This window comes from Saimiri boliviensis, chromosome 21 (assembly GCF_048565385.1).
Source record: "Saimiri boliviensis isolate mSaiBol1 chromosome 21, mSaiBol1.pri, whole genome shotgun sequence".
Taxonomy (NCBI): domain Eukaryota; kingdom Metazoa; phylum Chordata; class Mammalia; order Primates; family Cebidae; genus Saimiri; species Saimiri boliviensis.
The window spans coordinates 1,500,604-1,572,692 of record NC_133469.1 but is presented as its reverse complement, the minus strand read 5'-3'; the positions used below and the strand labels follow the sequence as shown (position 1 = coordinate 1,572,692).

Below are 72,089 nucleotides of genomic sequence, written 5' to 3'. Positions count from 1 at the left end.
CAGGTTAATTTTTTTAACTCTATAAATAGTTTTTGTGGACATAATTACCAAGTCAAAGAAGAATTTGCCTATGAATCATCGGTTATTTCGGTGCCCTAGGCATCTCTAAAAATAGGCTGCCAGACAACCCGAACCTGGAAAAGAACTGAAAATTTCCCCATTCAGATGCATTCTTTTTGTTCACTGGTAACTGTAGAAATTTTTAGAAATCAAGTTGCATTCTCGATGTTCACTGCATTCAATAGTATGGATGTCATGAAAATGTTCCCTTATTTATCTGTATGCCTAATCATTAAACTGTAGTATGAAGTAAATACTCAATAATTCACTTGAAATGCTCCTCTCTAGTTACTGCAGAATCGAGTAGTGTGATTATTTAAATGTCACCCAATGAGACAGAGTAGGATGATTACCAACCACCTGCCCATCTAATACATTCCTCTTGAAAGGCATCAAAATTCATGTGCTTGCAGGTAAGAAGCATGATATAATTATTTCATTTTATCTTAATAAAGTATGCATCAGTTTACTACTGTGAGCCCGGGAGGAGTGAAGAGAAAGTGGAATGGACTAAAAACTCTGAGAAATAAAGCACAGCTAAGGAGACAGCCAGAGAAGTTGCAGTTCTGAAACTGGCTGCTTTCTTTCACTGAGAGACTTTGTTTCTCAAAGAGATTAGCTTATTTTTCTCACAAAGGTGGAAGGGGACACGTGGAATTTTTTTTTTAAATATCACACTCTGGTGTATAGGAAGAAAAATTTAACAATACAGTGAGACCCCCGGATCTTTCACACTGATATGAATTAAAACATAAGGCATGTCTATCCTGACAAAGACCAAACACACAATTATATAAGCCAAGATTCATCATCTTTCTCAACATCATCATCCACAGAATGTTTACTGTGTGCCAACAAGTTAAGTGCCTTCGAAGCAACCTCACAAAACCTTTATGAGCCAGGTACTTTTATGAGCCCCTTTTTTCAAATGAAGAAATTAAAGCCTACAGAAGTTGTAAATAACTGGTCCAAAGTGGCTAAGCTACTAAAGATCCTCTCACTCCAAGGTCCCTGTCTTCCCAAAGAGCAAAGAAGATTGATGTGGCTCTAGAATAAAAATACTCTGTAGTATTTGGATAAGAAAATGAGCATTACGGGAAGGAGAAACCACACAGGATGGAAAGAGAAGAAAACGAGTTATGTTTGTGGTATAACCGGGAGACTGACTGAGTCAGTGGAGTATTTGTATTGAGAAATGGTAGGAAGCAAGCTAGAACAGAAGACTGGGGCAAATCAGTCAAATGGATTTAAATTCCAGTCTAAAACCCAGGGCAATTGGAAGCCAGTGCACATTTTTTATCAGCGTCCAATACCTGAATAATCCTGTGCTTGTTTTAGGAAATCACACAAGATCATCCGAATTTACAGCTAAAATTAATTTTATTGACAATCTGGTTAAATACCTTTAATTTAGAGATTAGATACTGAGATTTATGTTAAGGATCCCTACTCTTTGCTACTTAAAAGTCAAGATAAGTGAACATTACATTTAGCTGAGAAAAGAAACATCCAGTAACTGCCTTTTGAATACGAACTGATAACATTGTTTTGTTCCTTGAGAATCTGGGATCTTCTAAAGAAAACATTCCTATTTTTATGGTAGGAACATTACGAATATAGACACTTAATGAAAAAGTAATATTAGTGGTATCAACAACAGAAAATGGATTTAGGAGAAGTGACATGAATTGGGGGAAGGTCACAGGCCCATTTTAGCCACGTTCCCCAAGACCCCCAGAATGCCCTTCACCCATAACTACTCACTGACATGGTGGCTTTCAGGTGAATGCCATGGAGCTTGCTGGGCAAGGAGCATGGAGAAGACCAATCAGAAAATGCCGCGAGTCACCTGCCTATGTAAAATATCTCCCCTTTCAGGCTCTTTGCATTCTGCACCTTCTCAATATTCAGCTACATCAGATCCTCTTCTTGTTTCATTTCATTCTTTTTTTTTTTTTTTTTTTTAAGAGATAGGGTCTCACTGTATTGTCCAGGATTGCCTCAAATTCTCAGGCTTGCCTCCAACTTCCAGGGCTAAAGCCATTCTCCTGCCTCAAGCCTCCTGAGTAGCTGGGACTACAAGCTCATGACACTGTATCTGGCTCTTTCTCTTAATTCTAACCACTGACTTCTAGAATTTCCTGCTATGCCACACTAAATGTGAGCTTATATGTATTTATAGAGGCTAACAAGAAACAGTCTCAGAAGTGCTGTGTTCCAAATCTGAGAACAGAGCTTTGGTTTACTTCACGTATTGTTTGATTTTTAGGCTAGGGAAGCAAATGCATCCTTAAAACCACCTTATGTCCGTCCTGCCTCTGGGAAGTCTTCTCCAACACAGACGTCTTCAAACACAGAAATTATATTTCTAACAAAAGGTGTGGAAAAGCCATGTCGGATAAATTTCAGTTCTCATAACACAGGAGTTAAGAAAAAGTAAGCAATAAAAATGCCATTGACTATATGCATTCACATGTGAGACAAACATAAATAATGCAAATAAAAGTTGTGAAGGCTACCCACTTTCAAAACAAAACATTGACCGACTTCAATGTTTTTGCTATATTCCTTCTGCTGAACCAGCTTCTTCAGATCTTTAAGAAATATTCCAATAGTATTGAGTTCTAAGGAGAACATAGATCTACGATAACATAGGTCTAAGATCTAGAACATAGATATAAGATCTACGTTCTCCATATTTTAGATTTTACTTCGTAGAAAGGACTTGAAGCAATGCTTACTGGTTTTTAAATTATTGTCTTTTGTATGAGAATTTACTCTTGTTTCACACACATCTTCGCCAAAAATAAATAAACAAATAAATAAAGGCTTTGTTACTTTTTGTTTGACTTCCTTTCCAATTAACTTGGTGCATTAGGATAAGGTAGCTGTATTTTCTCCATAAACTGAAAGGGTAGACATATTTTCTCTGTGGACAAACCAACAGAGCCACCATCATTTGCTAAAGAACAGTTGCTATATGTTTTTGTTAAGTTATATGTTCAGTTAAATGTGGCTTATATTAAAAATAGCACAGATGTTTTGTTAGAAAACCAAGATTAGAAAAAGATTACTACAGCCAACTCCATGTCATCTCTCTTGCCATCTAGTTTCTACCATTTTTTGAGTCGAACTATCAGCATTGAGCACCTGTTTGCTTCCCATTATTCAGCATTTCTCTTCGGTGCTTCACGCGGTTTCTTTTCTTTTAATTTCTATCACAGTACCACTCTCTCCCCACAACTAGAATTGCTTAAATAATTAAATGAGGACTACCCTGGTTTAGATAGTGCCCTTTCATATGTTTTCTCATTCAAGTTTTATAAAAACTCATTGTACAAGACCTTAAAATTAAGTGATTCAAATGGGCAATATGTAGCAATATGTTAATCTTTGATCCACCAATCGCACTCTTGGGAATTTATTCCAAGGACCAAAATGTATACAGCAACTCTATATATTAAAATAAGTATTAATAATACCAGGTTTTTAAATGACCACAATGTCCAGTAGTAGGAAATTGGTTAAATAAGTTATGATACATTTGCATGATGTAATAATGAATCCAATGTCCACGATCATGTTGAGCATCAAAGGAAGCATCTAAAACTACCTACATTATGACAGAAATTTGGATGTCTTATTGATATGTACACTAAACAGCCAAAAGTGTATTTCACAAAATGGTAGGCTTACCAGTGCTTTTTATCTCTATCCTTTTCTCTCTTTTCTCTTCAACTATAAATAGCATATATCTCATGTGAGATACATGTGTGTATATATCCATATGTATAAAATTGGCACCAAAGTACATATCATAATTTTACTTGTAAGAAAAATGAAACTTATGCTACCACTTACATATGACGCAGAAATTTCACTCCTATGTACCCAAAAGAATAAAAATCTGATCACACAAATATTTTTACATACATTTATATAGCAACATTGCTAACAGTAGTCAAAAGGTAGAAACAATTAACATGTCACCTTGATGAATTTTAAAATGTGGTAGCCATACAATGGCTATCAGCCATAAAAAAGTAGTGATACACACCACACAATTATTTAACCTTGAAAACATAATGCCAAGTGAAAGGAGTCACTCAAGTAGACCTTACATTGTGATATGGTTTGGCTGTGTCCCCACCCAAATCTCATTTTAAATTGTAGTTCTTATAATCCCTCTCTGTGGTGGGAGGGATCTGGTGGGAGGTAATTTAATCATGGGGGTGGTTACCCTCATGCTGTTCTAGTGATAGTGAGTGAATTCTCATGAGATCTGAAGGTTTTATAAGGAGCTTTTCCACCTTTTGCTTGACAAGTCTTTTTCCTGCTATCCTGTGAAGAAGCACGTGTTTGCTTCCCTTTCAACCATGATTCTAAGTTTCCTGAGCCCCCCACCCAAAGCCATGCAGAACTGTGAGTCAATTAAATCTTTCCTTTATAAATGACCCAGCCTTGGGCAGTTCTTTATAAAGATGTGAGAATGAACTAATATACATCACTAAACAATATTTTTACTGAAATGTTTAGCATAGGCAATTCTACAGAGACAGAGAATATATCAGGGATTGCTTAGGGATGGGGGCATTGGGCAATGGGAGTGTATAAATAAAGGGCATGGGGCCGGGCGCGGTGGCTCAAGCCTGTAATCCCAGCACTTTGGGAGGCCGAGGCAGGTGGATCACGAGGTCGAGAGATCGAGACCATCCGGGTCAACATGGTGAAACCCCGTCTCTACTAAAAATACAAAAAATTAGCTGGGCATGGTGGCTCGGCTACAGTCCCAGCTACTCAGGAGGCTGAGGCAGGAGAATTGCCTGAACCCAGGAGGCGGAGGTTGCGGTGAGCCGAGATCGCGCCATTGCACTCCAGCCTGGGTAACAAGAGCGAAACTCCGTCTCAAAAAAAAAAACATACAAGATCATTAAATAAGCACGACTTCCCTGGACAACAGGGGAGGGGACCTGCTATTCTTTCTGGCATCCAGGAAGATTGTCTCTTGGTATACGTGGTAGTAGATGTCAGATGTTACTTTCTGATGGAGCTGAGATGTCCCTGACTGAGCAGCAACCTACCAGGAGGAAGGCATGAACTCTCTGGTTTGTTTAGTATCTACACGCTAAGAGAAACTATTTCTAATAGCAGTGCAATATACTTCCTCTATTGTGCTCTATGTATCTGCATTGACTCAAGTTCTATGACACAGCATAGCCTCGCCTGAAATATAATTCGGGGAAATTAAATGAGGGGTTTATAATCATCCTGTAAGTAAACTGATGGAGGAAGAGGGTGACCCAGAGACACCACTGGATTTAGTGAAGTACTCTAAGAATTCCACAGATTTAAAACAAAATCAGAATACAATCCAACAAGACAACTCCCAAATACAGCCAATGGGTCCATTTGCAGTACATGTTATGCATATTGTATACATACATTTTAGGGATTTCCAGAATTTTCTTGGATAAAAGAATGGACTGCCTCCTGTGATTGAAAATCATTATAATGTAGATATTTTAAATAAGGTCTCAAATGTCAAATACATAAGGTAGGAAAACATCAAAGAACAAATTTATTTTACTAAAAAAAATTAATTACATGGAAATAATATCTCATCATCATTTCTCAGTTGTAAAATGACAGAGTTTTCTGTTTTCTTATTCCTACTTTTTTTTCTTTCTTTCTTTCCTTCCTTTTTTTTTTTTTTTGGTTATTGTAGTTGTTTGAGAGACAGTCTCACTCTGTCGCCCAGGCTGGAGTGCAGTGGCATGATCTCAGCTCCCTGCAACCTCCACCTCCCAGGCTCAAGCAATTCTTGTACCTCAGCCTCCTGAGTAGCTCTGATTACAGGTTCAGGCTGCCACGCTCAGCTACCTGTTATTAATTATTATTATTATTATTTTGTATTTTACTAGAGACGGGGATTTACCATGTTGCCCACTCGAAATCATGGGCTAAAGTAATCTACCCACCTCAGCTTCCCAAAGTGCTGGGATTACAGGCATAAGCCACCATGCTTAGCCTCTTATGCAGACTTTCCTATGCTAAGTTTTTCAGCAGGTGCTGCTGTAAAAGGCTGCATTGCTTTTATAGTCTAAACATAGAATATATGTTATATTTTAAAATCAAGTATTATGTTGTATGTAACATACTACAGATAGATATAATTGTAGCTACATTATTCTTCCCAAGGTTAGGGAAAAAATAAAACTGCTCATTTGAACTTTGATAAGGTTTAACCTTTAGAAGGTTCATGTTCATACTGAAATTAATTCTGCCCTAGATTGAAATCTATGGTTTATTTTGAACATGTCACTAAGTCCTACTATATTTTAAAATAATTAAAATATCCTTCCTAACTCTGCTCTCTTAACCTCATACTTCATTTCATTCAATTCCTCCTCAGATGATATAGGTTAGAGTTCCTTTATTCAAGAGTGATATCAAAATTATTTAGCAGACTATATCATGGAGAGGATCGATCAGAACCAGATGCCAACTACTCAAGAAACTTACGGGTCAATCAGAACACATGCCACCCAATCAGAATAAACAGAGGGAAGTGCTAGAGCAGGGGCCTAGAAGCCCCCCTATTGCACAAGACATGACCTCATTCGTTGCTAAATCATGGGAGACATTCAGAGATCTTGGAAGGGGCAGGAGACTTGGAGTAGCCAAGTCTAATAACCAACATGCATGAAAGGTTTTCGCTGTTTTACTTTGCATAGATGTAACAATACAGTTGTCTATGTCTGCTCCCTCTCCAAACATGGCTGAAGTGTCAGCTAAGCAATAAAAGAAATATAATACCATATTAAGTGACAGAGCAAGAGATGTTAACCAACTTTTGGAAGAGGAAAAATTGCTAGGTGATAGCTGACCTTACAGAAAGGAGAAAGGTGTTTCCTAAGTGGAAGCTAAGCAAGATTCCAATGAGAACTAAGCTAACTCATCTTTTAGAATCCTGGAAAATTTTAGACATCGGAGATGCCAGGTATTTCTGAAGTTATAGGGGGTTAGGGATCATGACACTGAAAATGAAGCATTGCCTAGAAGTCTGTAAAAGGACAACTGGATTCTGTGTCTCTTTCTCTGACTTCATGCAACTGAGTAATTTCCTCTTTTTCATGTCTCAGGAGATAATTAATTTATTCTCTGTAGAAACTGGGTCAAAGAGTGTCAGAATCCACGTTGTGAAGGCACAGTAAAAGCTCAAGTGAGGTGCCATGCTAGAAACAGGGTTTACTGAGAGTACCACATCCAGTCTCCCTCCGTCACGTGAATTCTGAAATATTTCCAGACAGGTTTATCCATCCTGGCCTTTGGAGGGTTTGTCTATGGAGAAAACATTGGTGGGAATGTGAAATGATACAGCTGCTTCATGAAATATTTTGGCATTTTCTTAGTCAAACATACACTTACCATTTGATTCAGCCATTCGACTCCAAAGTTCTGAAAGAAAATACTCTTTCTGAAACTGCTCTCCTTTAACCTTATAATGTTGTATATGGATGTTCATAGCAGTTTTATTTGTAATAGCCCCAAACTAGGAATGCTTTGAATATCCATCAAGAAATATAGAAAATCTGAGGTGATTATATGCAATGGACTACTACTTAGCAATGACAAGAAATGAATTTTTAGTATAAGCAACAATATGGATGAATCTCAAAATATTTTTTCTGGATGAAACAAAAAACAGGACAAAAAAGGAGTATATTCTGTTTGTATGAAGAATGGGGAATGAGGAAATGTGGGAGCAAAGGATTGCAGAGATACATGAGTAAACTCTGGGAGCTGAAGGATATGTTCATTATTTTTGTTGCAAGGGGTTCACAAGTTTATAAATATGTCAAAACATTACATTCTATGATTTAAATATATATGTATTTAACTTTTAAATATGCAGTTTTTGAGGATTGAGTATAACTTGATTGTTTGATAGATGAATGATAGCCAGATTGATTGACTGATAGAAATGTAAAGCCAGGAATCCCTCTAGAGACCTTTGCATTTCTAAAGCTTGGGTCACCTAACTAAGTTGTTCTCTTTATATCACCTGTGAATGAGAATAACTTTTAGGTGTCGGGCATTCTAATTTTTTAACTTAATTATTATAGAAATCATTTTTGTAGTTATATTTTTATTTGTGCTTTGCTTTAAATGCAAAGCATTCTCAACAATGGACATAAGTATCCAATAACAAACAGTAAGTCTTTTAACATAAAATTTACTGAGAAGTAAAAATACAAAGCTTACGAGTACAGAAATGATAGTTCTGCCTGGTTCATTTTATAAATAACCTCAGATCATGCTAAATGGCCAAAGTTACTTTATCTTCATTTGAATACTTTGATTCTTTTCATGAAGAGTTTCTCTCAATTTAAGACATTTGCTTTATCTCCAATTTAGAGAAGTATATCAAGTACTATATACACTATTTAATAATTCCTGCTGGAAGATGGAAGAATAATTTTATATAGTCATTTGGAAAAGGTTGAAAATATCCCAGTGGATACAGCATAATTCAGTACCTTTACTACTTTATTGATTTTATTTTGAGTAATTTGTCCATGTTGTGCTTTACAAATCATTTTTAATATATGCCTGGCATGCTTCTATCTTCATATTATCCCAGTTTTTTTTTCCACATGATTTCTAGAATTATAATTTAACTCAGAGGTTCATACTGGCTGCATATCCCAATCACCTGTTAAAATACCAACATCCAGGCTCAACTCACAGATTCTGATTTAATTGTTTCAGGTAGGGCCCTGGCATACATATTTTTAAAAGCATCCCTGGCAATTCTAATGTGTAGCCAATATTGAGAATCACTGACTATCTTACACACTGTCTATATCAGCATTTTCCAAATGTGCATGAATGTAAGAATTTTCAAACAAGATACCTCAAAAATCCAAAACAAGACAAATGGCTCTGAATTTCCAAATTTTAGATCCTCAAGCAAAACCTCCTGAGTCAGGATCTCCACAGAAGTAAGGAGAATCAAGAGCTTCAGCTTAAGAAGCACTATTTCACAAGACTCCAAAGACATTATAATCAATCCCAGAGGTTGGAAAAGATAAAGAATATATAGACACGTTGGGGTCTTTCAATCTCCTGCCTTCTCATACCAACATTCAATGCAGCATCATTTTTAAAACTTTTACCTCCTAAATACATGTGAAATCTCTCTACTTACCTCCATTACCCCTCATCACACCTGTCACCTAAGAGCCTAACAACAAACCTCAGTCTACTCCACTATCTCATTCTCACACCAGGTCACTGGTTTCTACTCTTGCCTTACTCCAACTTGTTTTCTCCATTAGAGCCAGACTTATCATTTGGAACATCAATCTTATCAAGTCCCTCAGAGCTTAACATATTGCCCAGAGCTCTTATGGAAATACAGTACAAAACCTTCACACCTTGGTCTGGCTTCCACCTTTTCCCACCTCATTCAGGACTCAGCTCCCTTTACTTCCTGTCATCTGGCCAGGATAGCCTTCTTTCTCTCTGTTCATACAGGCTAAGCAAACAGATTGCCACAGGCCATTTGCAGAAGCTCAGTCCTCTGCTTGGAAAGCTCTTCCAGGCCCCCACCCTACAGCTTTATCTAGTTAAAAAGGCCTATGCATTCTTCACAAGTCAGGCAACAGCCAAGCCTTCATCTTCCTCTAGATAAGTCAAATCTTGCAACCTCAGGCTTTTTTAGTAGCATATACCACACCTTCCTAAAATTGTCCAGAATTACAGCATGCATTCATCTGTGTGACTTCATTTCTGTTTTCCTCCTCTCCCAGCACCTATTTGACTATGAACTCACTGGGAACAGAACACTTTTTCTCTCCGAAACCAAATTGCCTAGGTTCAAACCCTAGCTTACTATTCTAAACATTTTGTGTGCAGATATTAATGCAACGGTAATTATTCTGATAATTTTCTCATTGTCGTTGTTAGCTTTAGAGAAATTGTTTTTTCAGATCTGTGTAACCGTATTAAACTGAAGCTTCCATATTAATTACGGCAGCAGAATTAGTCAAATGTTTGTGTTGTTACACATTTAAGCCCAGAAATTTAAAATACATTTTTAAGAATCAACAGATTTTCATATGCTATATTTCTAACCTTAATATGCTAACCTATATTTCTAACCTTAATAGCATTACAGGTATATCTAACCTTAATAGCATTACAGGGGTGGGGGGGGTGGGGAAGAAAAAGAAGAAAATGGAAACAGCTCAGCAGCAAAGAAAGGTCAAAGCAGGGTTCAAGCGAACAGACTCAGCCCAAGGCCACAACTGTGGCCCAGGCTCGGTAGTGAGTACCACAAGCAGAACACAAGCAGAACGCAGCAAGCAGCAGCCATGTGGTGCCAGGTCCAAATAGCTGCGTGCTGCTCTCCGCAGGTATTCCACAGCAAAATTTTGTGTGTTCTTTGTAAACAAGTAACATCCAAAATTGTAATTTCTGCAAAGGTTTAAGTAACATTTAAATTCTAATAATAATTTCTTTGTTATCTCTGAGATAACTCTTTTAAAATCTGATTTAAGTAAAGCAGTAGCCTCTAAAGGGGAAGAAATTACATCTAGCCCATGAATTAGTTAAAAAGCAAGTAGAAGCTAAGCATGTAAAACTACACCCTTTAAAGAAAAGCTTTAAACCAAATGGAAGTAATATCAGATAAGTTAAAAAGTAAAACTGTTAAGCCCATTCTCAAAAAGTAAAATGGCCAAACCTACCTGATATTTCCCTGTTGGAAAACTTAAACGTTGTTCAAAAAGCAAAGCTTGCTGCTCCAGTGGCTCTATACCGGCCTTCCACAGCAGTAATTGTCTATTCAGGCTGGGATTCAGCAGGCTGGTAAAGATGAAAATTTAGAGGGATAGCAGTCTCCAGTTATAATGCACCCCCAAAATGAGCAGGGACAGTTTTAGGTAACATTGAAGCCTTTTCCATTTAAATGCCATTTAAATTTCTAAAGAAACTTAAACAAGGAATCACTAATGCTAATACAAAATGTCATGTTGCTAAGCAGCCTTTTAAAGGGATAGCTCATTTAATGGACTATATTAAGGATCATGATGGCAATGGAGGAAATTTACATAAGGCTACATTATTAGTGCAAACTATGGCAGGATTGAGGGTAAACAACGGGACTGCTGCATTTCCTGGAGCTTGTTTCCATTCTGGAAAAAAGGAACACACTGAAAGGACTGCAGACAAAATCTAAGAACAGGACCTCAGCCGAGGGTCACAACAAAAAATACTAAACCAGGCATTTGCCCTAATTGTAAAAAGATGAAGAAAAATAATTGGGCTAATCAATGTCATTCAAAATTTATTAAGGAAGGGAACCCGATTCCAACTGGGGCCTATCCTGCTCAAGTTACTCTCTCATCTCTGTGCAATGTTTGTCCCCTGCCACTTATAAAGGCAGCAAATTTGTGTAGCACTCAGAAAGTAAATATTTTACCTGGGGAGCCTCCACGAAAAAATTCCAGCAGGAGTTTGTAAGCCCTTACCTACAGAAACAGTGGTTTTGCTTTTAGGAAAACCTAGCCTTAATACTAAAGGGATAAAATTTCATACAGAAGCTATTAATAGTAATTTTACAGGGGAAATGCAAATTGTATGTCATTTTCCAATCCTTGCAGTGCTAAACCTAAAAAACACATAGCACAAATCTTACTTTTACCTTACATCAAATTAGGTCAAAGCAAAGATGAAAGAATTGGAGGATTTGGAAGTACAAAGAAGCAGGGCAAAGCTGCATACTGGATATATCAAATTACAAATAAACACCCAGCATGTAAAGTCACTATTCACAGAAAAAAATTTTAAAGCTTTAGTTAACACTAGCACAAATGTCTCAATTATTTCTGTTCAGTACTGACCCTTTTCTTGGCCTGTATAAAATGCTCACTCTAATATAGTCAGAGTGGGGCGGGCCTCAGAAGTTTATCAAAGTGGTCTTATCTTACCATGTAAAGGGCCAGAAGGACAGCCTGGACCCATTCAGTCTATTGTAATTCAGATTCCTATTACCTTGTGGGGAAGAAACTTATTACAGCAGTGGGGAACCAAAGTCTTAATACCTGAACAATCCTATAGCTCCCAAAATCAACAAATAATGGAGGCCATGGGCTATGTACCTGGAATGCGAATAGAAAAAATTTACAGGGTCTAAAAGAATCTCTAGAAGTTAAGGCCGGGCGCAGTGGCTCAAGCCTGTAATCCCAGCACTTTCGGAGGCCGAGGCGGGTGGATCACGAGGTCAAGAGATCGAGACCATCCTGGTCAACATGGTGAAACCCCCAGGAGAATTGCCTGAACCCAGGAGGCGGAGGTTGCGGTGAGCTGAGATCGCACCATTGCACTCCAGCCTGGGTAGCAAGAGCGAAACTCCGTCTCGGAAAAAAAAAAAAAAAAAAAGAATCTCTAGAAGTTAAGGGGCAAAGTTCTCAACATGGTCACAATATCATTTTTAATGACAGCCATTGTTAAACCTCCAAAACCAATAGCTTGAAAATGGTTAGATAATAAACCAATTTTGACAGAACAATGGCCACTTACAAAAACTGGAGATTTTTAAAAATGTAATTGCTAAGCAATTAGGAAAAGAACATATAGTTTCCACATTTTCAGCTTAAAACTCTATTTTTGTAATAAAAAAGAAATCTAAAAAATAAAAAATGTTAACAGATCTTAGAGCAATTAATGCAGCTATATTACTTTTACCCACTATGATTCAAAAAAATTGTCTACTATTATTGATTTGAAGGACTGTTGTTGTTGTTGTTGTTGTTGTTTTTACAATTCCTTTGGCAGAAAAGAACTGTAAGCAATTGCTTTCACTTTTCCTTTTGTATTAATAAAAAACTTGCCAAAAATATTATTGAAAAGTGCTTCCCTAAGGGATGTTAAACAGGCTCACAATTTGTCTAACTTACTTGGACAAAGCTAATAAGCCCACCAGAAAAAAAATTTTTCCTCAGTGTTATATTATTCATTAAATAATATTCTTTGTACTGCACCAAATAAAGAATTACGACCGGGCGCAGTGGCTCAAGACTGTAATCCCAACACTTTGGGAGGCCGAGGAGGGTGGATCACGAGGTCAAGAGATCGAGACCATCCTGGTCAACATGGTGAAACCCCGTTTCTACTAAAAATACAAAACATTAGCTGGGCATGGTGGCGTGTGCCTGTAATCCCAGCTACTCAGGAGGCTGAGGCAGGAGAATTACCTGAACCTGTGTGGCGGAGGTTGCGGTGAGCCGAGATCGCGCCATCGCACTCCAGCCTGGGTAACAAAAGCAAAACTCTGCCTCAAAAAAAAAAAATAAATAAATAAAAAGAAAGAAAGAAAAGAAAAAGAAATTCATTCAATGTACTGGGTTAATAATAGTTCCAGATAAAATTGAAACTACAACTCCTTATTTTTATTTGGGCACATTGGCAAAAAAAAAATACCACTATACCACCTCAAAAGTTGTCCATCAGAAGAGATAATTTAAAAACTCTAAATAACTTCCAGAAGTTACTTGGAAATATCAATTAGATAAGACCTACTTTAGCCATTCCAACTTATGCTCTGAGTAATTTGTTTTCTATTCTTTGAGAAGATTCCAGTCTGCATAGTCCTCAAGAGTTAACTTAGAAAGCTAAAATGGAATTGCAAGTAATTGAAGAAAAAAATTCATAAGGCTCAAGTAAGTAAAATTAATCATAACAAGCCTTTAACATTACTAATTTTCCCTATTCAACACTGCCTTACACTCTCTTAGTAATAATCTCTTAGGAGTTATTATTCTAAATCAGGACTTAGTGGAGTGGCTTTTTTTACTTCATATTAGCACTCACACTCTTACTCTGTATTTGGACCAAATTGCAACTTTGATTGGAATGGGGAGGTCTCGAGTTGTAAAAGTGCATGGATTTAGGCCGGGCGCGGTGGCTCAAGCCTGTCATCCCAGCACTTTGGGAGGCCGAGGCGGATGGATCACGAGGTCCAGAGATCAAGACCATCCTGGTCAACATGGTGAAACCCCGTCTCTACTAAAAATACAAAAAATTAGCTGGGCATGGTGGCGCATGCCTGTAATCCCAGCTACTCAGGAGGCTGAGGCAGGAGAATTGCCTGAACCCCGGAGGCGGAGGTTGCGGTGAGCCGAGATCGTGCCATTGCACTCCAGCCTGGGTAACAAGAGCGAAACTCCATCTCAAAAAACAAACAAACAAACAAACGTGCATGGATTAAATCCCATAAGAAGAATAGTGCCTCTTACAAAAATTCAAATTCAGCAAGCCTATACTAATAGTGTAACATGACAAACCTATTTGCCAAGTTTTGTGTGCACTTATAGACAATCATTATCAAAAAATAAAAATTTCTCAATTTTTAAAATTAATCAATTGGGTTTTACCCAAAATTACTAAGTCAAATCTCACTGAAAACGAAGAAAATGTTTTTGCAGATAAAATCTAGTCACAGTAAAGCTTCATATTCAGAATCTAAAGGCAAAGTGATTGAAACTCCTTATACACAACTGGGCCTGGCAGAGGAGCCGGGGAATGTTGGGGCCAGAATGGACAACTGGACCTTTGAATCTAGGCCACACATAGGCAGACTAACAAGTGATGGTGCAACCAGCTCAGGCAGCTTTATGTAAGGGCACCTGCTACTTAGGAACACACACCCCACCCCAGACCCCAATCCCAGACCACCTGCCTGCACTGGGCATTCTCTCATCTTGGCAGAAAGGTGTGGGGGTGATGATCAGGTGATGTGTCCCTGGGTCTCAGGCCTCAGAAGTTCCTTAGGAACTGGGCAGTCACTGGGCAGGGGAAAGGGCCCAGGGAGCCCTTGTGTGCATTTGCCCATGGAATATGCTCCTACCCCAGCTTCTCAGCCCTCACTGGGAGAGTCCAGGGCTTCCACCTGCTCTGTGTTTCCAGCTCTGATCCACTCACCTGGTGACCCTGCTGGCTTCCTCACCCCAGCCTGGGTCCTGCTCTGTTACATGGGGGTTCCAGGTTTCCTGAAGACAGAGGCCAACCACCAGCCCCACCTTAGTGGTTGGACCTGGATCTCTTTTTTTTTTTTTTTTTGAGACGAAGCCTCACACCGTCACCCAATCTCAGCTCACTGAAATTTCCACCTACTGGGTTCAAGGGGCTTTCCTGCCTCAGCCACCTGAGTAGCTGGGACTACAGGCGTATGCCACCATGTACATCACCATACCCAGCTAATTTTTTTTTTGTATTTTTAGTGTACAAATGGGGTTTCCCCTGTTGGGCAGAGTGATCTCGCTCTCCTGACCTCGTGATCCGCCTGCCTTGGGCTCCCAAAGTGCTAGGACTACAGGCATAAACCACTGCTCTCGGCCCGTAGTTCTTTTTTTTCTTTTCTTTTTCTTTTCTTTCTTTTTTTTTTTTTTTTTTTTTTGAGACGGAGTTTTGCTCTTGTGACCCAGGCTGGAGTGCAATGGCGCGACCTCGGCTCACCGCAACCTCCGCCTCCTGGGTTCAGGCAATTCTCCTGCCTCAGCCTCCTGAGTAGCTGGGATTACAGGCACGCGCCACCATGCCCAGCTAATTTTTTGTATTTTTTTTTTTTTTTTTGAGACGGAGTTTCGCTCTTGTTGCCCAGGCTGGAGTGCAATGGCGCGATCTCGGCTCACCGCAACCTCCGCCTCCTGGGCTCAGGCAATTCTCCTGCCTCAGCCTCCTGAGTAGCTGGGATTACAGGCACGTGCCACCATGCCCAGCTAATTTTTTGCACTTTTAGTAGAGACGGGGTTTCACCATGTTGACCAGGATGGTCTCGATCTCTCGACCTCGTGATCCACCCGCTTCGGCCTCCCAAAGTGCTGGGATTACAGGCTTGAGCCACCGCACCCGGCCAATTTTTTGTATTTTTAGTAGAGACGGGGTTTCACCATGTTGACCAGGATGGTCTCGATCTCTTGACCTCATGATCCACCCGCCTCAGCCTCCCAAAGTGCTGCGACTACAGCCGTGAGCCACCAAACCCGGCCTCACCCATCGTTCTTAAAATATATATTTTTTCTCTCTCCAGTCTCCCATTTTTACTAAAGAGAAATTACGGTGTGACCAAGTGTCTCTATTATACTTGCCCTGATTATTTGTATAAAATGTAGCAAGAACAATTCTTTTTACATAGGTTTTAAAAATCAGGTTTCATAAAACTTTGTTTCATAAAGTGAATCTCAGAAAAGACTTTGCAAAGCTGAGCCCAGCTATGGTTCTCTCCCGTCAAATAACTATATGAGTTGCATAAATGTCTCTTTTGAGGTCGCAGGATAACTTGGGTCTCATAAGCCTGTCAGGAGGTGACATTATTGACTTACCACAGGTTAGGGACCCTGTTCAGGGAATGTGTAGACAAGGTAGGAAGCTACTTTTCCCAAAGGGCTTTTATTGACTCTATACATCATGTTTGATTCCCTAGGGGAACGCATGCCATTCCAGTCAAAGCCTTGCCAAAACGACTAATTTCTCCAATTGTGTCCCATTTGTCCCATTGCAGAAGGAAACATTCTTTTCCACTTATGCAAATTATATTGTCCTAAGTGAAGAATACTCACAAACCCATTTCCAATTTTGGAGAAAACAGGTAGAGAGAAACAAATATGCCCCTCATTTTGTTTACTCAATTGGAGTATTTTTTACTCGATTGCTAAAAGCTGTAAATAGCTGAAAATAAATTTCCTGAACTCTGAAAAACCAAAGGACCAGTAATATTTTAAGCAAAGTCCAAAAGATGACTTCAATCTTATATTAGTTCACTCCATGCAGTTATCTCCTGTTCTGCTTGATATTCATGAACATGCCAGCTCTCCATGAGAGTCCCGAAAGTTTTTTCTTTATGTTAATGAAAAAATTTCCAAAGTTATCAGAAACCTGCATTTAAAAGTACCTGTCAGTGTCCAACAGCTGATTATAAATCACCTTTCAAAGACGATTAAAACAAGACAACAGGCCGGGCGCGGTGGCTCAAGCCTGTAATCCCAGCACTTTGGGAGGCCGAGGCGGGTGGATCACGAGGTCGAGAGATCGAGACCATCCTGGTCAACATGGTGAAACCCCATCTCTACTAAAAATACAAAAAATTAGTTGGGCACGGTGGCGCGTGCCTGTAATCCCAGCTACTCGGGAGGCTGAGGCAGCAGAATTGCCTGAACCCAGGAGGCGGAGGTTGCAGTGAGCCGAGATCGCGCCATTGCACTCCAGCCTGGGTAACAAGAGCGAAACTCCGTCTCAAAAAAAAAAAAAAAAACAAAAAAACCCAAAAAAACAGGACAACAAATGTCTGTGGGTGACAAAGGCATCTTAGGACAGCCATTATGACAGCCACAATTGAAAGGGATGTTTTGGTTACTTCTGCTGCATACAACAATTTGACATAACAATTATTACTATTAATAACATACACTAAGTCACATCAGAGTTATGGGAGTTTTCTATTATTTTGAAACACACACCAATAAGACATTTATGCAAATACAGCCCAAGGGAAATGAAACACCATTTCACATTTGGCAATGCTTGCCTTTTTTTCCTGAGATAGAGTTTTGTTCTCGTTGCCCAGACTGGAGTGCAATGCTGCAATCTCCACTCACTGAAACCTTCACCTCCTGGGTTCAAGGGATTCTCCTGCCTCAGCCTCCTGAGTAGCTGGGACTACATGCTATCACACCTGGCTGATTTTTGCATTTTTGGTAGAGACAGGGTTTCACCATGTTGGCCAGGCTGGTCTCGAACTCCTGACTTCAAGCGACCCACCCACCTTGGCCTCCCAAAGTGTTGGGATGACAAGCATGAGTCACTGTGCCCAGCTTGCAATGATGCTTTTTTCTAGCTTGACCAAAATGTTGCCATGATAGATTCCCATAGAAGCACGAACCCTATTGTGAACTGCGCATGCAAGGGATCTGGGCTGCATGCTCCTTATGAGAATCTCACGTCTGATGATCTGTCACTGTCTCCCATTACCCCCAGTTGGGACCATCCAGTTGCAAGAAGACAATCTGAAATGATTATTTCATTACATATTACAGTGTAATAATAAATGTACAGTTAACGTAATGTGTTTGAATCATCCCAAATCCACGCACCCCACCCCGGGCCGTAGAAAAACTGTCTTCCAGAAAACGAGTCCCTAGTGTCAAAAAGCTTGCAGACCACTGTGTTACCATGTTCCCAACAGGACCTTTAGGTATTCAACAGCCATCAGCACCTCTAATCTTCACAGAGATGGGAGGGAGGCTGAAATTTCAAATCCCCTAATGGCAAGGTCGGTTTCTTTGGCAACCAGCCCCACTGAGGCTGTCCAGGGGCGCCCAGCCATCAGCCATCTCATTAGCACACAAAGACACATCACTTCATATACTCCAAAGGCGTAGCACTCTGCCTCAGAACACTGGGGCAGAGACCACACAGAAACTCTTTTTATATTCCAATAACCCACAGAATGGAAGAAAAAATCTGCACAGTAGATACTTCCTAAGTGTCTGCAATCCAGAATATATAAATAACTTTTACAACTCAACAACAAAGACAATCCAATCTAAAAACTAACAAAGCTTTTGAATACACACTTCACCGGCAAGCACTTGAGAGATGCTTAACATCATGAGTCATAATTAAAACCATAAAGAGATACCCCTTAACTCACACCATGGAATACTATGCAGGCATCAAAAAGGATGAGTTCATGTCCTTTGCAGGGACATGGATGAACCTGGAAACCATCATTCTCAGCAAACTGACACAAGAAAAGAAAATCAAATCCCGCATGTTCTCACTCATAGGCGGGTGTTGAACAATGAGAACACATGGATACAGGGAGGGGAGCGTCACACACTGGGGTCTGTTGGGGGGAAATAGGGGAGGGACAGTGGGGGGTGGGAGTTGGGGAGAGAGAGCATGGGGAGAAATGCCAGATATAGGTGATGGGGAGGAAGGCAGCAAATCACACTGCCACGTGTGTCCCTATGCAACAATCTTGCATGTTCTTCACGTGTACCCCAAAAGTTAAAATGCAGTTTTTAAAAAGTGGTATAAAGTTAGGGTGGCACAAAAAAGCAGCATTTGAAATTAAAGCCCTTTAACATTATCTTGAAATAAAGAAAACCAAAAACAAGTGTTGACAAAGATGTGCGGAAACTTGAACGATTAAACACTGCTGTGACAATATGAGATGGTGCAGTGTATGTGTCAAATAATTTAGAGTTTCTCCAAATGGTTCCAAGTAGATTTACCATATGACTCAGTGATTCCATTCCTAGCTATATACCCCAAAGATCTGAAAACAGGTGTTCAAACAAACACTTGTATGCTCTTTAAATCTGTCAAGATCATACATATGCAGGAAAGTCTTGGGAACAGTGTCGGGAAAACTGGATCAGAGTGAAAAAACACATCATACTCCAAGGCGGGGCAGGAGGTAAAAGCGAAATGAGTTTGGGAACTGAATTACCACGTAGGAACCATGCTGATTTCCTGATCTAGGGGTTCTGTGGCGGTAACGTAGGAGAGTGTCCGTGCTGTGGGTAAAATATACCAGAGTATTTTGCAGGACGCTGCAAATCTGGTACAGCAAAAACTGCTGGGGACTCTAAGAAAAGAAACAGGTTATATTTTGCACTGCTACTGGAAGTTTCCTAGAACTATGACATTATTAAACAGTAAATTACTGGCCGGGCGCGGTGGCTCAAGCCTGTCATCCCAGCACTTTGGGAGGCCGAGGAGGGTGGATCACGAGGTCGAGAGATCGAGACCATCCTGGTCATCATGGTGAAACCCCGTCTCTACTAAAAATACAAAACATTAGCTGGGCACGGTGGCGCGTGCCTGTAATCCCAGCTACTCAGGTGGCTGAGGCAGGAGAATTGCCTGAACCCAGGAGGCGGAGGTTGCGGTGAGCCGAGATTGCGCCATTGCACTCCAGCCTGGGTCACAAGAGCAAAACTCCGTCTCAAAAAAAAAAAAAAAAAAAAAAAAAAAAAAAAAAAACAACAAAAAAGTAAATTAGTTTTTAAAACAACCATATCAATACTGTGCCAGAAAAGCAGAGACATCACCAAAATATACTATAGAGGCTACGCTTCATGCAAAGCTGTGAATGCTTATAAAAGCTTCAATGCCAGGGGCCGGGTGCGGTGGGCCAAGCCTGTCATCCGAGCACTTTGGGAGGCTGAGGCGGGCAGATTACAAGGTCAAGACATCGAGACCATCCTGGCCAACATGGTGAAACCCCATCTCTAATAAAAATAGAAAAATTAGCCGGGTGTTGTGGCACACACCTGTGGTCCGGGCTACTTGGGAGGCTGAGGCAGAAGAATTGCTTGAACCCGGGAGGCGGAGGTTGCAGTGAGCTGAGATCGCACCACTACCCTCCAGCCTGGTGACAGAGCAAGACTCCATCTCCAAAAAAAAAAAAAAAGCCTCAATGTCAACAGACTCCACTTAGTAGATATTATTATACTTATTAGTATTAGAGGCTACTGTGTGGACACATTAGTTTTACTGCACAGTGTGGATATTAGTGTTAGGGCATGGTGTACATATTATATTAGTGTTGGAGAACAGTGCAGATATTACATTAACATCAGGGAACCATATGGATAGTATTACATTAGCATTAGAAGCAACAGTGTGGATATCAGATTAGCGTTAGAATATTATATTGGTGTGGATATTATGTTGGTGTTAGGGTACGGTATGGATATCATAGTAATGTTAGGGCACGGTGTGATTATTATATTAGGAGCCACTGTGAGAACACATCTTAGCAGCCACTGTGTCTGGATATTGACAATGATATCAGGATGTAGTCGTAATGATGGGATTTGGGGATTTCATTTTTCTAGATGAATTTCTTCCTTTGCTGAGTACTCTAAAGACTCTCTTCTCTGCACTCAGGGCCATAGAAAGGAAGCTTTTTACTCACCAATGAACAAGACTTAGTTGACACCACCGTCCTGCTGCCCCGAGGAAGTCTTCGGGCACCTCAGAGGGAAGTTGGTCAGGGGTGGGTTCGTGTGCCCTCTGGTGGCACCAGAGCTCAGCACAGATACTCTTGCTCAGTTTCTCAGCAGACGTGCACCCCCGCCTGGCTGTCCTGAAATACCTATAAAATTCAATATTGAGTTTACTCAATGTAATAATTTTAGAAATTCAAACCAAAGCCGGGCGCGGTGGCTCAAGCCTGTAATCCCAGCACTTTGGGAGGCTGAGGTGGGTGGATCACGAGGTCAAGAGATCGAGACCATCCTGGTCAACGTGGTGAAACCCCGTCTCTACTAAAAATACAAAAAATTAGCTGGGCATGGTGGCACATGCCTGTAATCCCAGCTACTCAGGAGGCTGAGGCAGGAGAATTGCCTGAACCCAGGAGGCGGAGGTTGCAATGAGCCGAGATCGCGCCATCGCACTCCAGCCTGGGCAACAAGAGTGAAACTCCGTCTCAAAAAAAAAAAAAAAAAAAAAAAAGAAATTCAAACCAAAATGAAGCCCACTGTTGCCATTCCTTCCCAAAGACGGTGATGGAAGACTTTGCAAGCCATGTAGCATCAAATGAATATATACACAAATTAAGAAAAACAAAAACCTACTCAAAATAGTCCAGAGACTGTAATTTTAAATTCAAAACTATAAAAAAATCTAAAAGAAAATCTATATGACTTTGAGTTTGGCGTTGACTTGTAACACAAAACATCAAATGCCAATTCATGAAAATATTGATAACGGACTTCATAAAACTAAGTATTCTACTGTGCAAAACTGTATGCAGAGAACAAAAAGAAAAGAGATGCGAGAAGATAATGACAAACACATACGTGATTTTAAAACTGGGTAAATATCTGAACAGATACCTAACCGAAGCAAATATACTGATAGTAGGCAGGACATGGTGGCTCATGCCTGTCATCCCACATCTTTTGAAGGCTTAGACGGGTAAATATTCTGACGTCAGAGTTCCAGACCAGCCTGGCCAACATGGCGAAACCCGTCTCTACTAAAAATACAAAAAAATTAGCCACGCGTGCTGGTGGGCACCTGTAATCCCAGCTGCTTGGGAGGCTGAAGCAGGAGAATCGCTTAAACATGGGAGGTGGAGGGGGCAATGAGCCAGTATCGTGCCATTGCACTCCAACCTGGGTTACAGAGCAAGAAAGACTCCATCTCAAAAAAATATATATATATTGTTAACAACATATCTCATACATGTTGATATGTTTATACGAGGGGAAACTAGTTCGGGTCTACACAGGAAATCTGCACTTTCCTCCCAATTTCGGTGTGATTCTAAAACTAATTTAAAATAAAACCTTTATTTAAAAATTGTAATTTTTAAAAATATCTCCTTACTTATTTGTACTAATAAGAAGCAGTAATTGACACTAACTACTCCTACTTTTCAAAACAAGGGCATTCATGATGCTGCAAAGTAATTTATGCAAACATATGTAATTTCAATGAAATGCCTATTTTACAAGATTTATGTTAAAATAACACATCCATGTAAACATATTTATCATATATTTTTTCTTGTGGTGTGGTTCACTTTCTAGGAAATCTGGTCACCTTAGAACCAAGGAAAGACTTCAGATTTTGGACACTATTTCAATTTACAGCAGGACATTTTCAAAAGTATAACTTAAAAGAAATTAAAATAGCAATTGATAGTGACTGAATCACTTATTATAATGAATGCCTGTCTTTGTTTTGTTTCCCAGCATTCCTTTTAGCTACAATACAACAAAAGCAAATATTTGCCACTGGAAAAAAATATTCAAAGAAAGACTGTAAAGGGAATTTGTGACCACAATTATTCAATGTTTCATGATGATGCTTTCTAATACTGAAAAGTTAAAAGGATTACTCAAAGTTATCTCCCCAAAGATGCTTTGAAGTAATCGATGAAACTAGAGAAACAAAAGTGGCAGGACAATCAATGCGACTTTAGATGTCACTGTGTCTCGTGAGAAAAAGTAATTTACCTTTAGAGGATTGCTAAGAATTACTGGAAACCCAGACTCTGGAATGCATCTAAATTTAGTTGTCAATATCACTAGCAATGAAGGTGATAAAAAGGGATCTGTGTTTTATTTCTGTAATACAATACCAATGCAGTATTTAACGCTCCAAGGAAAATAAGTTATACCTGAAATACAGTTGACAATATCAGAATCAAAATAAGCTTCCTGACCAGGCACGGTGGCTCATGCCTATAATCCCAACACTTTGAGGGGCCAAAGCAGGTGGATAATCTGAGGTAGGGAGATCGAGACCCGCCTGACAAACACGGAGAAACCCCATCTCTACTAAAAATACAAAAATTACCCAGGCTTGGTGGTGCATGCCTGTAATCCCAGCTACTGGGGAGGATGCGGCAAGACAATCGCTTAAACCAGGGAGGAGGTGGGTGTGCTGGGCCAAGATCACACCATTCCTCTGCCCTACTGTATGTGTAAAAATGCAAATTCACTGAACCAGACTAAATTGTATTCAGTGGAAGGCTGATCAAAAAATTCAAAAGAATGCAACTTTTGTTTTATCTACTTCTTACCTAGAACCACCCCCCACCCCGCCTTCCTACCTCCAGTTGTTCCACCTCACTGAACTGAATGACTTTACATCTTGCACATATTGATTGGTGTCTCATGTCTCTCTAAAATATATAAAAGCAAGCTCTACCCTGACCACCTTGGGCCCATGTTGTCAGGACCTCCTGAGGCTGTGTCATGGGTATGTCCATAACCTTGGCAAAATAAGCTTTCTACTTGACTGAGACCTGACTCAGATATTTAGGGATCACAATCCACAATCACCATGGTGTGACATTTGACTACAGCATTCAGTACAGAGATGAGCTATACAGGTATGGTATGTAGCCTGAAAGCAAGAAGCTATACCATATCACTTACACTATCCAGGTTTGAGGCAGAGGTTCCAGTGAGCAGTTGTCAGGCCACTGCACTCCAGCCCGGCCGACAGAGCAAGACCTATCTAAAATAAAAAAGAAAGAAAACCAAAATACCTAGGAGTGGCAGGTGCAGTGGCTCACGCCTGTAATCCCAGCACTATGGGGAGTTGAGGCAAGCAAATCAACTGAGGTTGAGAGTTTGAGACCAGCCTGACCATTGTGGAGAAACACCATCTCTATAAAAAATACAAAAATTTGCCGGGCGTGGTGGCACAGGCCTGTAATCCCAGCTAGTCAGAAGGCTCAGGGAGAAGAATCGCATGAACCCGGGAGGTGGAAGTTGCAGTGAGCCGATATTGCACTAATGCACTCCTGCCTGGGTGACACAGCAACAGCAATACGGCATCTCAAAAATCAATAAATAAATACAGAAAATTGGCCGGGCATGGAACTGAGAGTATGTGATGTCAGCTACTTGGCAGGCTGAGGCAGGAGAATCATCTGAAACCAGGAGGTAGAGGTTGTCGTGAGCCGAGATCACACTACTGCACTCCAGCCAGGGAAACAGAGCTAGAGTCTGTCCATTTCATGGAAAAAAAAAAAAAAGATAGGGGGAACACAACCCACAGAAAGGAAGAAAATATTTGTGCATCACATGTCTAACAGTCTGTTAGCCACGATGTGTTATTTGTATAAATCAACAACAAAAACAACCAAATTACTAAATGGAGAAACAGCTGAACCCACACTCCGCCAATAAAACACTGAAATGTAAAACAGGCACATAAGAGATGGATAATATCATTATCATTACGGCCATCTTAACTGTATGACATACTCAATGTCATACACAATGACATACACACGCTTTGCCAAAAATACATGTAAATGGAAAACAAGCACATAAAAAGATGATCACTATCATGATTATGGCCATCTAAACTGAAACTATGACATACTCCCGCACACACACTAGAAAGGATATAATCCAACAAATGTTAATTAACAAGTGTTGGCAAGGTGAGAGAGAAACCACAATCTTTAAATACTGTACAGGGAACAAAAATGGTGCATCCTGTGTTTAACATAGTTCGGTAATTCCTCAAAAAGAAAAAAAACTAGCTGGGCACATCAGTTGATGCCTGTAATCCCAGCACAAGGGGAAGCTGAGGCAGGTGCATCACGTGACTCCAGGAGTTCAAGACCAGCAAGGATGACAAAGCAAAACCACCTCTCTACTGGAAATACAAAAATTAGCCAGTTTATGGTGGCACACACCTTCAGTCCCAGCTATTTGGGAGGCCAAAACGAGAGGACTGCTTGAGCACACAATGTGGAGGTCACAGTAAGCCAGGATCACAGCCCTGCACTCCAGCTTGGGTGCCAGCATAAGATCCTGTCTCAAAAAATAAAGCATGGCCATGGTGGTTCATACGTGTAATCCCAGCACAAGGGGAAGCTGATGCAGGTGCATCATGTGACTCCAGGAGTTCAAGACCAGCAAGGACGACATAGCAAAACCACCTCTCTACTGAAAATACCAAAATTAGCCAGTTCATGGTGACACGCACCTGTAATCCCAGCACTTTGGTAGGCTGAGACGGACAAATCATTTAACATTCGGAGTTCAAGACCAGCTTGGCCAATACGGCAAAACTCCGTCTCTACTAAAAATATGAAAATTACCAGGGCTTGCTAGCATGCACTTAAAATCCCAGCTACTTGGGAGGCTGAGGCAGGAGAACTGCTTGAACCCAGGAGGTGGAGGCTGCAGTAAGCCGTTATCGAGCCACTGCACTCTAGCCTGGCTGACACAGCAAGAGCCCGTCTGAAAAAGGAAAAAGGAAAGAAAACCAAAATGCCTGAGAGTGGCAGGGTGCAGTGGCTCCCGCCTGTTATCCCAGCAATTTGGGAGGCTGAGGCGAGCAGAGCATGTCAGCAGTTCGAGACCAACCTGACCAACATGAAGAACACCTGTCTCTACGGAAAATACAAAAATTAGCCGGGCATAGTGGCATGTGCCTGTAATTCCAACTCCTCAGCTGGCTGAAGTAGGATGATCACTTTAACCTAAGAGGTGAAGTTTGCACTGAGCCATGGTCGTGCTACTGTACTCCAGCCTGGGTGACAGAGAAAGACTCTGTCTCAAAAACAGTCAAATAATTTCACACTAGAATAGTTATACTAAAAAAAAAAAAAAAAAAAAAAGAGTTGACAAAGATGTGAAGAAACTTGAACACTTAAACACTGCTTCTGACAGTATTAAATGGTCCAGCCTATGTGTAAAATCATTTGGTGTTTCTTCAAACACTTACAAATAGATTTGCCATCTGACTCAATGATTCTGTTCCATGGCATACACCGCAAAGAACTGAAGACAGGTGTTCAGACAAAAACCTGTATGCTCTTTAAATGTGTCAAGGTGACAAATATGCAGGAAAGTCTGGGGAACAGTGCCAGGAAAAGAAAACTGGATCAGAACAATGAAAAAATACATCATACTCCCAGCTGGTGCAGAAGGTAAAAGTGAAATGAGTTTGTAGACTGAATTATCATGTAGGAACCGTGAGGATTTCCTGATCTAGGGGTTATGTGGTGGTTACCTGGGAGAGTGTACTTTGGGTAAAATACACTGAAGTATTTTCTGGGACATTGTAAATCTGGTACAGCAACAACTGCTGCAAAATCTAAGAGAAGAAACAGGTTATACTTTGTACTGCTATTGGAAGATTCTTAGAAGTGTGACATTACTGGAAAGTAAACTACTTTTTAGAACAACCATATCAATACCATGCCAGGAAAGCAAAGACCTCATCAAAATCCATTATAGAGGCTATAGTTCAACCAAAGCTGTGAAATCCTTATAAAAATCTCCATGTCAACAGAGTCCACTTAGTAGACACTATTGTATTTACTAGTATTAGCTACTGCGTGGATATATTAGTGTTATGGCATGATGTGGATTTTAGTGTTAGGACATGGTGTGAATATTATATTGGTGTTAGGGCATGGTGTGATGACTGTATTACAGACCACTATGAGAATACTTATTAGCAGCCGCTGTGTCTTGGACACTGGAAAGATCAGAATGTAGTCAAAACAGTGGATGTGAGGGTTTCCTTTTTCTAACTGAAATCCTTCCTCTGCTGAGTACTCTCTAAAGTACTCTCTCTCCTCTGCACTCAGGGCTTTGGACGGGAAGTTTGTTACTCACCAATGAACAACACCAAGTTGACACGACCTTCATGCTGCCCTGAGGAAGATAAAGCTCCTTGCGGCTTCTGGCATCTCAGACAGAAGTTGGTCAGGGGTGGGTTCGTGCACCCTCTGGTGACGCCAGAGCTCAGCACAGATACTCTTGCTCAGTTCCTAGGTGGACGTGCAACCCCGCCTGGCTGTCCTAAAATACCTATAAAATTCAATATTGACTTTACTCGATGTAGTAATTGTAGAAATTCAAACCAAAATGAAGCCCACTGTAATCATTTCTTCCCAAAGACGGCGATGGAAGACTTTGGAAGCCATGTAGAATCAAATGAATATATACACAAATTAAGAAAAACAAAATCCTACTTGAAATAGTCCAGAGACTGTAATTTTAAATGCAAAACTATAAAAAATCTAAAAGAAAATCTATATGACGTTGAGTTTGGTATTGACTTGTACCACAAAACATCAAATGCCAATTCATGAAAATACTGAAAACACAGACTTTATACAACTAAGTATCTACTGTGCAAAACTGTATTCAGAGAACAAAAAGACAAGAGAGATGTGAGCAGATATTTACAAAACACATACGTGATTTTAAAACTGGGTAAATACCTGAACAGATACCTAACCGAAGCAAATATACGGATAGTAGGCTGGACATGGTGGCTCATGCCTGTCATCCCACAACTTTCGAAGGTTTAGACGGGTAAATAATCTGAGATCAGGAGTTCCAGATCAGCCTGGCCAACATGGCAAAAACCCATCTCTACTAAAAATACAAAAATTTAGCCACACATGCTGGTGGGCACCTGTAATCCCAGCTGCTTGGGAGGCTGAAGCAGGAGAATCACTTAAACGTGGGAGGTAGAGGGTGCAATGAGCCAGTATCGTGCCATTGCACTCCAACCTGGGTTACAGAGCTAGAAAGACTCCATCTCAAAAAATAATAATAATAATAATTAATAACATATCTGATACGTATTGATATGTTAATACGAGGGAAAACTAGTTCGGGTCTACACAGGAAATCTGCATTTTCCTCCCAATTTCAGTGTGATTCTAAAACTAATTTAAAATAAAACCTTTATTTAAAAATTGTAATTTTAAAAAATATCTCCTTATTTGTACTAATAAGTAGTAATTGACACTACTCCTACTTTTCAAAACAAGGGCATTCATGATGCTGCAAAGTAATTTATGCAAACATATATAATTTCAGTGAAATGCCTATTTTACAAGATTTACATTAAAATAACACATCCATGTAAACATATTTATCATATCTTTTCTCTTGTGGTGTGGTTCACTCTCTAGGAAATCTGGTCACCTTAGAACCAAGGAAAGAATTCAGATTTTGGAGACGATTTCAATTTACAGCGGGACATTTTCAAAGGTATAACTTTAAAAAAAAAATTAAAATAGCAATTGATTGTGACTGAATCACTTATTATAATGAATGCTTGTCTTTGTTTTGTTTCCCAGCATTCCTTTTAGCTATAATACAACAAAAGCAAATATTTGCCACTGGAAAAAAATATTCAAAGAAAGACTGTAAAGGTAATTTGTGACCACAATTATTCAATGTTTCATGACGATGCTTTCTAACACTGAAAAGTTTAAAGGGATAGTCAAAGTTATTCCCCCAAAGATGCTTTGAAGAAATTGATGAAACTAGAGAAACAAAAGTGGCAGGACAATCAATGCGACATTAGATGTCACCGTGTCTCGTGAGAAAAAGTAATTTACCTTTAGAGGACCGCTAAGAATTACTGGAAGCCCAGACTCTGGAATGCATCTAAATTTAGTTGTCAATATCATAGCAATGAGGGTGATAAAAAGGGATCTGTGTTTTATTTCTGTAATACAATACCAACGCAGTATTTAACGCTCCAAGGAAAATAAGTTATACCTGAAATACAGCTGACAATATCAGAATCAAAATAAGCTTCCTGACCAGGCACGGTGGCTCATGCCTATAATCCCAACACTTTGAGGGGCCAAAGCAGGTGGATGACCTGAGGTCGGGAGCTCGAGACCTGCCTGACAAACACGGAGAAACCCCATCTCTACTAAAAATGCAAAAATTACCCAGGCTTGGTGGTGCATGCCTGTTATCCCAGCTACTGGGGAGGATGCGGCAAGACAATCGCTTAAACCAGGGAGGAGGTGGGTGTGCTACGCCAAGATCACACCATTCCTCTGCCCTACTGTATGTGTAAAAATGCAAATTCACTGAACCAGACTAAATTGTATTCAGTGGAAGGCTGATCAAAAAATTCAAAAGAATGCAACTTTTGTTTTATCTACTTCTTACCTAGAACCACCCCCCACCCCGCCTTCCTACCTCCAGTTGTTCCACCTCACTGAACCGAATGACTTTACATCTTGCACATATTGATTGGTGTCTCATGTCTCTCTAAAATATATAAAAGCAAGCTCTACCCTGACCACCTTGGGCCCATGTTGTCAGGACCTCCTGAGGCTGTGTCATGGGTATGTCCATAACCTTGGCGAAATAAGCTTTCTACTTGACTGAGACCTGACTCAGATATTTAGGGATCACAATCCACAATCACCATGGTGTGACATTTGACTACAGCATTCAGTACAGAGATGAGCTATACAGGTATGGTATGTAGCCTGAAAGCAAGAAGCTATACCATATCACTTACACCATCCAGGTTTCATAAGGACGCTCGATGGTGTGTGCACAAAGATGAAATCACTAAGGACACATTTCTCAGAAAATATCCACATCGTTAGGAGATGCATCACTGTGTTTTAAATGGTTAAAGCCTAGGAGGAAAAAAAAAAAGCAACTGAACTCCTGTTATGGTTTAATAACAAAGCTTAATAGAGTTAACACATTTCATCTAATCTAAGATGCTAATGATTAACAAACATTATTTTATGCACCATCAGAAGTAGGTGGCCAAGAAAACCGACTTTCTCAATAACAACAACAAAAAACTTACTTTTGTTAATGTCAGTAAAGTAAAATGAAAATGAATTATGGTTCTGATACATTAAAGCAAAGAAGGAAGAAGCCGTTAGCCTGAGGTCTTGCCTAAGCAAATGGAAACCAAACTTGGAGTCATTTAAACGGACTTAAAAACATTAACCAACCAACCAGTCAATAACAAAAAGCCCAGCTGCCAGCTGGCTGTATGATTAGGGACGCTGAGGGAACCATCCCCACAACCGGCGGTCGCCCAGCTGGAGCCAAGGAGAAACCTCACTCAGCTGCCTCCACTAAAAGCTCGAAGCCCCAAGCCCTGTTTTCCATTCTCCTGCTTCAGGCATGATTCGTGAATCATTCCTGTGCTCAAACTGTTTAAATTTATTTGGCCTAAAATTTTTCTAACCCCTGTATCCTAACCCCTAACTGGTAACCCCGAACTCTAACCCTATCCGCTAGCCCTAATCCTCACCCTAAACACTAACCATATGTTAGTTTCTACGTTTGCACTGATATGTCCGTGTTGAGTATTGAAACTGCGGTACTGGCAGGGCCGCATAACTAGTGCGGATTTTATAGTAACATGTTTGGACTGAGGCCTTGCATCAGCATTAGGTGTTTCCTACCTGAGCACTGGGCTTATTGTATCCGTATTTCAGAGGCCATCTCTGCCTCAGGAACGCTCCATTTGTCTTCTGAGGCTGCTGGGTGCCCCTCACACCGCAGCCGCCTGGCCTTGGGCGGGAGAACCCAGGTGCGCAGGGTTCAGAGGGGCTTTTCGTGTCCAGTTTCCCACACAGAGCTCTTCGTACTAGTCTCTGACCCTCAGCAGTCAGGAATGCAGACAGGAAGGATTTTACTCACCGTGGACACGGCCCAGAGTTGTCCCAAACCGAGGCTGTGCCCGCTACGTCTGTGCCATGGAGAACGCAGCTCTGCAGATTGCCCTGACGCGATGCACGCCGGCGCCCTGACGCCCACTGAAAAGGCACGCTCGGGAGCCCCCTGCTGGTGGCCAGGCGGTGGGGGCCCTCTTGCTCATGGTCCTGTGTCTGCACCCCCCTGATGGCAGCTGGGGCCACCGCAACCCCTCTTGCAGTAAGAACCCCGCCCCAAGGTGTGTGCTGAGGAGGACGCAGTTCCACCCTCACAATGCCCCCCAGTTCTGTAAGGAGGAGAACGCAACTCTGCAGACCGCTGTGACTCAATGCACCATGGTGGTGTGACAGGATGCAAGCCGGTGGAGGAGCCTCAAGAATCTGAAAGGTGGGTGTGGGGGCCCCTACTGGGGGCCTGCACTGCAGGGCCCTCTTGCTCACGATGCTGTGCCCACGCCCCCTTCTGGCTAGGTCCACTGCAGGGCCCTCTGACAGTGTGGTGACCGGCATCACCTGCTGGCAGCTGGAGCACTGCAGGGCCCTCTTGCTCAGTGTAGTGGCAATATGCCCGCTGCTGGCAAACAGGGCGGTGCTACATCCTCTTGCTCACGGTGTGGTGCCTGTGCTGCTGGACACTCTTACTCTCGGTGTAGTGGGGTCACGCCCCCTGCTGGCCGCTGGGGCACTGCAAGACCCTCTTGCCCATAGCGTCCTGGCAACACTCCCGTGATGGCAACTAGAGCACTGCAGGGTTCTCTTGCTAATGGTGTGGTATTCGCTGGGATTACAAGCGTGTGCCACCATGCCTGGCTAATTTTGTATTTTTAGTAGAGACAGGATTTCTCCATGTTCGCCAGGCTGGTCTCGAACTCCCAACCTCAGGTAATCTGCCCGCCTCAGCCTCCCAAAGTGCGGGCATTATAGGCATGAGCCACCTAGCTCGGCCTAATTTTTTGATTTGTCATAGAGACGGGGTTTTGCCATGTTACCTATGTTGCGGGGTTTCCTTCTGATGAGATGAAAAGATTCTGGAATTAGGTAGAGGAGATGGCTGTACAGCATTGTGAATGTACTAAAAATGAACTGTACACGTTAAAATGGAAGAAATAGTGACTTACACAAATTGTATTATGATTTATTTATTTATTTATTTATTTATTTATTTATTTATTTTGGTCTGACATTACCCTAGGCTTGTCAGTCAAAATTTTGATTTTTTTAAAAAGGACAACGATGAGTTGAAACGTTTAAGGACCTATCAGTAGAAATGGTAAGAAGACAGCGCATGGCTGGGCGCGGTGGCCTATGCCTGTAATCCTAGCACTTTGGGAGGCCAAGGTGGGTGGATCACCTGCGGTCAGGAATTCAAGACCAGCCTGGCCACCATGGTGAAACCCCATCTTTATTTAAAAAAAAAAAAAAAAAAAAAAGAAGAAGAAGAAGACAGCGCAGAACGGGGCAGGGCTGAGACTCAAGGAAGACAGCACGTTCCCCGCGGCCTCCTGCTGTCTGCGGGGCACCTGGAGCCCTGAGGCCCCACTCCTGCCTGACCCCCTGCCTGCTGGCTCCTGATCATCTGGCTTCTGCGGCTTCTTCAGTTCCCACTGCCCCCAGAGTGAAGGCTGCTCGTCCACACTCACCTGGCCTCGGTGACGCCAACCGCGTTTCCCCTGCACACGCTCTCCAGCTGCACATAGACCGAGCAGTTGACCCAGCTCCACTCGGGGTCACAGATGGCCAGGAAGTTGGGGTGCAGGTGGCCGATCGTGTACTTGGCCATGTCCGTCAGAGACTGGCTCACAGCCGCCCCGAAGAGGAAGGTCCCCAGCACCTTGTACACGGCAGCCATGTAATTATTGAAGTCAGAGCAGGAATAGAGCCGGTCTGTGGGCACCAGGTAGGCTTCTCCCACCGAGACCTGCATGTGGGGCAGCCGCGGTGACCAGAGGGGGTCCTGGTCATCCCATGGGCCCTTAGTGTGCCTCAGTCCTCCCCACGGGCCTCCCCAAGGCTGCTGCAGAGCTGGGGACTCTAAAGGCGTCCTAGCTGGGCTCGGTGGCTCACGCCTGCCAGCCCAGCACTGTGGGAGGCTGAGGCGGGAGGATCACCTGAGGTCGGGCGTTCAAGACCAGCCTGAGCAACATGGAGAAACCTGTCTCTACTAAAAATACAAAAATTAGCACGCCTGTAGTCCCAGCTACTGGGGAGACTGAGGCAAGAGAATCACTTGAACCCAGGAGGCGGAGGTTACAGTGAACGGAGATCCTGCCATTGCACTCCAGCCTGGGCAACAAGAGCAAAACTCCATCTCAAAACACAAAAGCGGGTTCCTATTACCCACAATTACCACTCGGGGCAAGGCTGTGTCCCCCAGCCACTCACAGACCTCCAGGCCACCCCCATCAGGAAGCAGGGTTAGGCTGTACCCCATCCTGCCCCCCTCCCTGTCCCTCTGAACCCCTCCTGCCTTACAAGGATGACGGTGGCCATGATGGTGACCCCGGCCATGAGCCCAAGGGTGATGGTGTCTGGTCGATAGGGGTACCGGATGGAGTCATCCCCACAGTCAAATCCTCGGTTATACAGGGTGTTCACCAGCGACAGGACAGCCAAGGACAGGGAGGCTGGAGGGGGAGAAGGGCCTGGGAGCTGTGAGATTCTCAAACCAGCTGGGCCATGGGGCCCCCACACCTGCCTTGGCCTCGAGGCCTGCTCCCACCAACAAGGACGAGCTTTTCTCACAGCACATGGGAGGCCCAAGCGACACTCCTTTCCCATCACCCTCAGATGAGCACGAACTCCCCAGGCCCTCTCCCCCTCACACCTTCCCTCTGCTCCTTGAAAAACTGGGCAAGACCGGGCACAGCGGCTCAAGCCTGTAATCCCAGCACTTTGGGAGGCCGAGGCGGGTGGATCACGAGGTCAAGAGATCGAGACCATCCTGGTCAACATGGTGAAACCCCGTCTCTACTAAAAACACAAAAAAATCAGCTGGGCATGGTGGTTCGTGCCTGTAATCCCAGCTACTCAGCAGGCTGAGGCAGAAGAATTGCCTGAACCCAGGAGGCGGAGGTTACAGTGAGCAGAGACCCTGCCGTTGCACTCCAGCCTGGGTAACAAGAGCAAAACTCCGTCTAAAAAAAAAAAAAAAAAAAAAAAGGGCAAACACTCATCTCTGGGCCTTTGCACAGGGAGTTCTCTCTGCCCTGAATATCTTGTTTTTATTTTTAAGAGTAGAGACTGCGGTCTGATGCTGACCAGGCCTGTCACAAACTCCCAGGCTAGAGCGACCCCCCAGCCTGAGCCTCCCAAAGTGCCGAGATTACAGGTGTGAGACAACGTGCTGGGCACCAAAGTGACTCTCACTTCCGCTCAGTTTCATCTCCCCTCCCGGCTGTCCCCACCGGCGTCCCTCTCACAAAAGGAAAGGTCTGTTTAGCCGTGCGTGGTGGCGTGTGCCTGTAATCCAGCTACTCGGGAGGCTGAGGCAGAAAAATTGCTTGAAACCGGAAAATGGAAGTTGCAGTGAGTCGGCCTTGCCACTACACTCCAGCCTGGCAACAGGGCGAGACTCTGTCTCAATTTATTAAAAGAAAATAAATAAATAAATAAAAATAAAAGGGAAGGTCTGCTCTTTCTCCCTATTGCCCCATGTGGAATTACATAGTCACCTTTGGGACACTGGACTTAATCTCCCCGCCTCCACCCGCCAGCACCAGCAGTCTATAGTGTTCAGGACAGAGACCCTGGAGGCTGCTCAGAGCCTGGGCAGCGCAGATGTTTAATAAACATCTGTTAAAACAGGCAGGACTTATTTCAACCTAAGAGCTGGCCAGAGAAGTCAGGAAAAGGCAAAAGCAGGGGCACAGCGGAGGTGCCTTCCTGCTCGCCCCTGCCCGCCACTGACCCTTGTGCCAGGGCACATGCCAGCCAGACGGTGACTCAGGGACGAAAAGCTCATTCTTGTCAAATCCACACTTGCGGACGGTGTCACACAGCACTGGGGCTCCCGGGGCCCTGCTGGGCTCAGGGTGGCCAGGGAAGCCGGAGTCAGCTACAGAGGGCAGGGCCCAGGGCAGCTCCCTGTTCCACACGGCAGGTGCACAACAAAAGCGCAGGGTGTCTACCCCAGAGAATAACGAAGGCAGGGCGTCTTTGGCCCAGCAGGGCAAGGACAAAAAAGCGTGGCTTTTCTGAATTCTGAGAGCCTGAGGAGGGACAGGGAGCCTCACACTCCTCCCTGCATGCCAGCTGCAAGGGTCCTAGGACACGGCACGCCTTCGATGCTGGCTGAGTCTGGGGAAATAAAGCAGTGAAGACAGCAGAGGTCTGCCTCACAGGGCAGAAAAGGCGGAGGGAATGCAGAACAGAACGGGCAGTGCAGGGGCCCAGAGCCGGGACGGTGCCTGGAGAGGCGAGCGCTGGGGCAGAGCGGGATGCGCTGTAAGAGCCCGGCTTCTGCTGGGGCGCAGGGGCGGCTGGCGCGGCTGTGAGTGACGGCAGAGACCAGGGAGGAGGCTCCTGCAATTGCCCCGCGGTGGAAGGTCAGGGTCACAGGACTGCAGCCTCTCCCCGCGGCTCTCAGCAGGCGGAGGCTCACACCGGTTGGCCTCCGTTTCCGACCTCCCTGCCCCAGTAACTCCAGCTAGAGACTCAGACATCCCCATGACAACCGGCCCCGGGCTTCCCTCTGCCTGGAAAGCTCACCCTGGGGTCCCCGGAACAGGCACCTTCTCTTCCTTTGACCCACGGGAGCCTTCCCGCCCTCACGCTGCCCCCACAACCCCATCTGGAACCTGTGGACTGCACTGTGACGGGCCGCAGCTTCCAGAATGGAGGTGCCCTCGGCCTGGCCGCCACCCCTGGCACGCAGCAGCCACACCCAACCCCACCCCGGCGGCACCTCCCAGCTGTGCGGCCTCCAGCAGGCGACTCCACCCGGCTGCCCCTCCCTCACAGGCCATTTAGGGAACCAGTTCCGTTATCTGCATCCTGCTGAGGGCCTGGCTGCCAGAAAGTGCACACATACAGGTTTAAGTAACTGACAGCACAGCTGCTCGGGACATGCCACCCAGGGCTGGCAGACACCCCACGGGACATGGCACCCAGGGCTGGCAGACACCCCACGGGGACCTCGTGCTGTCCCCTTGCTCCCCCTAACGAGGGTCTACTTCGGAGTTCAGAGGGCTTGGCCAGAGAACCAGGAAACGCACTGAGGAGGAGTGCCCCCCCCCCCGCGGTGACAGATCCTCGGGGCCATTGTCCCTTCAGCCACAGAGCAAACACTTGGCCTTTGTTTCCAGGACCGTGGCGGGAGGCCTCCCCGACCTGACCCAATAACCCGCGCTGCTTCCCCGACCTGACCCAATAACCCGCGGGACAGGTTTCGGTCTCCCGAGGTCCCAAAGCCTGGGACTCAGCTTTTCTCTCCAAGTGTCTCCCCCGCCCAAGGCACAGGGGTTCAAATCCCACCGACACGCAGAGCCTATGCCTATCTGATTATTATTATTATTTTTTTTTGAGACAGAGTTTACTTCTCGTTGTCCATGCTGGAGTGCAATCTCAGCTCACTGCAACCTCTGCTTCCCAGGTTGAAGCAATTCTTCTGCCTCAGCCTCCCAAGTAGCTGCGATTACAGGCACATGCCACCATGCTTGCCTAATTTTGTCTTTTTAGTAGAGGTGGGATTTCTGCATGTTGGTCAGGCTGGTCTTGAAGTCCTGACCTCAGGTGATCCATTCAACTCGGCCTCCCAAAGTGCTGAGATTACAGGGATGAGCCACCACACCGGGTTTTGGTTTTTGTTTGTTTTTTGAGATGGAGTCTTGCTCTGTCTCCCAGGCTGGAGTGCAGTGGGATGATCTCGGCTCACTACAACCTCCACCTCCCGGGTTCAAGCAATTCTCCTGCCTCAGCTTCCCAAGTAGCTGAGATTGTAGGCACATGCCACCACGCTGGGCCAATTTTTGTAGTTTTATTGGAGTCAAGGTTTCACTATGTTGGCCAGGCTGGTCTTGAACTCCTGACCTCAGGTGATCCACCCGCCTCAGCCTCCCAAAGTGCTGGCATTACAGGCATGAGCCACCTCACCTGTCCACTATGCCTATCTCATTGTATTTCTAAAAGGGGAGGGAAAAGAAATAATTGCATTTCCATCCTCACAGTAACTCCATAAAGGAGATAATGTCATTTACCTTTTACAAATGCGAAACAAAAGCTCCAGCTTTTTTTTTTCTGAGACAGTGTCTCACTTTGAAGCCCAAGCTTGAGTGCAGTGGCATGACCTTGGCTCACTGCAGTCTTGACCTCCGAGACTCAAGTGATCCTCCCACTTTAGCCTCCCGAGTAGCTGGGACTACAGGGGGACACTGCCACACCTGGAAAATTTGTTGAAATTTCTTGTAGAAATGGGGTCTTGCTATGTTGCCCAGGCTGCTCTCAAACTCCTGGGCTCAAGCAATCCTCCCACATCGACCTCCCAAGGTGCTGGGATTACAGGCATGGTTGTTCCAGCTTTTTTTTCCCCAAGGCCACATTAAGTTGTTAGTGGCTGAGTCAAGAGAGTTCCGGGGTCTGCTGACTCCTACTTCAGTGTTTTTCCAGCTAGACTACAGCCACTGTCATTCCTGGAAGTTGTCTGACAGTGGACTGAGATGGATTATTTGGGTGTGTAGCACAGAGGAACATCTCTTAGGAGACTGAACCCTGAAGTTCTGATGGGGTCAGCATGTATTCTGGGGAAAGTTTCCATAGCTCCCATCCATGACCAGTGAATAGGAATTAGGTACCAGGCGTGGTGGCTCAAGCCTGGAATCCCAGCACTTTGGGAGGCTGAGGTGGGTGGATCACTAGGTCAGTTCAAGACCAGCCTGGCCAACATGGCAAAACCCCGTCTGTACTAAAAACACAAAAATTAGCTGGGTGTGGTGGCGGGTGCCTGTAATTCCAGCTACTCAGGAGGCAGAGGCAACAGAATCGTTAGAACCCAGGAGGCGGAGATTGCACCGAGCCGAGATTGCACCACTGCACTCCAGCCTGGGTGACAAAAAAACACTCAGTCTATAAAAAGAAAATGCTGGACATTGGCGAGGTGCGGTGCAATGGCACATCTGTAATCTCAGCACTTGGGGAGGCTGTGGCAGGCAGATCACTTGAGTTTAGGAGTTCCTGACCAGCCTGACCTACATGGTGAAAGCCCATCTCTACTAAAAATATGAATATTAGCTGGGTGTGGTGGCGGTTGCCTATAATTCCACCTACTCAGTGTGCTGAGGCAGGAGAATTGCATTAACTTGGGAAGCGGAGTTTGCAATGAGCTGAGATCACGCCACTGTACTCCATCCTGGGCGACAGAGACAGACTTCATCTCAAAAAAGAAAAAAAGTTGAGTGTGGTGTGTGTAGTCTCAGCTACTCAGGAGGCTGAGGTGTGCGGATCACTTGAGCCCAGGAGTTTGAGGCTTCAGGGAGCTATGGTGGAGTCACTGCACTCCAGCCTGGGTAACCAAATGAGACCCCTATTTCTAAAAAACTAATTTAAAAAGTTAACAAAATAAGAGAGACAATATGATAGTATTCATCACCAATAAGAAATCAATCACATCACCCACTGAATCTTGCCAACATCATCAAACTCTAATGGGGTGAGCATAAATCCAGCTGCAAATATGCCACAAATACAAAAGACAGAGAATGGGTTCACCTGCACCAGGGAAATCCAGACTTTGAGAAATGCTACAGGCCCAACAGTGTGGAGCCTTCCAAAATCCATCGAAAGGAAAAGAGAGAGGCCAGGCAAGGTGGCTCAGGCCTGTAATCCCAGCACATTGGGAGGCCAAGGTGGGCAGACCACAAGGTCAGGAGTTTGAGACCAGCCTGAGCAACATGGAGAAACCCCATCTCTACCAAAAATACCAAAATTAGCCAGGTGTTGTAGCACATGTCTGTAATTCAAGCTATTCAGGAGGCTGAAGCAAGAGAATCGCTTGAACCTGGGAGTCCGAGGTTGCAGTGGACTGAGATTGTGCCATTGTACTCTGGCCAGGGTGACAGAGCAAGACTCTTGTCTCAACAACAACAACAACAAAAAAAAAAAAAAAAAAAAAAAAGGGAAAAGGGCCGGGCGCGGTGGCTGAAGCCTGTAATCTCAGCACTTTGGGAGGCCGAGGCGGGTGGATCACAAGGTCAAGAGATCGAGACCATCCCGGTCAACATGGTGAAACCCCATCTCTACTAAAAATACAAAAAATTAGCTGGGCATGGTGGCACATGCCTGTAATCCCAGATACTCAGGAGGCTGAGGCAGGAGAATTGCCTGAACCCAGGGGGCGGAGGTTGTGGTGAGCCGAGTTGGCGCCATTGCACTCCAGCCTAGGTAACAAGGGCAAAACTCCGTTTCACAAAAAAAAAAAAAAAAAAAAAAAGAAAGAAAGAAAGAAAGAAAAAGAAAAAGGAATACAGGAGAAACTTATAAATTGTGTCTTTTTTTAAATTTTAGTTTTTGGCCGGGCATGGTTGTTCACACCTGTGATTCCAATCTTTGCACTTTGAGAGACTGAGATGGGCAGATCACCTGAGGTCAGGAGTTTGAGGACAGTCAGGCCAACATGGTGAAACCCCAGCTCTATTAAAAGTACAAAAATTAGCTGGGAATTGTCCCATGGGCCTATAATCTCAGCTACTTGGGAGAATGAGACAGAAGAATGGCTTGAACCCAGGAGGCGAAGGTTGCAGTGAGGTGAGATCACACCACTGCACTGCAGCCTGGGTAGAGTTTAAAAAAAAAGAAGAAAATTAGGTTTTGTAGAGACAGGAGTCTCCCAGTGTTGTCCAGGTTGGTCTCAAACCTCTGAACTTAAATGATCCTATCACATCAGGATTACACGTGTGAGCACTCACCCAGCCAACAAACTTGGAGAGTGAAAGAGGTTTAAAAGACATAACAATGCTGGGGAACAGTTATGGGCTAGAGATGCATACTAGGATGGCTCTACTCTAAAGAAACACAAAGAGGCCAGGTGTGGTGGCTCACACCTGTAACACCAAACACTTTGGGAGGCCGAGAAGGGAGGATCGCTTGTGCCCAGGAGTTTGGGACCAGCCTGGCAACATAGTAAGACCCTGTCTCTACAGGAAAAAAACAAACTTTTTAAAAATTAACCCAGAATGGTGGTGCACACCTATAGTCCCAGCTACTCAGGAGGCTGAGGGGAAATGATCACTTGAGCCCAAGAGGTCAAGGCTGCAGTGAGCCATGATCAGACCACTGCACTCCAGCCTGGGTGACTGAGCAAGAACCTGCCTCAAAAAAAAAGACGAACAGAAAGCAGCAATTACTGTGAACGTCAGGGTTGCGGAACACTTCTGGAGAGAAGGGAGGGGCTCACAATGTGCCCATCTCCAGCCCCTTCTGGAAGTCCAGAGTCTAGTGGGGAAGACAGCAGCACAAGTGGAGATTCAGGCCGCAGCACCAGGAAGTTCCCTTCCACCTTCCTGCCCCCTTGCCCTTTCCTTTGGGGAACGGGAGCATGATTGTCGTTCTTCTTTGCCTTTCTAACTAGATCGAGTTTCTGATGGGAGAATTCATATACAGGATGTACAGCATCAACACCAACAGCCAGCTAGAATTGATGGCTTTGTTGATACCCCAGCCAGGCACATCCCCGATTCCTCTGGTAAGTACATCTGGATGTTGCTGCTGTCCAGGATTCTCAGCCACATGCTCGGTGCCCGCTCCTAGATTCTAGAAATCCCCTGACATTGCCCCCAAAAGGAGAGACACTCATTCACAATTCTGCACTGATATTGTCTCTATGCAGAGCTCCTGCCTCAGCCTCCCAAGTAGCTGGAGTTACAGACACCTGCAACCATGCCTGGCTAATTTTGTATTTTTAGTGGAGACAGGATTTCACCGTATTGGTCAGACTGGTCTTGAACTCCTGGTCTCAAGTGATCTGCTCACCTTGGCTCCTAAAATGCTGGCATTACAGGCATGAGCCACCACACCTGGCTATTTCTGTGTCACCCCCTAGGCCAGCCTCTGCATGTTTGGGCTTGATGAGGCTGCGGCTGTCCAGCTGGCTGCCTGTCATCTTTAGTCTCTGTGTCTCCTCGATCCTTCTCAGCTGCCCATACATTCATTTCCTTTTTTTCCCCTTTTTCCCTTGAGATGAAGTTTTGCTCTGTCACCCAGACTGGAATGCAATGGCATGATCTCGGCTCATTGCAACCTCTGCCTCCCATGTTCAAGCAATTTTCCTGCCTTAGCCACCCAAGTAGCTGGGACTACAGACACGTGCCACCAAGCTGGGCTAATTTTTGTATTTTTATTAAGATAGGGTTTCATCATGTTGGTCAGGCTGGTCTCAAACTCCTGACCTCGGTGATCTACCCACCTCAACCTCCCAAAGTGCTGGGATTACAGGCATAAGCCACAGTGCACGGCCTCAGTTTTTAAACTCGGCCTGAGTGGGCTTCTCTCACTAGCAGCTAAGAGCTCTGACTCCTACGGCCTTCTCCCACCCAGCAGGAACTGTTTGGATGTTTCTGGATCTAAAATTCAAGCGTCTAAGCCTACCAGTAGTTGCAAGTGCAGATGGTCACACAACTTTTTGACTTTACAATGGCACAAAAATGATCACATTCAGTAGAAACAATGCTTCCAGTACCGATACAATCTGTCTTTCACTGTTAGCATAGTGTTCAATAAATTGCATGAGGGCCAGGTGCAGTGGCTCATGCCCTTAATCCCAGTACTTCAGAAGCCTGAGGTGGGAGGATCGCTGGAACCCAGGAGTTTGAGAGCAGCCTGGGAACATAGTGACACCCGGTCTCTATAAAAAAGATAAAAATTAGCCACGTGCAATTGTGTGCACCTGTAGTCCCATCTACTTGGGAGGCCGAGGCAGGAGGGATCACTTGAGTCCAGGAGATTGAGGCTGCAGTGAGCTACAATCATGCCACTGCACTCCAGCCTGGGTAACAAAGCAGGACCTCATCTCTTAAAAAATAAAAAAATTTAGGCCGGGCGCGGTGGCTCAAGCCTGTAATCCCAGCACTTTGGGAGGGCGAGGCGGGTGGACCACGAGGTCAAGGGATTGAGACCATCCTGGTCAACATGGTGAAACCCCGTCTCTACTAAAAAATACAAAACAACTAGCTGGGCATGGTGGCACGTGCCTGTAATCCCAGCTACTTAGGAGGCTGAGGCAGGAGAATTGCCTGAGCCCAGGAGGAGGAGGTTGCGGTGAGCCGAGATCGCGCCATTGCACTCCAGCCTGGGTAACAAGAGCGAAACTCCGTCTCAAAAAAATAAAAAAATAAAAAGAAAATAAAAAAAAATAAAAAATTTAGGCCAGGCATGGTGGCTTATGCCTGTAATCACAGCACTTTGGGAGGCTGAGGTGGATGGATCACGACAAGGTCAGGAGCTCAAGACCAGCATGACCAACACGGTGAAACCCCATCTCTACTAAAAATACAAAAATTAGCTGGGTGTGGTGGCATGCACCTGTAATCCCAACTCCGGAGGCTGAGGCAGGAGAATTGCTTAGAACCTGGGAGGTAGAAGTAGCGGTGAGCCAAGATTGCACCATTGTACTCTAGCCTGGGAGACAGAGAAAGACTCGGTCTCATAATAAATAATTAAATAAAAATTTAAAGGTAGGTAAACTATTGCTTCATGAGGACAGCATTTCTGTTTGGGATGATGAGAAAGTTCAGAAACAGATGGTGGTGTTGGTTGCACAATATTGTGAATCTACCAAACGCCATTGAATTGTACACTTAAAGGTGGTACCTTTATCCAAGTTTATTAACTATTTCTACAAACATTCACAAAGGCTGGACTCCTGAAATGTCAAAGTCATGATCCAAGGTGGGGAAGGGTGAGTGGGTTTTGTTCTCCTTTTAGTACTGCTCGGTTTGTTCTCAACCTAAAGTCGGCCGGGCTAACATCCAATGCTTGGTAGGGTAGGTGTATTACATGCATCTGCGGGCCAGGTATGGTGGCTCACACATGTAATCCCTGCACTTTGGGAGGCTGAGGTGGGCAGATTGCCTAAGCTCAGGAGCTCAAGACCAGCCTGGGCAACATGGTGAAACCCTCTCTCTACTAAAAATACAAAAATTAGCTAGGTGTGGCAGGGTGCCTGTAGTCCCAGCTACCCGGTAGGCTGAGGCAGGAGAATCGCTTGAACTCGGGAGGCAGAGGTTGCAGGCAGTGAGCCAAGATTGCATTACTGCACTGCAGCCTGGGCAACAGAGCCAGACTCCACCTCCAAAAATAAAAATAAAAATAAATAGGACAAGTACGGTGGCTCACACCTGTAATCCCAGCACTTTTGGAGACTGATATAGGCAGACTACCTGAGGTCAAAAGGTCGTGACCAGCCTGGCCAACATGGTGAAACCCAATCTCTACTAAAAATACAAAATTTACCCAGTGCTCATGCCTGTAATACCAGCCACTCGGGAGGCTGAGGCAGGAGAATCACTGGAACCTGATAGGCAGAGGTTGCAGTGAGCCAAGACTGCACCAATACACTCCAGCCTGGATGACAGTGTGAGACTCTGTCTCAAAAAATAAATAAATGCATTTTCAACTTAGTATATTTTCACTTCCCCCACCCCCAACCAGAGACAGGATCTCTGTGTTGCCCAGGCTGATCTTGAACTCCTGGGATCAAGCAATCTTCCCACATTGACCTCCCAAAGTGCTGGGATTACAGACGAGCTACTGCACTTGGCTGCTATTACCCATTTATAATATATTTATGGGTACATGACCTGATCATGAGTCAAGGAGCATCTGTAATCATGCTGAAAATGGGGGTAGCTTGTGTGATGATATGGGGGAGTATCACAAAAGGGGACCAGGGCCTGCAGGGGGACAGCACAGGCTGCCTCTGGCTCAAACCCAGGGCTCCTTTCTCTGTGTCTCCTGCTGCAGGACAGACCCCAGGCTCGCAGCTCTGCAAATCCACTCTGTCTGCACTGCAGGACTGCAAATCCACAGCTGGGGGTTGTGGGTGATGTTGGAGCAGGAGCAGGCAGGGGGGTCACATCAGGGGTTGCACCTGCAGTCATATTGGCAGAGCAAGTTCGTTTTTGTTTTTGTTTCTTTTTTTTTTTTTTTTTTTTTTGAAATGGAGTTTCGCTCTTGTTGCCAAGGCTGGATTGCAATGGCATGACCTCGGCTCACCGCAACTTCAGCGTCCCATATTCAAGGGATTCTCCCCCATCACCCTCCTGAGTAGCCGGGATTACAGGCATGCATTAGCACGCCTGGATGATTTTGTATTTTTAGTAGAGATGGGGTTTCACCATGTTGGCCAGCTGGTCTCAAATTCCTGACCTCGAATGGTCCACCTGCCTCCGCCTCCCAAACTGCTGGAATTACAGGCGTGAGCCACTGCACCTGGCCCTGGTTTCCCTGTCCTCCCTGCTGGCTCTGTACAGCCTCAGCTTCTCTTCCCCCGACCCCTAGGTGATGATGAGCAACCCCCACTCCCTGAGGTTCTAGGCTACCTTCCATGAGAGCTGTTACAAGTTACATGGGAACATCAAGTACAATCTGGTGAGCCATGTCCCCACCAAACCTCACCGCATGTCCCCCGAGAGCTCCCTCTTTCTTCTTCCCTTACCAGTTTAAAGAGCTGAGGAATTTCCAGACAACACAGCCCCTATCCCTGCCCTGTGGTCTCAGTGGTCAATGGGAAATGAGCTGGTTTCAGTCACCGCCCTCTCACTCATCATCAAGAAAAATTCCTTCAACCATACATGGATTGTGTTTTCAGGAGTGCTGGGCTTCATCCACGGTTTTGAGTAACATGCTAAAAGAGGAAAAAAGATTTGCTGCTCAGGAATGGAGACAGAAACACAGACACACAGACACACACAGACACAGTGTGGAGGAAACGTCAGGGGATTTCCAGGATCTGGGAGTGGGCACTGAGCATGTGGCTGAGAATCCTGGACAGCTGCAGCATCCAGGTGTACTTAGCAGAGGAATTCAGGATGTGCCTGACTCGGGTATCAAAAAAGCTGTCAATTCCAGCTGGCTGTGGATGTTGATGCTGTACATCCTGTCTATGAATTCTCCCATCAGAAGCTCTATCTAGTTAGAAAGACAAAGAAGAAAGAAAATCATGCTCCCATTCCCCAAAGGAAAGGGCAAGGAGGCGGGAAGGTGGAAGGGAACTTCCTCGTGCTGCGGCCTGAATCTCCACTTGTGCTGCTGTCTTCCCCACTAGACTCTGTACTTCCAGAAAGGGCTGGAGATGGGCACAATGCCAGACCCTCCCTTCTCTCCAGAAGTGTTCCGCAACCCTGACATTCACAGTAATTGCTTCTTTCTGTTCGTCTTTTTTTTGAGGCAGGTTCTTGCTCAGTCACCCAGGCTGGAGTGCAGTGGTGTGATCATGGCTCACTGCAGCCTTGACCTCTTAGGCACAAGTGATTGTCTCCTCTCAGCCTCCTGAGTAGCCAGGACTATAGGCATACACCACCATTCCTGGTTAATTTTAAAAAACTTTTTTTTTTTTTTTTCCTGTAGAGACAGGGTCTTACTATGTTGCCAGGCTGGTCCCAAACTCCTGAGCACAAGCGATCCTCCCTTCTCGGCCTCCCAAAGTGTTTGGCGTTACAGGTGTGAGCCACCACACCTGGCGTCTTTGTGTTTCTTTAGAGTAGAGCTGTCCTAGTATGCATTTCTACCCCATAATGTTCCCCAGCATTGTTATGTCTTTTAAGCCTCTTTCAATCACCCAAGTTGGTTGGCTGGGTGAGTCCTCACACCTGTAATCCTGATGTGATAGGATCATTTAAGTTCAGAGGTTTGAAACCAACCTGGACAACACAGGGAGACTTCTGTCTCTACAAAACCTAATTTTCTTCTTTTTTTTTAACCCTACCCAGGCTGCAGTGCAGTGGTGTGATCTCACCTTACTGCAACCTTCGCCTCCTGGGTTCAAGTCATTCTTCTGTTTCATCCTCCCAAGTAGCTGAGATTACAGGCACATGGGACCATGCCCAGCTAATTTTTGTACTTTTAATAGAGCTGGGGTTTCACCATATTGGCTTGGCTGTCCTCAAACTCCTGACCTCAGGTGATCTGCCCACCTCAGTCTCTCAAAGTGCAAAGATTGGGATCACAGGTGTGAACAACCGTGCTTGGCCAAAAACTAAAATTTTAAAAAAGACAAAATCTACAAGTTTCTCCTCTATTCCTTTTCCTTTTTTGTTTTGTTTTGTTTTGTTGTTGTTGTTGCCGTTGTTGTTGTTGTTTTGTTTGTTTTTTGAGACAGAGTCTTGCTCTGCCACCCTGGCCAGAGTGCAATGGCACAATCTCAGTTCACTGCAACCTCCGACTCCCAGGTTCAAGTGATTCTCTTGCTTCAGCCTCCTGAATAGCTGGAATTACAGGCATGGTGCTACCACACCTGGCTAATTTTGGTATTTTTGGTAGAGATGGGGTTTCTCCATGTTGTCTGGCTGGTCTCAAACTCCTGACCTTGTGATCTGCCCACCTCGGCCTCCCAATGTGCTGGGATTACAGGCGTCAGCCTCCTTGCCTGGCCTATCCCTTTTCTTTTCTATGGATTTTGGAAGACTCCACACTGTTGGGCCTGCAGCATTTCTCAAAGTCTGGATTTCCCTGGTGCAGGTGAACCCATTCTCTGTCTTTTGTATTTGTGGCATATTTGCGGCTGGATTTATGCTCACCCCATTAGATTAGAGTTTGATCGTCTTGGCAAGATTCAGTGGGTGATGTGGTTGATCTCTTATTGGTGATGAATACTATCCTATTGTCTCTCTTATTTTGTTAATTTTTTAAATGAGTTTTTTAGAAATAGTGGTCTCATTTTGTCACCCAGTCTGGAGTGCAGTGACTCTACCACAGCTCCCTGAAGCCTCAAATTTCTGGGCTCAAGTGATCTGCACACTGCAGCCTCCTAAGTAGCTGAGACCACACACCACCACACCCAACTTTTTTTCTTTTTTTGAGATGAAGTCTGTCTCTGTCGCCCAGGATGGAGTACAGTGGCATGATCTCAGCTCATTGCAAACTCCGCCTCCCAGGTTAATGCAATTCTCCTGCCTCAGCACTCTGAGTAGGAGGAATTATAGGCAACCGCCACCACACCCAGCTAATATTCATACTTTTAGTAGAGATGGGCTTTCACCATGTAGGTCAGGCTAGTCTGGAACTCCTGACCTCAAGTGATCTGCCTGCCACAGCCTCCCCAAGTGCTAGGATTACAGATGTGTGCCATCGCACTGTACCTGGCCAATGCCCAGCATTTTCTTTTCTTTTTTATTTTTTTTTATTTTTGAGATGGAGTTTCGCTCTTGTTACCCAGGCTGGAGTGCAATGGCGCGATCTCGGCTCACCGCAACCTCCGCCTCCTGGGTTTAGGCAATTCTCCTGCCTCAGCCTCCTGAGTAGCTGGGATTACAGGCACACGCCACCATGCCCAGCTAATTTTTTGTATTTTTTTAGTAGAGACGGGGTTTCACCATGTTGACCAGGATGGTCTCGATGTCTTGACCTTGTGATCCACCCGCCTCGGCCTCCCAAATTGCTGGGATTACAGGCTTGAGCCACCGTGCCCGGCCTCTTTTTTTAGACTGAGTGTTGTTTTGTCACCCAGGCTGGAGTGCAGTGGCGCAATCTCGGCTCACTGCAATCTCCGCCTCCTGGGTTGAAGCGATTCTGTTGCCTCAGCCTCCTGAGTAGCTAGAATTACAAGCACCCACCACCAGGCCCAGCTAATTTTTGTGTTTTTAGTAGAGATGGGGTTTTGCCATATTGGCCAGGGTTGTCTTGAACTGATCTAGTGATCCACCCACCTCAGTCTCCCAAAGTGCTGGGATTCAGGGCTTGAGCCACCATGCCTGGTACCTAATTCCTATTCACTGGTCATGGATGGGAGCTATGGAAACTTTCCCCAGAATACATGCTGACCCCATCAGAACTTCAGGATTCGGTCTCCTAAGAGATGTTCCTCTGTTTGTGCTACACACCCAAATAATCCATCTCAGTCCACTGTCAGACAACTTCCAGGAATGACAGTGGCTGTAGTCTAGCTGAAGAAACACTGAAGTAGGAGTCAGCAGACCCCAGGACTCTTTTGACTCAGCCGCTAACAACTTAATGTGGCCTTGGGAAAAAAAAAAAAGTTGGAGCAACCACACCTGTAATACCAGCATCTTGGGAGGTCGATGTGGGAGGATTGCTTGAGCCCAGGAGTTTGAGAGCAGCCTGGGCAACATAGCAAGACCCCATCTCTACAAAAAATTTGAAACATTTTTTCCAGGTGTGGCAGTGTCCCCCTGTAGTCCCAGCTACTCAGGAGGCTAAAGTGGGAGGGTCACTTGAGTCCCGGAGGTCCAGACTGCAGTGAGCCAAGGTCATGCCACTACACTCAAGCTTGGGCTTCAAAGTGAGACACTGTCTCAGAAAAAAAAAAAAAGCTGGAGCTTTTGTTTCACATTTGTAAAAGGTAAATGATATTATCTCCTTCATGGAGTTACTGTGAGGATGGAAATACAATTATTTTTCTTCCCTCTCCTTTTAGAAATACAATGAGATAGGCATAGTGGCCAGGGGAGGTGGCTCATGCCTGGAATCCCAGCACTTTGGGAGGCTGAGGCGGGTGGATCACCTGAGGTCAGGAGTTCAAGACAAGCCTGGCCAACATGGTGAAACCCTGACTCCACTAAAACTACAAAAATTAGCCCAGTGTGGTGGCATATGCCTACAATCTCAGCTACTCGGGAAGCTGAGGCAGGAGAATTGCTTGAACCTGGGAGGTGGAGGTTGTAGTGAGCCAAGATCATCCCACTGCACTCCAGCCTAGGAGACAGAGCAAGACTCCATCTCCAAAAACAAAAACCAAAACCCGGTGTGGTCGCTCATCCCTGTAATCTCAGCACTTTGGGAGGCCGAGTTGAATGGATCACCTGAGGTCAGGAGTTCAAGACCAGCCTGACCAACATGCAGAAACCCCACCTCTACTAAAAATACAAAATTAGACAAGCATGATGGCATGTGTCTGTAATCGCAGCTACTTGGGAGGCTGAGGCAGAAGAATTGCTTCAACCTGGGAAGCAGAGGTTGCAGTGAGCTGAGATTGCACTCCAGCATGGACAACGAGAAGTAAACTCTGTCTCAAAAAAAATAGTAATAATTAGAAAGGTATAGGCCCTGCGCGTCGGTGGGATTCGAACCCCTGCGCCTCGGGCGGGGGACACACTTGGAGAGAAAAGCTGAGTCCCAGGCTTTGGGACCTCGGGAGACCGAAACCTGTCCCGCGGGTTATTGGGCCAGGTGGGGGAAGCAGCGCCCGGCGGCCTCCCGCCACGGTCCTGGAAACAAAGGCCAAGTGTTTGCTCTGTGGCTGAAGGGACAATGGCGTCGCGGATCTGTCCCCGCGGGGGGTGGATGGGTGTCGGGGGGCGGGGGTGCGCTACTCCCCAGCGCGTTTCCTGGTTCTCTGGCCAAGCCCTCTGAACTCCGAAGTAGACCCTTGTTGTGGGGGCCAGGGGACAGCACGAGGTCTCCGTGGGGTGTCTGCCAGCCCTGGGTGCCATGTCCCGAGCAGCTGTGCTGTCAGTTACTTAAACATGTGTGTGTGCACTTTCTGGTTGCCAGGCCCTCAGCAGGATGCAGATAACGGAAACGGTTCCGGAAATGGCCTGTGAGGGAGGGGCAGCCGCGCTGGAGGCCGCACAGCTGGGAGGTGCCGCCGGGATGCGGTTGGGTGTGGCTGCTGCGTGCCAGGGGTGGCGGCCAGGCCGAGGGCACCTCCATTCTGGAAGCTGCGGCCCGTCACAGTGCAGTCCACAGGTTCCAGATGGGGCTGTGGGGGCAGCGTGAGGGCGGGAAGCCTCCCGGGGGTCAAAGGAAGAGAAGGTGCCTCTTCTGGGAACCCCAGGGTGAGCTTTCCAGGCAGAGGGAAGCCCGGGGCCGGTTGTCATGGGGATGTCTGAGTCTCTAGCTGGAGTTACTGGGGCAGGGAGGTCGGAAACGGAGGCCAACCGGTGTGAGCCTCCGCCTGCTGAGAGCCGCGGGGAGAGGCTGCAGTCCTGTGACCCTGACCTTCCACCGCGGGGCAATTGCAGGAGCCTCCTCCCTGGTCTCTGCCGTCACTCACAGCGGCGCCAGCCGCCCCTGCGCCCCAGCAGAAGCCGGGCTCTTACAGCGCATCCCGCTCTGCCCCAGCGCTCGCCTCTCCAGGCACAGTCTAGGCTCTGGGCCCCTGCACTGCCTGTTCTGTTCTGCATTCCCTCCGCCTTTTCTGCCCTGTGAGGCAGACCTCTGCTGTCTTCACTGCTTTATTTCCCCAGACTCAGCCAGCATCGAAGGCGTGCCATGTCCTAGGACCCTTGCAGCTGGCATGCAGGGAGGAGTGTGAGGCTCCCTGTCCCTCCTCAGGCTCTCAGAATTCAGAAAAGCCACGCTTTTTTGTCCTTGCCCTGCTGGGCCAAAGACGCCCTGCCTTTGTTATTCTCTAGGGTAGACACCCTGCACTTTTGTTGTGCACCTGCCGTGTGGAACAGGGAGCTGCCCCGGGCCCTGCCCTCTGTAGCTGACTCCGGCTTCCCTGGCCACCCTGAGCCCAGCAGGGCCCCGGGAGCCCCAGTGCTGTGTGACACCTTCCGCAAGTGTGGAATTGACAAGAATGTGCTTTTCGTCCCTGAGTCACCGTCTGGCTGGCATGTGCCCTGGCACGAGGGTCAGTGGCGGGCAGGGGCGAGCAGGAAGTCACCTCCGCTGTGCCCCTGCTTTTGCCTTTTCCTGACTTCTCTGGCCAGCTCTTAGGTTGAAATAAGTCCTGCCTGTTTTAACAGATGTTTATTAAACATCTGCGCTGGCCAGGCTCTGAGCAGCCTCCAGGGTCTCTGTCCTGAATACTATAGACTGCTGGTGCTGGCGGGTGGAGGCGGGGAGATTAAGTCCAGTGTCCCACAGGTGGCTGCATAATTCCACAAGGGGCAATGGGGAGAAAGAGCAGACCTTCCCTTTTATTTTTATTAATTAATTAATTTATTTATTTATTTTCTTTTAATAAATTCATACAGAGTGTCGCCCTATTGCCAGGCTGGAGTGTAGTGGCACAATCCCGGCTCACTTCAACTTCCATTTTCCGGTTTCAAGCAATTTTTCTGCCTCAGCCTCCCAAGTAGCTGGATTACAGGCACATGCCACCACGCACGGCTAAACAGACCTTTCCTTTTGTGAGAGGGACGCCGGTGGGGTCAGCCGGGAGGAGAGATGAAACTGAGCAGAAGTGAGAGTCACTTTGGTGCCCGGCACATTGTCTCACACCTGTAATCTCGGCAGTTTGGGAGGCTGAGGCTGGGGGGGTCACTCTAGCCTGGGAGTTTGTGACTGGCCTGGTCAGCATCAGACCGCAGTCTCTACTTTTAAAAATAAAAATAAGATATTTTGGGCAGAGAGAAGTACCTGTGCAAAGGCCCAGAGGTGAGTGTTTGCCCGGTTTTTTCTTTTTCTTTTTCTTTTTCTTTTTTTTTGAGACGGAGTTTTGCTCGTGTTACCCAGGCTGGAGTGCAATGGCAGGATCTCCACTCACTCTAACCTCCGCCTCCTGGGTTCAAGTGATTCCCTTGCCTCAGTCTCCCCAGTAGCTGGGACTACAGGTGTGCTAATTTTTGTATTTTTAGTAGAGACAGGTTTCTCCATGTTGGTCAGGCTGGTCTTGAACGCCCGACCTCAGGTGATACTCCCGCCTCAGCCTCCCACAGTGCTGGGCTGGCAGGTGTGAGCCACCGAGCCCAGCTAGGGCACCTTTAGAGTCCCCAGCTCTGCAGCAGCCTTGGGGAGGCCCGTGGGGAGGACTGAGGCACACTAAGGGCCCATGGGATGACCAGGACCCCCTCTGGTCACCGCGGCTGCCCTACACGCAGATCTCCGCGGGAGAAGCCTACCTGGTGCCCACAGACCGGCTCTATTCCTGCTCTGACTTCAATAATTACATGGCTGCCGTGTACAAGGTGCTGGGGACCTTCCTCTTCGGGGCGGCTGTGAGCCAGTCTCTGACGTACCTGGCCAAGTACATGATCGGCCACCTGCACCCCAACTTCCTGGCCATCTGTGACCCCGAGTGGAGCTGGGCAACTGCTCGGTCTACGTGCAGCTGGAGAGCGTGTGCAGGGGAAACGCTGCTGGCGTCACTGAGGGCAGGTGAGTGTGGACGAGCAGCCTTCACTCTGGGGGCAGTTGGAACTGAAGAAGCCGCAGAAGCCAGATGATTAGGAGCCAGCAGGCAGGTGGTCAGGCAGGAGTGGGGCCTCAGGGCTCCAGGTGCCCCGCAGACAGCAGGAGGCCGCGGGGAACGTGCTGTCTCCGTTGAGTCTCAGCCCTGCCCTCTATTGTGCTGTCTTCTTCTTCTTCTTTTTTTTTTAAAGATGGGGTTTCACCATGGTGGCCAGGCTGGTCTTGAATTTCTGACTGCAAGTGATCCACCCACCTTGGCTTCCCAAAGTGCTAGGATTACAGGCGTAGGCCACCGCGCCCAGCCATGCGCTGTCTTCTTACCATTTCTATTGATAGGTCCTTAAACGTTTCAACTCATCGTTGTCCTTTATAAAAAAATCAAAATATTGACTGACAAGCCTAGGGTAATGTCAGACCAAAATAAATAAATAAATAAATAAATAAATAAATAAAATAAATAAATCGAAATAAAATGTGTATAAGATAAGTCACCATTTCTTCCATTTTATTGTGCACAGTTCATTTTTAGTACATTCACAATGCTGTACAGCCATCTCCTCTACCTAATTCCAGAATCTTTTCATCTCATCAGAAGGAAACCCCACAACATAGGTAACATGGCAAAACCCCGTCTCTATGACAAATCAAAAAATTAGGCCGAGCTAGGTGGCTCATGCCTATAATGTCCGCACTTTGAGAGGCTGAGGCGGGCAGATTACCTGAGGTTGGGAGTTCGAGACCAGCCTGGCCAACATGGAGAAATTCTGTCTCTACTAAAAACACAAAATTAGCCAGGCATGGTGGCACACACTTGTAATCCCAGCGAATACCACACCATGAGCAAGAGAACCCTGCAGTGCTCTAGTTGCCATCACGGGAGTGTTGCCAGGACGCTATGGGCAAGAGGGTCTTGCAGTGCCCCAGCGGCCAGCAGGGGGCGTGACCCCACTCCACCGAGAATAAGAGTGCCCAGCAGCACAGGCACCACACTGTGAGCAAGAGGAGGTAGCACTGCCCTGTTTGCCAGCAGCAGGCATATTGCCACTACACTGAGCAAGAGGGCCCTGTAGTGCTCCAGCTGCCAGCAGGTGATGCCGGTCACCACACTGTCAGAGGGCCCTGCAGTGGACCTAGCCAGAAGGGGGCGTGGGCACAGCATCGTGAGCAAGAGGGCCCTGCAGTGCAGGTCCCCAGTAGGGACCCCCACACCCACCTTTCAGATTCTTGAGGCTCCTCCACCGGTGTGCATCCTGTCACACCACCAGCGTGCATTGAGTCACAGCGGTCTGCAGAGTTGCCTTCTCCTCCTTACAGAACTGGGGAGAATTGTGAGGGTGGAACTGCATCCTCCTCAGCACACACCTTGGGGCGGGGTTCTTACTGCAAGAGGGGCTTGCGGTGGCCCCAGCTGCCATCAGGGGGGTGCAGACACAGCACCATGAGCAAGAGGGCCCCCACCGCCTGGCCACCAGCAGGGGGCGCCCGAGCGTGCCTTTTCAATGGGCGTCAGGGCGCCAGCGTGCATCGCGTCAGGGCAATCTGCAGAGCTGCGTTCTCCACGGCACAGACGTAGCGGGCACAGCCTCGGTTTGGGACAACTCTGGGCCGTGTCCACGGTGAGTAAAATCCTTCCTGTTTGCATTCCTGACTGCTGAGGGTCAGAGACTAGTACGAAGAGCTCTGTGTGGGAAACTGGACACGAAAAGCCCCTCTGAACCCTGCGCACCTGGGTTCTCCCGCCCAAGGCCAGGCGGCTGCGGTGTGAGGGGCACCCAGCAGCCTCACAAGACAAATGGAGCGTTCCCGAGGCAGAGATGGCCTCTGAAATACGGATACAATAAGCCCAGTGCTCAGGTAGGAAACACCTAATGCTGATGCAAGGCCTCAGTCCAAACATGTTACTATAAAATCCGCACTAGTCATGTGGCCCTGCCAGTACCGCAGTTTCAATACTCAACATGGACATATCAGTGCAAACGTAGAAACTAACGTATGGTTAGGGTTTAGGGTGAGGATTAGGGCTAGCGGATAGGGTTAGCGTTCGGGGTTACCAGTTAGATGTTAGGATACAGGGGTTAGAAAAATTTTAGGCCAAATAAATTTAAACAGTTTGAGCACAGGAATGATTCACGAATCATGCCTGAAGCAGGAGAATGGAAAAAAGGGCTTGGGGCTTCGAGCTTTTAGTGGAGGCAGCTGAGTGAGGTTTCTCGTTGGCTCCAGCTGGGCGACCGCCGGTTGTGGGGATGGTCCCTCAGCGTCCCTAATCATACAGCCAGCTGGCAGCTGGGCTTTTTGTTATTGACTGGTTGGTTGGTTAATTTTTTTTTTTTTTTTTTTTGAGACGGAGTTTCGCTCTTGTTACCCAGGCTGGAGTGCAATGGCGCGATCTCGGCTCACCGCAACCTCCGCCTCCTGGGCTCAGGCAATTCTCCTGCCTCAGCCTCCTAAGTAGCTGGGATTACAGGCACGCGCCACCACGCCCAGCTAGTTTTTTGTATTTTTAGTAGAGACGGGGTTTCACCATGTTGACCAGGATGGTCTCGATCTTTCGACCTCGTGATCCACCCACCTCGGCCTCCCAAAGTGCTGGGATTACAGGCTTGAAAATAACACACATTGCGGGTGTACTTGTATTATTTTCAGAGATATAGCTAAGGGTTGTATTTGTATTTTTGAAAATAACACAGCTTGGGTGTGTATTTATATTCTTTTCCAAGATAGAGCTAAGGGTTGTATTTGTATTTTTGAAAATAACAGAGCTTGGGGGTGTATTTGTATTAGTTTCCAAGATACAGCAAAGGGTTGTATTTGTATTTTTGTAAATAACACAGCCTGGGGGTGTATTTGTATTATTTTCCAAGATACAGCTATGGGATGTATTTGTATTTTTGAAAATAACACATCTTGGGGTTTATTTGTATTATTTTCCGAGATACATCTAAGGGTTTTGTTTGTATTTTTGAAAACAACACAGCTTGCGCGTGTATTTGTATTATTTTCCGAGATACAGCGAAGGGTTGTATTTGTATTTTTGAAAATAACATAGCTTGGTGTGTATTTGTTTTATTTTCCGGGATACAGCTAAGGGTTATATTTGAATTTTTGAAAATAACACAGCTTGGGGGTGTACTTGGATTATTTTCCACGATACAGCTGAGGGCTGTATTTGTATTTTTGAAAATAACACAGCTTGGGGGTGTATTTGTATTATTTTCCGAGATACAGCTAAGGGTTGTATTTGTATTTTAGAAAATAACACAGGTTGCATGTGTATTTGTATTATTTTCTGAGATACAGCTAAGGGCTGTATGTATTTTTGAAAATAACACAGCTTGGGTATGTATTTGTATTATTTTCCGAGATACAGCTAAGGGCTCTATTTTTGTATTTTTGAAAATAACACTGCTTGGGAGTGTATTTGTATTATTTTCCGAGAAACAGCTAAGGGTTTTATTTGTATTTTTGAAAATAACACAGCTTGGGGGTTTATTTGTATTATTTTCCGAGATACAGCTATGGGTTGTATTTGTATTATTGACAATAGCACAGCTTGGGGGTGTATTTCTTTTATTTTCCGACATACAGCTAAGGGTTGTATTTGTATTTTTGAAAATAACACAGCTTCGGGGTGTATTTGTATTATTTTCCAAGATACAGCTAAGGGTTGTATTTGTATTTTTGAAAATAACAAATCTTGGGGGTGTATTTGTTTTATTTTCCGAGATACAGGTAAGGGTTGTATTTGTATTTTTGCAAATAACACAGCTTGGGGGTGTATTTCTTTTATTTTCCCGAGATACAGCTAAGGATTTTATTTGTATTTTTGACAATAAGACAGCTTGGGGGTGTATTTGTATTATTTTCGGAGATACAGCTAAGGGTTGTATTTGCATTTTTGAAAATTACACAGCTTGTGGGTGTACTTGTTTTATTTTCCAAGATAAACCTATGGGTTGTATTTGTATTTTTGAAAATATCACAGTATGGGTGTGTATTTGTATTATTTTACAACACACAGCTAAGGGTTGTATTTTTATTTTTGAAAATAACACAGCTTGGGGGTGTATTTGTATTATTTTCCGAGACACAGCTGAGAGTTTTATTTGTATTTTTGAAAGTAACACAGCTTGGGGGTGTATTTGTATTATTTTCCAAGATAAAGCTAAGGGTTGTATTTGTATTTTGGAAAATAACACAGCTTGGGGTGTATTTGTATTATTTTCCGAGATACCGCTAAGGGTTGTATTTGTATTTTTGAAAATAACGCAGCTTGGGGGTCTATTTGTATTATTTTCCGAAATACAGCTAAGGCTTGTATTTGTATGTTTTAAAATAACACACCTTGTGGGTGTATTTGTATTATTTTCCGAGATAGAGCTATGGGTTGTATTTGTATTTTTGAAAATAACACAGCTTGGGGGTGTATTTTTATTATTTTCCGAGATACAGCTAAGGGTTGTATTTGTATTTTTGAAAATAACAGAGCCTGGGGGTGTATTTGTATTATTTTCCGAGATACAGCTAAGGGTTTTATTTGTATTTTTGAAAATAACACAGCTTTGGGGTGTATTTGTATTATTTTCCGAGATAAAGCTAAGGGTTGTATTTGTATTTTTGAAAATAACACAGCTTTGGGGTGTATTTGTATTATTTTCCGAGGTAAAGCTAAGGGTTGTATTTGTATTTTTGAAAATAACACAGGTTGGGTGTGTATATGTATTATTTTCCGAGATACAGCTAAGGATTGTATTTCATTTTTTAAAATACCACATCTTGTGGGTGTACTTGTATTATTTTCCAAGATACAGCTAAGGGTTGTATTTGTATTTTTGAAAATAACGAAGGTTGGGGCTGTATTTGTATTATTTTAAGAGATATAGCTAAAGGTTGTATTTTTATTTTTGAAAATAACACAGCTTATGGGTTTATCTTTATTATTTCCTGAGATACAGCTAAGGGTTGTATTTGTATTTTTGAAAATAACACAGCTTCGGGGTGTATTTGTGCTATTTTCTGAGATACAGCTAAGTGTTGTATTTATATTTTTGAAAATAACACAGATTGGGGGTTTGCTTGTATTATTTTCCAAGATAAAGCTATGCGATTTATTTGTATTTTTCAAAATAACACAGCTTGGGATTCTATTTGTATTATTTTCCAACATACAGCTAAGGGTTGTATTTGTATTTTTGTAAATAACACAGCTCGGTGGTGTATTTGTAATATTTTCGGAGATACAGCTAAGGGTTGTATTTGTATTTTTGAAACTAACACAGCCTGGGTGTGTATTTCTATTATTTTCCGAGATACAGCTAAGGTTTTTATTTGTATTTTTGAAATAACACAGCTTGGGGGTGTATTTGTATTATTTTCGGAGATACAGATAAGGGTTGTATTTGTATTTTTGAAAATAACACAGCTTGGGGGTGTATCTGTCTTATTTTCCGAGATACAGCTATAGGTTTTGTTTGTATTTTTGAAAATAACACAGCTTGAAGGTGTATTTCTATTATTTTCAGAGATACAGCTAAGGGTTGTATTTGTATTTTTGAAAATACCACAGCTTGTGGGTGTATTTGTATTATTTACAGAGATACAGCTAAGGGTTGTATTTGTATTTTTGAAAATAACACACCTTGTGGGTGTATCTGTAATATTTTCCGAGATACAGCTAAGGGTTGTATTTGTATTTCTGAAAATAACACAGCTTGTGGGTGTATTTGTATTATTTTCCGAGATACACCTAAGGGTTATATTTTTATTTTTGAAAATATCACAGCTTGGGGGTGTATTTGTATTATTTTCCAAGATAGAGCTAAGGGTTGTATTTGTATTTTTGAAAATAACACAGATTGGGGGTGTATCTGTATTATTTTCCAAGATACCGCTATGGGTTGTAATTGTATTTTTAAAGTAACACAGCTTGTGGATGTATTTGTATTATTTTCCAAGATCTAGCTAAGGGTTGTATTTGTATTTTTGACAATATCACAGCTTGGGGGTGTATTTGTATTATTTTCCAAAATACACCTAAGGGTTGTATTTGTATTTTTGAAAATAACACAGCTTGGGTGTGTATTTGTATGATTTTCCGAGGTACAGCTTAGGGTTGTATTTGTATTGTGGAAAATAACACAGCTTGGGGGTGTATTTGTATTATTTTCCGAGATACAGCTAAGGGTTGTATTTGTATTTTTGAAAATAACACAGCTTGGGGGTGTATCTGTATTATTTTCCCACATACAGATAAGGGTTGTATTTGTATTTTTGAAAATAAGACAGCTTGTGGCAGTATCCGTATTATTTTCCGAGATACAGCTATGCGTTGTATTTGTATTTTTGAAAATAACACAGCTTGGGGGTGTATTTGTATTATTTTCCGAGATACAGCTAAGGGTTTTATTTGTATTTTTGAAAATAACACAGCTTGAGGGTGTATTTGTAATACTTTCTGAGATACAGCTAAGGGTTCTATTTGTATATTTGAAGATAACACAGCTTGTGGGTGTATTTGTATTATTTTCTGAGACACAGCTCAGGGTTGTATTTGTATTTTTGGAAATAGCACAGCTTGTGTGTGTATTTGTATTATTTTCCAAAACACAGCTAAGGGTTGTATTTGTATTTTTGAAAATAACACAGCATGGGGATGTATTTGTATTATGTTCTGAGATACAGCTAAGGGTTCTATTTGTATTTTTGAAAATAACGCAGCTTGAGGGTGTATTTTGATTATTTTCCAAGATAGAGAAAAGGGTTGTATTTTTATTTTTGAAAATAACACAGCTTGTGGGTGTATTTCTATTATTTTCCGAGAAACAGCCAAGGGTTGTATTTGTATTTTTGAAAATAACACAGCTTGGGGGTGTATTTGTGTTATTTTCCGATATACTGCTAAGGGTTGTATTTGTATTTTTGAAAATAACACAGCTTGGGGTGGTTTTTGTGTTATTTTACGAGATACAGCTCAGGGTTGTATTTGTATTTTTGAAAATAACACAGCTTGGGGGTGTATTTGTATTATTTTCCGAAATACAGCTAAGGTTTGTATTTGTATTTTTGAAAATAACACAGCTTGGGGGTGTTTTTGTGTTATATTCCGAGATACAGCTAAGGGTTGTATTTGTATTTTTGAAAATAACACAGCTTGGGGTGTATTTGTATTATTTTTCGAGATACAGCTAAGGGTTGTATTTGTATTTTTGAAAATAACACAGCTTGGGGGTGTATTTGTATTATTTTCCGAGATACAGCTATGGATTTTATTTGTATTTTTGAAAATAACGCAGCTTTGGGGTGTATTTGTATTATTTTCCGAGATACAGCTAATAGTTGTATTTGTATTTTTGAAAATAACGCAGCTTGGGGGTGTATTTTTAATATTTTCAGAGATACAGCTAAGGTTTGTATTTTTATTTTTGAAAATAACGGAGCTTTGGGGTCTATTTGTGTTATTTTCCGAGATACAGCTTCGGGTTGTATTTGTATTTTGGAAAATAACGCAGCTTGAGGGTGTATTTGTATTACTTTCCCAGATACTGATAAGGTTTGTATTTATATTTTGGAAAATAACACAGCTTTGGGGTGTATTTGTATTATTTTCCAAGATACAGCTATGGGTGGTATATTTGTTTTTTAAAATTACACATCTTGGGGGTGTATTTGTATTATTTTCCCAAATACAGCTCTGGGTTGTATTTGTATTTTGGAAAATAACGCAGCTTGGGGGTGTTTTTTTTTTATTATTTTCTGAGATACAGCTAAGACTTGTACTTGTATTTTTCAAAATAACGCAGCTTGGGGTGTATTTGTATTATTTTCCGAGACACAGCTAAGGTTTGTATTTTTATTTTGGAAAATAACGCAGCTTGGGGGTGTTTTTTTTTTATTATTTTCTGAGATACAGCTAAGACTTGTACTTGTATTTTTCAAAATAACGCAGCTTGGGGGTGTATTTGTATTATTTTCCGATACACAGCTAAGGGCTGTATTTGCATTCTAGAAAATAACACAACTTGGGGGTGCATTTGTATTATTTTCGGAGATACAGCTAAGGGTTGTATTTGTATTTTTGAAAATAACACAACTTGGGTGTGTATTTGTATTATTTTCCGAGATAAAGCTAAGGGTTGTATTTGTATTTTGGAAAATAACACAGCTTGTGGGTGTATTTGTCTTATTTTCGGAGATACAGGTCAGGGTTGTATTTGTATTTTTGAAAATAACACAGCTTGGGGGTGTATTTGTATTATTTTCCAAGATACAGCTAAGGGTTGTATTTGTATTTTTGCCAATAACCGAGCTTGGGGGAGTAATTGTATTATTTTCCGAGATATAGCAAAGGGCTGTATTTGTATTTTTGAAAATAACACAGCTTGGGGATGTATATGTATTATTTTTCGAGATACAGCTAAGGGTTGTATTTGTATTTTTGAAAATGAAAGATCTTGGTGGTGTATTTGTATTATTTTCCGAGATACAGCTAAGGGTTTTATTTGTATTTCTGAAAATTACACAACTTGGGGGTGTATTTGTATTATTTTCCGAGATACAGCTAACGGTTGTATTTGTATTTTTGAAAATAACACAGTTTGGGGGTGTATTTGTATTATTTTCCGAGATACTGCTATGGGTTGTATTTGTATTTTTGAAAATAACACAGCTTGGGGGTGTATTTCTATTATTATCCGAGATACAGCTCAGGGTTGTATTTGTATTTTTGAATATAACACAGCTTGGGGGTGTATTTGTATTATTTTCCGAGATACTGCTATGGATTGTATTTGTATTTTTGAAAATAACACAGCACGGTGCTGTATTTGTATTATTTTCTGAGATACAGCTAAGGGCTTTATTTGTATTTTTGAAAATAACACAGCTTTTGGGTGTATTTGTATTATTTTCCAAGATATAGCTGTGGGTTGTATTTGTATTTTTGAAAATAACGCAGATTGGGGGTGTATTTTTATTATTTTGCGAGATACAGCTAAGGGTTGTATTTGTATTTTTGAAAATAACACAGAATGGGGGTGTTTTTGTATTATTTTCCGAGATACAGCTAAGGGTTGTGTTTGTATTTTGGAAAATAACGCAGCTTGGGGGTGTTTTTAATTATTTTCCGAGATACAGCTAAGGCTTGTATTTGTATTATTGAAAATAGCGCAGCCCAGGGGTGTATTTGTATTATTTTCCGAGATACAGCTAAGGGTTTTATTTGTATTTTTGTAAATAACGCAGCTTGGGTGGGTATTTGTATTATTTTCTGACATACAGCTAAGGTTTGTATTTGTATTTTTTAAAATAAGGCAGCTTGGTGGTGTATTTGTATTATTTTGCGAGATACAGCTAAGTGTTGTATTTGTATTTTTGAAAATAACACAGCTTGGGTGTGTATTTGTATTATTTTCCGAGATATAGTTAAGTGTTGTAGTTGTATTTTTGAAAATAACACTGCTTTTGTGTTTATTTGTATTATTTTTCGAGATACAGAAAAGGGTTGTATTTGTATTTTTGAAAATAACACAGCCTGGGTGTGTATTTGTATTATTTTCAAAGATACAGCTAAGGCTTGTATTTGCATTTTTGAAAATAACATATCTTGTGGGTGTACATGTATTATTTTCCGATATATAGCTATCGGTTGTATTTGTATTTTTGAAAATAACACAGCTTGGGGGTGTATATGTATTATTTTCCGAGATACAGCTCAGGGTTGTATTTGTATTTTTGAAAATAACACAGCTTGGGGGTGTATTTAAATTATTTTCCGAGATACAGCTAAGGTTTATATTTGTATTTTTGAAAATAACACAGCTTTGGTGTGTATTTGCATTATTTTCCGAGATAGAGCTATGGGATGTATTTGTATTTTTGAAAATAACACAGCTTGGGGGTGTATTTGTATTATTATCCGAGATACAGCTCAGGATTGTATTTGCATTTTTGAAAATAACACAGCTTGGGGGTGTATTTGTATTATTTTCCGAGATACAGCTCAGGGTTGTATTTGTATTTTTGAAAATAACACAGCTTGGTGGTGTTTTTGTGTTATTTTCCGAGATACAGCTCAGGGTTGTATTTGTATTTTTGAAAATAAAACACCTTGGGGGTGTTTTTGTATAATTTTCCGAGATACAGCTAAGGGTTGTATTTGTATTTTTGAAAATAACGCAGCTTCGGGGTGTATTTGTCTTATTTTCCAAGATACAGCTATGGGTTTTATTTGTATTTTGGAAAATAAGGCAGCTTGGGGGTGTTTTTGTATTATTTTCAGAGATACAGCTAAGGGTTGTATTCATATTTTTGAAATTAACGCAGCTAGGTGGTGTATTTGTATTATTTTCCGAGATACAGCTAATGGTTTTATCTGTATTTTTGTAAATAACGCAGCTTGGGGGTGTATATGTATTATTTTCTGAGATACAGCTAAGGTTTGTATTTGTATTTTTGAAAATAACGCAGCTTAGTGGTGTATTTGTATTATTTTCTGAGATACAGCTAAGGGTTTTATTTGTATTTTTGAAAAAAACACCACATGGGGGTGTATTTGTATTATTTTCCGAGATACAGCTAAGGGTTTTATTTGTATTTTGGAAAATAACACAGCTTGGGGGTGTATTTGAATTATTTTCCGTGATACAGCTAAGGGCTGTGTTTGTATTTTTGAAAATAACACAACTTGGCGGTGTATTTGTATTATTTTCCGAGATACAACTAAGGGTTGTATGTGTATTTTTGAAAATAACACAACCTGGGAGTGTATTTGTATTATTTTCCGAGATAAAGCTAAGGGTTGTATTTTTATTTTGGAAAATAATACAGCTTGTGGGTGTATTTGTATTATTTTCCGAGATACACCTAAGGGTTGTATTTCTCTATTGGAAAATAACACAGCTGGTGGTGTATTTGTATTATTTTCTGAGATACATCTCAGGGTTGTATTTCTATTTTTGAAAATAACACAGCTTGGGGGTGTATTTGTATTATTTTCCGAGATACAGCTAAGGGTTTTATTTGTATATTTGAAAATAACCGAGCTTGCGGGTGTATTTGTATTATTTTCCTAGATACAGCTAAAGGGCTGTATTTGTATTTTTGAAAATAACACAGCTTGGGGGTGTAAAATTATTATTTTCCGAGATACAGCTACGGGTTGTATTTGCATTTTTGAAAATAACAGAGCTTGGTGGTGTATTTGTATTATTTTCCGAGATAGAGCTAAGCATTGTATTTTTATTTTAGAAAATTACACAGCATGGGGGTGTATTTGTATTATTTTCCGAGATACAGCTAAGGGTTGTTTTTGTATTTTTGAAAATAACCGAGCTTGGGGGAGTATTTGTATTATTTTCCGAGATACAGCTAAGGGCTGTATTTGTATTTTTGTAAATAACACAGCTTGGGGGTGTATATGTATTATTTTTCGAGATACAGCTAAGTGTTGCATTTGTATTTTTGAAAATAACAGGGCTTGGTGGTCTATTTGTATTACATTCCGAGATACAGCTAAGGGTCGTATTTGTGTTTTTGAAAATTAAACAACTTGGGGGTGTATTTGTATTATTTTACGAGATACAGCTAAGGGTTGTATTTGTATTTTTGAAAATAACACAGCTTGGGGGTGTATTTGTATTATTTTTCGAGATACAGCTAAGGGTTGTATTTTTATTTTTGAAAATAAAACAGCTTGGGAGTGTATTTGTATTATTTTCCGGGATACTGCTATGGGTTGTATTTGTATTTTTGAAAATAACACAGCTTGGTGGTGTATTTGTATTAGTTTCCGACATACACCTCAGGGTTGTATTTGTATTTTTGAAAATAACACAGCTTGGGGGTGTATTTGTATTATTTTCCAACAAACAGCTATGGGTTGTATATGTATTTTTGAAAATAACACACCTTGAGGGTGTATTTGTATTATTATCCGAGATACAGCTCAGCGTTATATTTGTATTTTGCAAAATAACACAGCTTGGGGGTGTATTTATATTATTTTCCAAGATACAGCTATGGGTTTTATTTGCATTTTTGAAAATAAACGAGCTTGGGGGTCTATTTGTATTACTTTCCGAGATACAGCTCAGGGTTGTATTTGTGTTTTTAAAAACAACACAGCTTGGTGTTGTATTTGTATTATTTCCCGAGACAAAGCTGTGGGTTGTATTTGTATTTTCGAAAATAACAGAGCTTGGGGGAATATTTGTATTATTTTCCGAGATACAGCTAAGGGTTGTATTTGTATTTTTGAAAATAACACATCTTGGGGGTGTATTTGTATTATTTTCCGAGATACAACTAAGGGTTGTATTTGTACTTTTGAAAATAACACAGCTTGGAGGTGTATTTATAATATTTTCCGAGATACAGGTAAGGTTTGTATTTGTATTTTTGAAAATAACACAGTTTGGGGGTGTATTTGTATTACTTTCCGATATACAGCAAAGGGTTTTATTTCTATTTTTGAAAATAACACAGCTTGGGGGTGTATTTGTATTATTTTCCGAGATACAGATCAGGGTTGTATTTGTATTTTTGAAAATAACACAGCTTCGGGGTGTATTTGTATTATTTTCCAAGATAAAGCTATGGGTTGTATTTTTGTTTTTTAAAATTACACAGCTTGGGGGTGTATTTGTATTATTTTCTTAGATACAGCTCAGGGTTGTATTTGTATTTTGGAAAATAACGCAGCTTGGGGGTGTATTTATATTATTTTCCGAGATGCAGGTAAGGTTTGTGTTTGTATTTTTGAAAATAACTCAGCTTGGGGGTGTATTTGTCTTATTTTCTGAGATACAGCTATGGGTTGTATTTTTATTTTGAAAAATAAGGCAGCTTGGGAGTGTTTTTGTATTATTTTCAGAGATACAGCTAAGGGTTGTATTTATATTTTTGCAAATAACGCAGCTTGGTGGTGTATTTGTATAATTTTCCGAGATACAGCTAAGGGTTTTATCTGTATTTTTGTAAATAACGCAGCTTGGGGGTGTATTTGTATTATTTTCTGAGATACAGCTAAGGGTTTTATTTGTATTTTGGAAAATAACACAGCTTGGGGGTGTATTTGAATTATTTTCCGAGATACAGCTAAGGTTTGTATTTGTATTTCTGAAAATAACGCAGTTTGGGGGTGTATTTGTATTATTTTCCGAGGTACAGCTAAGGGTTGTATTTGTATTTTTGAAAATAACGCAGCTTTGGGGTGTATTTGTATTATTTTCTGACATACAGCTATGTTTATATTTGTATTTTTGAAAATAACGCAGCTTGGGGGTGTATTTGTATTATTTTCCGAGATACGGCTAAGGGTTTTATTTGTATTTTGGAAAATAACACAGCTTGGGGGTGTATTTGAATTATTTTCCGAGATACAGCTAAGGTTTGTATTTGTATTTCTGAAAATAACGCAGTTTGGGGGTGTATTTGTATTATTTTCCGAGGTACAGCTAAGGGTTGTATTTGTATTTTTGAAAATAACGCAGCTTTGGGGTGTATTTGTATTATTTTCTGACATACAGCTATGTTTATATTTGTATTTTTGAAAATAACGCAGCTTGGGGGTGTATTTGTATTATTTTCTGAGATACAGCTAAGGGTTGTATTTGTATTTTTGAAAATAACACAGCTTGGGGGTGTATTTGTATTATTTTCCAAGATAAAGCTAAGGTTTGTATTTGTGTTTTGTAAAATAACACAGCTTGGAGGAGTATGTGTATTATTTTCCGAAATACAGCTAAGGGTTGTATTTGTATTTTTGAAAATAACACACCTTGGGGGTGTATTTGTATTATTTTCCGAGATACAGCTCAGGGTTGTATTTGTATTTTTGAAAATAACACAGCTTGGGGGTGTATTTGTATTATTTTCCGAGATACAGCTAAGGGTTGTATTTATATTTTTGAAAATAACGCAGCTTGGGGTGTATTTGTATGATTTTCCGAGATACAGCTAAGGGTTGTATTTGTATTTTTGAAAATTAAACAACTTGGGTGTGTATTTGTATTATTTTCCGAGATACAGCTAAGGGTTGTTTTTGTATTTTTGAAAATAACACAGCTTGGGGGTGTATTTGTATTATTTTCCCAGATACAGGTAAGGATTTTATTTGTATTTTGGAAAATAACACAGCTTGGAGGTGTATTTGTATTATTTTCCGATATTCAGCTAAGGGCTGTATTTGTATTTTTGAAAATAACACAACTTGGGGGTGTATTTGTATTATTTTCCGAGATAAAACTAAGGGTTGTATTTCTATTTTTCAAAATAACACAACTTGGGAGTGTATTTGTATTATTTTCCGAGATAAAGCTAAGGGTTGTAATTGTATTTTGGAAAATAACACAGCTTGTGGGTGTATTTGTATTATTTTCCGTGATACAGCTCAGGGTTGTATTTATATTTTTGAAAATAACAGAGCTTGGGGGTTTATTTGTATTATTTTCTGAGACAGAGCTAAGGGTTGTATTTGTATTTTTGAAAATAACCGAGCTTGGGGGAGTATTTGTATTATTTCCCGAGGTACAGCTAAGGGCTGTATTTGTATTTTTGAAAATAACACAGCTTGGGGGTGTATATGTATTATTTTTCGAGATACTGCTAAGGGTTTAATTTGTATTTTTGAAAATAACAGAGCTTGGGGGTGTATTTGTATTATTTTCCGAGATACAGCTAAGGGTTGTATTTGTATTTTTGAAAATTACACAACTTGTGGGTGTATTTGTATTATTTTCCGAGATACAGCTAAGGGTTGTATATGTATTTTTGAAAATAACACAGCTTGGGGGGTTTATTTGTATTATTTTCCAAGATACTGTTATGAGTTGTATTTGTATTTTTAAAAATAACACAGCTCGGTGGTGTATTTGTATTATATTTCGAGATACAGCTCAGGGTTGTATTTGTATTTTTGAAAATAACACAGCTTGGGGGTGTGTTTGTATTATTTTCCAAGATACATCTATGGGTTGTATTTGTATTTTGGAAAATAACGCAGCTTGTGGGTGTATTTGTATTATTTTACGAGATACAGCTCAGGGTTGTATTTGTATTTTGCAAAATAACACAGCTTGGTGGTGTATTTGTATTATTTTCCGAGATACAGCTAAGGGTTGTATTTGTATTTTTGAAAATAACACAGCTTGGGGGTGTATTTGTATTATTTTCCGAGATACAGCTAAGGGTTTTATTTCTATTTTTGAAAATAAACGAGCTTGGGGGTGTGTTTGTATTATTTTCCAAGATACAGCTATGGGTTGTATTTGTATTTTTGAAAATAACAGAGCTTGGGGGTGTATTTGTATTATTTTACGAGATACAGCTCAGGGTTGTATTTGTATTTTGCAAAATAACACAGCTTGGGGGTGTATTTGTATTATTTTCCGAGATACAGCTAAGGGTTGTATTTGTATTTTTGAAAATAACACAGCTTTGGGGTGTATTTTTATTATTTTCCAAGATACAGCTGTGGGTTGTATTTGTATTTTAGAAAATAATGCAGATTGGGGGTGTATTTTTATTATTTTCCGAGATAGAGCTAAGGGTTGTATTTGTATTTTTGAAAATAACACAGCTTGGGGGTGTTTTTGTATTATTTTCCGAGATACAGCTCAGGGTGTTATTTGTATTTTTTAAAATAACAAAGCTTGGGGGTGTATTTGTATTATTTTCCGAGTTACAGCTCAGGGTTGTATTTGTATATTTGAAAATATCACAGCTTGTGGGTGTATTTGTATTATTTTCCGAGATACAGCTAAGGATTGCATTTGTATTTTTGAAAATAACACAGCTTGAGGGAGTATTTGTATTATTTTCCGAGATACAGGTCAGGGTTGTATTTGTATTTTTGAAAATAACACAGCTTGTGGGTGTATTTCTATTATTATCCGAGATAGAGCTCAGGATACTATTTGTATTTTTGATAATAACACAGCTTGCGGTTGTATTTGTATTATTTTCTGAGATACAGCTCAGGGTTGTATTTGTATTTTGTAAAACAACACAGCTTGGGGGTGTATTTATATTATTTACCGAGATACAGATAAGGGTTGTATTTGTATTTTTGAAAATAACACAGCTTGACGGTGTATTTGTATTATTTTCCAATATAAAGCTAAGGGTTGTATTTTTATTTTTGAAAATAACGCAGCTTGGGGTATATTTGTATTATTTTCCGAAATACAGCTAATTGTTGTATTTGTATTTTGGAAAATAACGCACCTTCGGGGTGTTTTTTATTATTTACCGAGATACAGCTAAGGCTTGTATTTGTATTTTTGAAAATAGCACAGCTTAGGGGTGTATTTGTATTATTTTCCGAGATACAGCTAAGGGTTGTATGTGTATTTTTGAAAATAACGCAGCTTGGGTGTGTATTTGTATTATTTTCTGACATACAGCTAAGGTTTGTATTTGTATTTTTGAAAATAAGTCAGCTTGCGGGTGTATTTGTATTATATTGTGAGATACAGCTAAGGGTTGTATTTGTATTTTTGAAAATAGCACAGCTTGGGTGTGTATTTGTATTATTTTCCCAGATACAGCTAAGGTTTGTATTTGGATTTTGGAAAATAATACAGCTTGGGGGTGTATTAGTATTATTTTCCGAGATATAGCTAAGGGCTGTATTTGTATTTTTGAAAATAACACAGATTGGTGGAGTATTTTTGTTATTTTCCGAGATACAGCTCAGGGTTGTATTTGTATTTTTGAAAATAATGCAGCTTGGTGGTGTATTTGTATTATTTTCTGAAATACAGCTAAGGGTTTTATGTGTATTTTTGTAAATAATGCAGCTTGGGGGTGTATTTGTATTATTTTCCGAGATACAGCTAAGGTTTGTATTTGTATTTTTGAAAATAACGCAGGTTAGAGGTGTATTTGTATTATTTTTGAGATACAGCTAAGGGTTGTATTTGTATTTTTAAAAAAAACACAGCTTTGGGGTGTATTTGTATTATTTTCCGAGATACAGCTAAGGGTTGTATTTATATTTTTGAAAATAAACGAGCTTGGGGGTGTATTTGTATTATTTTCCAAGATAAAACTAAGGTTTTTATTTGTATTTTGGAATATAACACAGCTTGGGGGTGTATGTGTATTATTTTCCGAGATACAGCTAAGGGCTGTATTTGTATTTTTGGAAATAACACAACTTGGGGGTGTATTTGTATTATTTTCTGAGATACAGCTAGGGGTTGTATTTGTATTTTTGAAAATAACAAAGCTTGGGGGTGTATTTGTGTTATTTTCCGAGATACAGCTCAGGGTTGTATTTGTATTTTTGAAAATAACACAGATTGGGAGTGTATTTGTATTATTTTCCAAGACACAGCTAAGGGTTGTATTTGTATTTTGAAAAATAACGCAGCTTGGGGGTGTTTTTTATTATTTTCCGAGATACAGCTAACAGTTGTATTTGTATTTTTGGAAATAGCGCAGCTTAGGGGTGTATTTGTATTATTTTCCGAGATACAGCTAAGGGTTGTATTTGTATTTTTGAAAATAATGCAGCTTGGGTGTCTATTTGTATTATTTTCTGACATACAGCTAAGGTTTGTATTTGTATTTTTGAAAATAAGGCAGCTTGGGGTTGTATTTGTATTATTTTGCGAGATACAGCTAAGGGTTGTATTTGTATTTTTGAAAATAACACAGCTTGCGTGTGTATTTGTATTATTTTCCCAGATACAGCTAAGGTTTGTATTTGGATTTTGGAAAATAATACAGCTTGGGGGTGTATTAGTATTATTTTCCGAGATACAGCTAAGGGCTGTATTTGTATTTTTGAAATTAACACAGCTTAATGGTGTATTTGTATTATTTTCTGAGATACAGCTAAGGGTTGTATTTGTATTATGAAAATAACTGAGCTTGGGCTTGTTTTTGTATTATTTTCCGAGATACAGCTAAGGGTTGTATTTGTATTTTTGAAAATAACACAGCTTGGGTGTGTATTTGTATTATTTACCGAGATACAGCTAAGGGTTGTAGTTGTATTTTTGAAAATAACACAGGTTTTGGGTTTATTTGTATTATTTTTCGAGATACAGCTAAGGGTTTTATTTGTATTTTTGAAAATAACACAGCCTGGGTGTGTATTTGTATTACTTTCAAAGATACAGCTAAGGCTTGTATTTGCATTTTTGAAAACAACATATCTTGTGGGTGTACATGTATTATATTCCGATATATAGCTATCAGTTGTATTTGTATTTTTGAAAATAACCCAGCTTGGGGGTGTATTTAAATTATTTTCCGAGATACAGCTAAGGTTTATATTTGTATTTATGAAAATAACACAGCTTTGGGGTGTATTTTTATTATTTTCTGAGATACAGCGAAGGGTTGTATTTGTATTTTTGAAAATAACGCGGCTTGTGGGTGTATTTGTATAATTTTCCGAGATACAGCTAAGGGTTGTATTTGTTTTGGAAAATAACGCAGCTTGGGGGTTTATTTGTATTATTTTCCGAGATACAGGTAAGCGTTGTGTTTGTATTTTTGAAAATAACACAGCTTGGGGGTGTATTTGTATTATTTTCCGAGATACAGCTCAGGTTTGTATTTGTATTTTTGAAAATAACACAGCTTCGGGATGTATTTGTGTTATTTTCCGAGATACAGCTAAGGGGTATATATTGTATTTTGGAAAATATCACAGCTTGTGGGTGTATTTGTATTATTTTTCGAGATACAGCTATTGGTTGTAGTTGTATTTTTGGAAATAACACAACTTGGGGGTGTATTTGTATTATATTCCAAGATAGAGCTATGTGTTGTATTAGTATTTTTGAAAATAACACAGCTTGGTGGTGTATTTGTGTTATTTTCAGAGATACAGCTCAGGGTTGTATTTGTATTTTTGAAAATAAAACACCTTGGAGGTGTATTTGTATAATTTTCCGCGATACAGCTCAGGGTTGTATTTGTATTTTTGAAAATAACACAGCTTGGGGGTGTATTTGTATTATTTTCCGAGATACAGCTAAGGTTTGTATTTGTATTTTTGAAAATAACGCAGCTTGGGCGTGTATTTCTATTATTTTCCGTTATACAGCTAAGGTTTGTATTTGTATTTTTGAAAATAACACAGCTTGGGGGTGTATTTGTATTATTTTCCAAGATAAAGCTAAGGTTTGGATTTGTATTTTGGAAAATAACACAGCTTGGGGGTGTATTTATATTATTTTCCTAGATACTGCTAAGGGCTGTATTTGTATTTTTGAAAATAACACAACTTGGGGGTGTATTTGTATTATTTTCCAAGATACAGCTAAGGTTTGTATTTGTATTTTTCAAAATAACACAGTTTGGGGGTGTATGTGTATTATTTTCCGAGACACAGCTCAGGGTTGTATTTGTATTTTTGAAAATAACCCAGCTTGAGGGTGTATTTGTATTATTTTCCGAGATACAGCAAAGGGTTGTATTTGTATTTTTGAAAATAACGCAGCTTGGGGTGTATAGGTATTATTTTCCGAAATACAGCTAAGGGTTGTGTTTGTATTTTTGAAAATAACACAGCTTCGGGGTGTATTTGTATTATTTTCCGAGATACATCTCAGGGTTGTATTTGTATTTTTGAAAATAACAAACCTTCGGGGTGTATTTGTGTTATTTTCCGAGATACAGCTAAGAGTTGTATTTGTATTTTGGAAAATAACACAGCTTGGGGGTATATATGTATTATTTTCAGAGATACAGCTCTGGGTTGTATTTGTATTTTTGAAAATAACACAGCTTGGGGGTGTATTTATATTATTTT

The 72,089-nt window shown here is 42.3% G+C and overlaps 1 pseudogene; it reads right to left on the bottom strand.

The window, feature by feature from the left end:
- Positions 1-29,984: 29,984 nt before the first annotated feature.
- Positions 29,985-53,593, bottom strand: LOC141582655 (uncharacterized; annotated as a pseudogene).
- Between the last annotated feature and the right edge of the window lie 18,496 nt (positions 53,594-72,089).